Genomic DNA, 63,317 nt, shown 5'->3' on the forward strand with positions numbered 1-63,317 from the left:
CTGTGCCTTTAAATTCATTTTTCAGAGTCTTCCACGCCTCCTTTGCATTTTTTACTTGCATGATTCTTGGAAAGATCTCTCTACTAACTCCTTGTTGGATGAATAAAAGAACCTTATCATCATGTTGCTTGTTTTGCTTGTACTCCTTTTGCTTTGTTGTTGTCCACGTAGCCAATTCTTCTTGGCTTTCTGGGACTGGATATCATTCTCTATAACATCCCACAAGTCTTGTGAGATGAATAGAGTTTGCATTTGGATGCTCCAATAATCATATGCTTCCCTATTAAATATGGGAACTAAGGTTTGGTTATAGTTGAAGGTTGGTGGGCTAGGTGATGTAGCAAAGGCCATAGGATCAACACTGCTCTGATGCCACTGTTAGGATATGGGACGTGGTTATGCCTTTTTTCTATGGAAGGATATGGTAGAAATGTATGATAGAAATGATGGGAGTAGGAAGAGGATGCGTTTTTAGAAAATTGACACCTTAACTTGAATTGTGCTTATTAGCTTCTTTACTTACATTACATGGCTTGCTACAACTTATGCCTTTATATAGGTTACACAGGTGATTTCTACACACTTCTATACTACTTAGTCCTAGAGTCTTCTAGACTCATCTATCATCTACCATCCATCTCTATAATGTTCTAGGTGCTTTTATGACTTTAGATAATAAGATATTTTTCTACATCCATCAAGAAGTTTCTACACACTACAACATCTCCATAGGTGTAAAACTATCTAGATAATGGACCACCAATTATACATCTACACTTTTCTAGATTAATCTTCAACACGCAGGTCTCAATTCTTACAAAAAAAAATTGATGTATAAAGTTAGAACATAAAACGTAGTTGGAGGAAATTAAGCCTTTATTTGTTTCCTTTTCTGAAACTGTTGGGAAGCTTTGAACCTCAGGAACACATGGCCAGAGGAATTGAGTACCGTGGAAGGTAGTTGAGCACAACAAGAATGGCAGTTGCAAACCTGTGTTCAAGCAATTGTTTAAATTTAATATCATGAGCCAATAAAATAAAAGAAAAGAAAACCTAAATTTGTTAGGTTAGTATATTGTTCATTATACATTCATACTTGTCATAACATGAAACAAAATAATATATTTACTATGTTCACACAAGTAATTGGATCTCTTAATCAAGATCGGTAAGTTTGGATTTATTAGAACAAATGGAAGTATCACTTTAATTCAAAATAAGGCGACGGACAAATACTTCTTTGTTAATTACAAAAAAAGGTATATACTGTATTTACTTTTTATGTTACTTTAAATATATTGGAGATCCATGAAATATATCGAAATTTTGCAACTAATTTTAATTTTTTTTTACTTTTTGTTGAGTTTCTGGAATTTCAAAAGTTTCATGAGAGATTCCTGTCGTTAATCTCTATCTAAAACGTGATGAGATGTCCATTAGTTAAATATGTCAATGATACATGTGCGAAACTACATTAAAGATATCAATGATACAACATGTCAATTGGATTTTTTTATATATTTAATTTAATTCAGTAAACTATTTTATTAAAAGAAAATAAAGTTAAAGGTTTGGAGTTTGTCTAAAAACAATGTTTTCAAAAAAACTAAACCAAGTCCTAAGTTGGTTAGTGCGTTGCTGTGAAATAGAGAAGTAATCCCTTTTCGTCTCCATCTCTAATGCATCTCTTCTCTGTCTCCATCTCATGTTTTGTCTACATTGTCAAAATTCTACACCTCTGGCAACTTATTCTTATGCAGAAACTCCAAACATCAGCCTATTAGACATTTAAATCTCACATAAACCCACCCACCCATGATCAAAGCCAAAGTCCTAATCAGTTGATTCTCTTCAACTATATACAACACATTGAATCCATCATAAACCAACCCAATTTACAAAACAATTTTAATCACCTTGAATCCTTCAATTTCGGGGACAAATATATCTGACGGTTAACTTTTGTTCGTCAGCGTTAATATAATAGCTTACGTGGCACAGAGGGACAAATTTGTCTCTGAAATGATTGTCAATGTGACTATCTCTAATTGCCAGCATAGAAACATATTTGTCATATAATATTTTTTTTTTACTTTTTGTCTTCCCACACCGTTGACAAATGCATCCCGGAAAGATGAAAATACAAAATTTAGTCCCTGAAAGTATAACAGGTGCAACAAATATATCCAAACGTTAATAGTAAACTGTGATTAATTATTATAATTTGAAAAAATTTATAATGATTAAGACAATTTTTTTTAACAAACTCGTAAATTAAATTAAGTCTAAAAGAAAAAAAATACTTGTTTTATAAACTATAAATAATTTTTTTACACTCACATTCTTGATGAAAGGTTCAAGTAAAAAAAATGATTATTGTAAAACATTATAGTTAAATTAGATCTATGAATAATTTTTAGGAAAAATTACAATTGCAATGACACTTTTAATTTGTAAAAAACACTCACCTCCTTTGGAATTATTTTTTTTAAGATTATGATTTTTTAAATGATCAGTTAATAAAAAATAATTGTGTATGATTTAAAAAAAAATTTAAAAATTAATAAACTTTTATTATTATAATTTATAATTTGATGACATTGCATATATTAATAGACATTCATATTTTATTATTAAAAATTTATAAAAAAAACAATTAAATAAATAGTATAAACAGAAACAATGATTTTCTTATTGTTTTACAGTAAAATTTCTTCTTTTTTTTTCCTGTGTTGATAGCATTTATTCAGGAATTAACAATCAAAGGATTGATTTTTTTTTTGTAGTTGAAGAAAAGTAAGAAGAATTCGCTAAAGCAATAAAAATTTACTTCTATTGGTAATATTTTATGCATGTCTCAACCTTTGATAAAACTTGAAAATTATATAACGAAAACATATATTTACCAATGTGATATAACTCTCCCAAAATTTTGTCACAATCATTATAAATTTTTTAAAATTATAATAATTAGTCATAATCTATTATTAACGTCACGATATATTTGTCGACTTTTTACACTTTCGGGAACTAAATTTTGTATTTTTATATTCTAGGGATGCCATTTGTCAGCGGAGTGGGAAGACGAAAAGTCAAAAAATATTATATGACAAATATGCCCTTATGCTAACAATTAGAGATAATCACGTTGACAATCATTTCAGTGACAAATTTGTTCATCTGTGTCATGTAGGCTATTTTATTAACGGTGACGGACGGAAGTTAAATGTAAAATGTATTTGTCGCACTTTTTACACTTTCGAAAACTAAATTTTATATTTTTATTTTTCAAAAATACATTTTTCAGCAAATTACATATTCAGGGACAAAAGTAACTATTTATCTAAAGAAAATTTAAAAAAAATAAAAAATTAGGACTCAGACTTTATTTCTTTTAATAAAATAATTTATTAAATATAAAAATAAAAAAATTCAGATGACACGATACTCTGACATGGCTCCGCATGTGTATCGGTGACATGCTTTACTCCGCATGTGTATCGGTGACATGCTTTACTAACAGACACGTCATTACATTTTGGACGAAAACTAAAGACAAAGATCTCACACAAAACTTTAATGTTTCAAAGGCGTAACGAAAAGAAAAAAAATTCACGATCAATTACGAAATTAAGATATATTTGAAGAAACTCCAACATATTTAAGCTTTTTTTTATATAGAAAATATAGGAGTAATTGTGTTTTTTATCTAGCTATTATGTATGATCGGCGTGACATTTTGATTTTTCAATATCTTTTTTTACTCAAATTTAATCGTCTATCTTTTTTATTATTACAATCAAGACATTAGTTAGTCGGTTTCTTGTATAAGAAAAATATATTCTGTCCAAGTAATTAAGAAACAAATTTTGAATAGGAAATTGTCAACGGATTAAAAGTAAAAGAAAAACGATGATATTTTTGAAACGTTTTGTATGAAAGAATATATAGGATTTCAAAGAGAGACCAACTTTTTTTTTAATTTTAGATAAAATATAATATATGTTCGATTGATAAGTACTAATTTACTAAGTAAAATAATTGAATTGATTTAATTTATAAAGATTTTAAACAACATAAAAAAATGAGAGTTGTAATTGTAGGTAATCTAAAAAGAAGGATTCAATTGTATGAATTAAAAACTTGTAAGAAGAAACGTTATTGGAAGAGATTGACTCTCCCCTTCAAAAAGGATTAGTTTTTATTTGTCGGCAAAAAAAAAAATCTTTTTTTAGGAAGGCAAAGAAATATCTTTTGTAAGATGGTATCCAAAAAAAAAGAAAGTTGAGAGATAATAAAATAATTATTGAAATACAAAATTATACATTAATTATAGTAGAGAAACTACAAGTGTAATTATGCCAAAAGCATAAAATTAAAACAACTGCATGCTCAACTTTAATTTTTTTGAGAAATAATATTTTATTTTATTTAAAAAAACATTGTTAAATTTAAGTATCAAGTATGTCAATTATAATTAGGTTAAATATTTGATCTGGCCGGGGGTGGGGGAGTTGTAATGAAATGAAGGCTATTCAAATTATATCTGTTTTGGACAAACTATATTGAAAGTTGAATGGACCTATATTGATATTTAAAATTAAATCAATTGAGAAATTAATAAAATAAGAAAAAATTAAGGGGTATTTGGTTTTACTGTTTTCAGTTTTCATTTTTACTGAAAATGTGTTCGGAATATTTTCAGTGAAAATATTTTCTCAAACGAACCAAAAATTGAAAATAATAAAATTTCGTTTCTAATATTTTTAGTTAAAATTAGAAATCTCATATTGGGTAAAATAAAAATGCGGTGACAAACAATGTAATTTTAAGCAAATATAAAAATACATTTTTTTTAAAATGTATTTTCAGTGTTTTTATTTTTTGAAAGTAGAAAAAAAAGTCAAATCAAACATGTTTTCAAAATTATAATATTTTAAAAATAAAAATAAAAACAAAACACACCCTAATATTTAGGCATATCTTCTTTTTTTGAATTAAAGCTGCTACCCAACAACTCATTCACGGAAATAGTCTCTGGAATCGCCTTTTCTTCTTTCATACTCTTTACTAAATCACATTCTAAAGCCATTCATATTAGGTCATTATTGTTTATAGAAATCGTAGAAACTAATACATCATAAGCTTATATAATATATTTGGTTCGTGCAAGATCTCATGTTCCAACTAATATGGTAGGTAGTTGTTTATTTTTGTAATGATAATTACATAATAATAAGATTCATCATACTTAGGAATAATTTTGTCAAGGATCAAATATCTAATAGCGTTAGTTATTAGGTCGGATCTCAATACTCACCATTTTATATCACTAATATCATATATAAAAAATTTATCATTAGATGAACTTTTCTTGGTAATTTTATGGGGGTCTATATATACTAAAAATATGAGACATCGTATTAACTTTATATAATTAAATTCACTTTACATGAATGTAGTTTATTCAATATATATATATATTTGTTGACAGTACCAGGTATAAATCATTAGACTTACAGTAAATTTAAACCATTAATATAAATTATATAATCTTACTGGTGTGTTTTGAGAAAATTAATTAGTTAGTTTTAATTAATTAAATCATTTAGTTTTATTTATCTAACTTTTGATTTTAATTATTTATGAAATTATTAACATATTAATATTTACATTTTTTCAAAATAATTAGTAAAGTATATTATTAATTTGATTTTTAATTATTTCTTTAAAAATTATTTAATTTTTTTATAGAAAAATTAACTAACTCATTTAAGTTAAAAGTTAAATGGTAGATGGTAGGGATTTAATTAATTTACACGCGCGCGCGCGCGCATATATATATATATATATATATATATATATATATATATATATATATAGAAAATTATTACGGTAATAATTAACTTTGTATTTAAATAAATAATTTCTGCAAGTAAAGAATTATTAACGTAATAATTTAATAATTATTAAAATTTTTGTAAATAAATTAGATGAATTTAATTAATTGTTTATATAATATAATAAACTCTGATCATATGAAGATTTATATTACAAATTCAATTATAAATTATTTTAAAATACACTAGATCACAAATTTAATTATAATAGTTATTGAAATTCATTAAAGAAAATTTATTTTAATAAATCACACCGAAAAATTCATTTAAAAATATAAAGAACTCATAATGATCAGAAACTACTATTTATAAAAAAATATAAAAAAATGTTAATAATTTAAGTCTATAATTTTTGGAAAAAAATAATCAATTAACTAAAATGGTTTAATCAATCAATTAATTAAAGTTAAAAATAATTGGCTAATTAATCACAAAAACCATGTCAAAATTAATATAATTATATTTTTTTTTTCAATTTATTATGGGAAAATTAGTAAATTAATTTTTCAATAATTTCTATAAATAACTAAAGTAGAAGCTAAATTGATTAAACAATCAATTAAATCCTCTAAAAAAATAATTAGTTAAATCAAAACAAATGATATAATTGATTGATTAAGATTAAGTAATTGATTATCAAAAAAATATGTTAAAATTACTATATATATGTATGTATTATAAACAGCAAAATTAATTAAGTACTAATGATTTGGATTTATTATACTAATGTCTAATGTCAACAAGTGCATGTCTCTCACGATCAATGCTTGAGGCTATGTGAAACATCCGAATAAATTAACAAGGCATGTCAAGCGCTCACGATTTTCAAACTCAATATTTAAGGAATTCTGAACTATCATAATAGATCAATCGAGGCAGATCAACCTTTGACCCTTAGACCTAATCATTATTAATGTGGATCATCTCATTTAGAACTGGTGGACATTGACCCTTTGACTCAATGACAATAGCTAGAAGTGATCCCATTGATCACACTAATTCACTGAAAGCAGGACAGTGCAATAGGATTTCTTGTGAGCTCCTTAGCATGCTTCCACTTATATATATATATATATATATATATATATATATATATATATATATATATATATATATATATATATATCATGGCCTGGGCCACGGTGGACCTCATTTTATTTGGTCTTTGGGGGACAAGGAAAAATGTCACCTGCCGTAGAAAGTGTTGCTGTTAAATGTAATAAAACAATAGCATGATTATTTAATTCTTTTAAATATATATGACTGTTTTGTCATTAATAAAGTAAATGATCATGTTATTTTTGAACTGTTATGTTTATGATAATGTCATCACTTACATCTCATAAGAGAGAAAGAGTGTAAACAAGAATAGAGTGGTTTTACAAGAGAGTGTTACAGTTCGATATGTATTTGGTGGTGTATTTCTTTTGATGTTTGTTATTCACTACTAGTCTCAAATGTGTTGCCTTTATCTTGGCACAACTCAAAATAGTTTGACTCTTTCACCATACCTATTGACCACAAGGTTGGTTGCAGTGTTGGTTTTGAAGTATTGTAATGGTGGCGTATGCTGTTGCGGTTTGGCCGAAATGTTGTTGGATACAACAACTTTCAAGTCATCGGCGAAGAAATTGTTTTACAACCAAATGCTTTATTGTGCCGAACAAACCTTCAACGAGGACAAGACATCTTTAATTTTACTCTCCTATGTAATTTTCGAACCGTTATAATCTTCACCCGCAAATCTAAAAAAGAGACACAAAAATAAAAACACTTAGATGGAAACATATTTATCTTTATACAATAATAAGGACATAAAGATCATCAACAACATAATTTATTTAAATAAATTATTTAATCAAAATTCATATATATCTACACTAGCTACATGATCATATTTACTGGTCCACCAAAAAGACTGGACCACCTTAGCATTGGGCATATATCATAAGCAATAGGAAGACAGTTTTTTGTTTTTTTTACTCTAGCTGTATGGTTTTTTTTAATAATATAGTTTTGGAATAGTCAGAATGTTTAATGCAGTATTGCCTAATGATTGATTTGTAGTATGTGCATGTTTTCAAATTTTGCATGGTTAGGTGTGAGTGGGGATGAAGCCACGAAAGCTATACTCAAGTCGCAATAAGTGTGGCGACGAGCTGACCAAGTTCAATAATCAACAATATACTTAATTAAAAAACATAAATAAATTATTATCAGTTTTTTTTTTATGATATTGGTACGAATTAACTCTATAAAAAATAATAATTAATTTTTATTGAAAATCATGAACACACTAATAAATATTTTTCTCATAATACAATTTCTTTCATACCTAAAGACTAATCAAGATTTAAACTTTAAAACATTTGATTAAAGGACACAGTTAGTATCCCTGTGTCAATATTGATTTTACTATCAGTTATTTAATGGAATAAAAAATAATTTCTCAAGAAAATCAAATACTGGGAAATATGAGGCTTTCAATTCCTCTTTTTTCTATGTATTCATCCATTTATTCCGAAACTGTTGGCTAGATTAACGTAATGCTAACAAGTCATGTGAGGTTGGTGATGTATCACTTAACGAGTGTGCAAAGAACTCTTTTCATGGAATGCCACTGAACTTTACCGTTTTTTGACCCGGCCTTTTTGCTTTTTCTACTCAATGTGACCTTGTGGCCTATGGGAAAGTTTCCATGAAACGTAACATGCCAAAGCTCAAGTTTAATTTTCAAACTTCTAGTTAAACCAATTGAATTCGTTTAAAATTTTCTGGTATTTAAAGTAAATTAGTAATTAATGTAAACCCAACTCGTTGACCATGTCATTTTCCCCCCTGTACATGCCCTAGGTATGCGTTAGGTTCCAATTGATATGAGACCACTTATTAGCTGCCAACCACATCGATTCAAATCTGGCTCCCTATGTTTGTCAATCGTCCCCTATGTTAGGAAGAAATTATTACTTGGTTCATGATCGTTACATGTTGTGATTCCGATTAATGATTGTGTAACACGTAAACAATCAACTCACTAACAACATGATTACGATTAATGTTGTTGTCCTTTAACATAATGATATGAAATTTAAAATCCTCCTTAATCCTGGTCCGGAGGGGCTACTCTTAGTTATCCTTCACAAGTTATCATGAATGTCGGGAATAACCATTGTGCAACATGGAATTGTTAAAGAAACAATGTTCATCTTTAGTGGCACTTCCTAATCATAACCAACTTTTTTTTCATTTATAAAAATTAAATTTAAAATCTTGTTTGGGGAACTCTAGTCAAATTTTACTTGAACGAAACACTTGATGTTAGTTATTAAATAAAAATATTATAAAAATGAATGCTTTTTGGGAACTACATTTCTTACCCATAAAATCACATCAATTAGGTTAAATGCGTGAAAGCTTGAACTAGCTAGGAGCTTCTACTGTGATGTAAAACACTGCATCATGGATGCAAAAACAAATCCATTATAAATTTGGTATCATTGATAGATAATCATGTTTATTAAGCATTTAATTAAAAATTTGATCCTCAAGTGTGTTTGAAGAAACATTTATTAGGAAATATCATCTCCTTAAATAAGTTTTGATGCTTTGAGAAAATAATCTTTGACTTTCAGCTGCTGATGGATAGACAAGCTAAGTTAAAAAAAAAAATAATAAATTTGGTTTAAAAATGTATAAAAGAAGACAAGTTAGAATATAAATACATCCTAATTTTAATTACACAATAGTCATATAATACGCAAATCACACGTACATGATATAGATACATCAACAATTCGGAGGGGAAGAAATTTAAAATGTAACTAAGACTCTAACTGGGATTAGTTCTATAACCCACACAAATGACAAACCTGTAGAGATACCTCAAAGTCGTCCTACTTGACAGTGGTAAAAAAAAAAAATACATCGATAATTTTGAAATACCCGTGTACGAAAGTTCAGTAGTCAGTACTAAAGATTGAGTTAAGCTTTTTTAATTTTTTCAGGATTAAATATTAGCCTGGACCTAAGATTTTTTTTTGAGTTAAGTTTTTTTAATTTTCTTGGCACCAAGTTTCTTTTGTTTGTTCATTGATTGTGACATCTGTAGTTGTTTAATGGTTTGGCAAAAACATTTACAAAAAGTAAACTAAATCAAAACCAAATGATTTTAATCAGTTTGGTGTTCTTTTTCCTTTTCAGTCCGACCTAAACCGGCGCTTCTCCATGCACCCTTTTTCCACCTGAAGGTTTCACTTAGATTTTAGTCAAATGAAGGTACAATATTGAACCAAACGGTTGGACATGTGTCATTTTACGTTACACAACTTAAAGGAAGAAACGTAAACACAATTAAGAAGGTGATTTGCTGAGTTTGAGTAACATTACATGCTTGCATCTCAAGGGAATGGTGGGTTGTTTTATGCTCAATATAGAAGCTGTAATAAAGTACAAAGTGTGTGTTTTTTTTTCCGTACACGAATGGTTTTTTTTTTATCAGATGGAACCCAATTCATAGGCACTAATTGTAAAATAATGAGCTAAAATATATTTTCTATTTTTAATAAATACTCTAATTTTGTATTTGTTCACTGATAATTTTTTTTATTGAGTTCCTAATAAAATAAATTATTTGATTTTTGGTTCTTGACACTTTTATTTAATCATTGATAAATTAGTGAATTTTATGTTTGTTTTTTTATTAAAAAATCATTTTTATTAGTCTTTTTTAAAGGAACTAATAACAAATCATTTTGATAAAAAAAAAATTTATTTGATAAGCTTTAGAATTTTGATCGTCCTACTTTTGAGTGCATGGAGCGTATGCTCTTTCTTCCATATGAATTTGCGTCTTGTTTTAAGTTCAGTGGTTATTTAACGTGTGAAATGATTAATGTATTGACATGTGAAGCACTCAAGAAAGTTACTAGCAATTTGTGAGTAAAATAATCAAAAAGCATAGTGATGATTATGTTATGGTGGTTGTGTGTTGCTCAAATGCCAACTATGGTCCTTGCTTACAATTAAGTACATGAAAGGAAATTATCTTTTTTGCCTAAAATTGCTTACTTTTTTAATTGTTTAGATCTGTCCTTTACATTGATATCCATAATCATTGGCTCCAAAATTTGCTCCATTGAAAAACAAGAAGTTACAGATTAATAATGTAGGGACTAATTAGTCTCCATTATGTGCAATTTGTACAGGCCATTGCTCAATTTAGAACTGTTTACTCTTATGTTAGCGAGAGCAAGGCATTGAATTCTTATTCTGATGCAATACAAAACACACTGAAGCTTGGATAGAAGGCAGGGATGGCCAAAGGTTTAAGCCTAGCTAGGATGCACACATGGAATAACTTGTAATGAAACATCCTTTTGATCTTCTCACATGTTTGTTTACTTCAACAGGAGTTTGGGACAGTCATTTTCGAACTTAGTCGCTTTCAGCAAAGGCAAAGCAGATGGATACAAATTGATGGAGTTCATCAAACAGAAACCAACCATAGTGGAAGATTCATCTGAAGGAAAGTGCTTAGCTGAGGTTAATGGCAACATATATTGAACTAAAGGATGTCATTTTCAGCTACCCTTCGAGGCCAGACGTATTTATCTTTCGCAATTTCTCAATCTTTTTCCCTGCAGGAAAAACTGTTGCGGCTGTTGGTGGTAGTGAATCTGGAAAGATCACAGTTGTTTCCCTGATAGAAAGGTTCTATGATCCAAAACTAAGCACATTTTTAACTCTTGTAGGAGCAAACTTTTGGTACTGACATTTTTGTGATACTATTGAAACTTTTTACTTTGGAAGATAGCAAGTTTTGATTCTTGGATGAGCTACAATGCTGATCATTTTGAAATGCCCAAGCAGGTGAGGTTTTTTAGGAAGTTTCACATCACTTGGCTCAATTCTCCGGGTGCAGATCATATATTCGTTGAACAACTTTACTTAGTACTAATTAATTTTAAATAGAAATCTAACACTGTTGGATATCGTGGACATTAAGACACTACAACTAAAATGGTTAGGCTATCAAATTGGATTGGTGAATCAAGAACCTGCACTCTTTGCAACTACCATTCTTGAGAATATACTCTATGGAAAACCTGTTGCAACAATGGCTGAAGTGGAAGCTGCTACTTCTGCTGCAAATGCTCATAGCTTTATCACCTTGCTTCCTAATGGCTATAACACTCAGTGGATTTTGGTGAATTTATTCACCACAAATGAAATTTTTTGTTTGATTACCAAAAATGAATAGTGCAATTACTGAAATTATCAACACCCCTTTGTCCAATCTTGGCAGAAATTGATCAACAAAAAAAAAAAAAAATCTTGGCAGAAACATACATTCAATTAATTTAAGTTAACCGTTATCATTGCAGTTGTTTGTTACCCTCTTGTCTTGCACGGATTTAGTAGTAGGTAACAAAACCAGTGTCATGGATTCTTCAAGGTGTGAGAAACTTACCCACAAATTGCTCTTACTTCACGTGTCAAAAAAAAAGTTTAAAAAAGAATTACATGAACATAGAGCTTTTTTAGATTGAGAAAACATTTTATTTTATTTTATTTTGCTTTTTACAAATAATTATTAAAATATGTTTTTATTTAATTCAAAGGTTTCAAAAGATAAAAATAAAATAAAAATAGAAAACCAAACACGTCCTTTAGTGTTTCTAAAGTTCTATAAGCTGAATGTTCTTGTCTTATCTGTTATTTCATTTATTTTCTAAATGATGGAATATATATAGAGTTTAATGTTACAATGTTTTGTTGATTTCATTTTCTTTTATTTAATTTTATTGAGTTAAATAATTTTATATTATCAATTAATTATAAATTAGTATTGAAATGGCATTTAAGGTAATTTTGTCTTAAAATTATAAAATTATAAAAATCATCTGATTTTAAAACTTAAATATGTTTTTTATTCATAAAAATATTACCAATGCCAATTTTAGTTATAATTTTTATTATTTTTTAAATTTTTATATTTGAGTAAAAACACAATTTTATTTTAGTCTCGAATAAAGAAGTAAAATTATATCACTTTTAATAAATATAAAAATTAAAAGTAAATAAAAAAACCCTTATAGAAACTAAAATTAAAATTTGTAATATTTTAATAAATAAAAACATTTAATCATTTCTATTAAACACTAAAATGTGATTATTGAAGAGGAATATCAGAATATCTGTACGAGAAACATAACAAAGAGAGGAAAACACACGAACCCAACATAGAACAAACAAAGCAGTTGAAGATGGAGCACGACGAAGACGAAGTGCCACCTCTTGCTGTTCAGATTCAAGGGAATGATGATTCCGTTTATCAGCGATCTTCTTCTGTTGGGGTCACTCTCATCACCGGTTATCTTGGTGCGGGCAAGTCCACTGTAAGCTTTCTAAACCCTTTCCGTTTCTATGCCATCATTTCAAACACCCTGTCATTTTTCTGCTCATGATTCACTCTAAATTTTCCATTTTTTCTAATCTTTGGCCAATTGGGTAGTTTAAAATTGTGTGCTTTTTCACTTTGGAATGGTGATATGATGTTGTGACTGAACCATTGGCCTTTCAGCTAGTGAATCATATTTTGAACACGCAGTATGGGAAGAGGATTGCTGTCATTTTGAATGAGTTTGGTGAGGAAAAAGGCGTGGAAAGAGCGATGATCAACGAAGGGGGTAAGGGTGCACTGGTTGAAGAATGGGTTGAGCTTGCCAATGGGTGTATATGTTGCACTGTCAAGCATAGTTTGGTTCAAGCACTTGAGCAGCTTGTTCAGAGAAAGGAAAGGTAAAACACGAAAACACTTCAAGTTTTCTGGTTAATTTGAGGAATGGAAAATTGAAGCAACAGTTATGAGCTATGGCACTTAATGTTGCAGTTCACTTTCATCTAACCCCGTTTTCATTTTTTATCATGAATTGATGTGGTGTTCAGCAAAGTGGGTCAACTTTGCTGCATATTTTGGCACAATTAAGCACTTTTTTTTATTATTAAGTATTGTGTGTCCTTAGGCTTGACCATATATTGCTGGAAACCACTGGATTGGCAAATCCGGCTCCTTTGGCATCTGTTCTATGGTTGGATGAACAGTTGGAATCAGAAGTGAGGCTTGATTCTATTGTCACAGTAAGTATCTTTCTTGGGTGAAATTCACTATAATTTACCGTCTTTTGGCATGAACATTGCTGTATTTTTCTATATTTTGTATTTTAATTCATTCTCTAGAATTTTCTGTATATCAAGACATTTGCTTATAGTTGTTTTATTCCATGCCAAACAAAATGAAGCTGTGCTAGCTATTGTCTCAAGCAAAATTGTCATTATAGTTTTTGCAGACTTAGGTGGGCCATGGTTTTTGGAGACTGTCCAAGAAATAATTTTCTCTATAATAAGACATTTGCTTGTAGTATTTTATTCCATGTCAAACAAAATAAAGCTGTTTTAGTTATGGTCTCCAGCAAAATTGTCATTTTTTTGTGTCTAAGAAATAGTTTTTGGAGACTGAAGCGGGACATTGTATAACACCTGTCTTTTATCATGTTAAATTTTGTAACTCTTCCACTTTGATGATGATAGATGCATTTCTTTCCTTGGTATATAATGGTTTGTAAATCATGGCCACTTTTCTAATTGAGTATATGCTCGAGTAGGTGGTGGATGCTAAAAATTTGCGCTTCCAGCTTGAAGAGCATCGTGGGTCATCTTCATTTCCTGAAGCATATTTTCAGATAACATTTGCGGTAATTATTTATTATATTAGCTGGATATTGGATTATCGGTTCTTATTGATAATATGATTCTCGTTTCCTCATTTGATAGCTGCCAGAATTTCAAAGATTGATGATAAGGGAAAAAATAAAGAGGGAAAATTAGAAAATATATTTCATTAATGAGACTCTTAAGTAATTGTTATGTATAACATTGACCTTATACCCCTATTTATATTAATTATTTAGGTCAGGTAATGGCATAGCACAACTAGTACAAGTGTTTAGTGGAATCGGGTACTGAAGAGCTAATTTTTTGCTGCTTGTTACAGGACATTATAATTCTTAACAAGGTTGATTTGGTATGTGCAGAGAGCTCTGGAGAAACTTGAGGAGGAAATACATAGCATTAACTCTCTTGCAGAGATAATACATTCTGTCCGATGTCAAGTTGAATTGTCTAAGATATTGAACCTTTGCTGTTTCTCTTTTCAGCGTGCCACACATTTAGAGGCATTATTAGAAGAAAGTCGTTCTTTGTCTACCAAAAAGCTTCGTGATAGTGGCGTGAGAACCTTATGCATGTATGAGACACGGTCGATTGATCTTGATAAGATATATATAATGAGACCCATCAAATGAGAAGGTTTTTGTTGTATGAGGGACAAATATTGACCATTAGATCTTATCATGAATGATTAAATTTAAAATATAAAAAAATGTATAGCTTTACGACCAAGATTTGCTCCTCTCACTCTTGTAAAAATAAACTTTTCACTGAATACATCCACACACACGGAAAATGTTAGTTTTGTTAGCAAAGGTTCTTCTATTTGTTTATTGTGTATTATTGTTAAATCATTTTTTTGTAAGAAAAACTTGCAGGCAGTGAAGGAACTTTATGAGATTGTTCCATCTCTCAAGTGGGAAAAGGAAGAGAAACGCATAAATAAGATAGTCTTTATTGGTAATTTGATCTACTTTTTCTAGTTTTAACACAAAATTTGAGGAAGTGAAAAAGGCCTTCTTCAGCTTGTTAACATTCTTCTTCTTCTTTTTCTTTCTGAATGACAGGTCATAGTCTAAAAGAAGATATTCTAATTAACACCTTTAGAGATCGTGCAACGTATTGAGCTGTATTTGCTCCCATTGCCTGGGTAACAGTTCAATAATCAATGATTTGATGATGATTTTAAGTTTCAATCAAATCACGATGTGTTTGAAACATAGGCGTTTTTTAAATCACATTCATAGGCTAAGTTTGAAGTGTCAGCTTGCTGTATACATAATAGTTATAGTTGACTAATATTCATAAAGACTTTTAGGACAAATACACAATTGTGAAGCTTCAAGCTTGCTACTTTTAGGTGCTATTAATCGGTTTGTTTGTAATAGTTTTTTTTTTGGTGAATCACTTTTAAAAAAAATACTTTTTTTTTGGTTGTTCTTGTGCTTATTTCAGTTTTTTTTTAAATAATTAGAATCTATAGAAAAAATAAAATCTGATTAAAATTGAAAGCTATTTTGAATAGTTTCTCATAAAGTCACATTAAAAAAAAGTGTTTTCTTCGATTGTAAATAAGGTTTAATGTCTATAAACTGATCATGTAAAGTTAATATATTTATTATACATGATGAATTATGATTATGTAATCGTAAAATTTGTTACAATATGTAACTTTTTTTCCTCTTGTAAATAAACATAAATTAGCTTTTTTTTCTTTAAAAAAAGTAATTACTATTTTGCATCAAAATTATTTTTTAATCTGTAGCAAATTGGCCTTTGGTTTGACAAAATGTTTTCTATTTTTATTTTTTAGTGGTGATATTTTAACATTCTTTTATTTTTAAAAACACCTCACCAAAATATTTATCTTTATCTCTTTTTATTTCACTTCATATAACTCATTATACTTATATTTTTCTCTATTTTCTTTCTCTCTCACTAGGTGTGTATTAGTATTTGGGTGTCAAGATATATTTTTCCTTTATTTTTTTATCTTTAATTACAAAAATTGTATCTTGTTTCGTCCATGAATATTGCAGTGGGAGTGACAAATTGGCCCTAGCTTGGGTAATTCATTTACTTACTTTTATTTTACCCATAAAGTTTTGGAGCATTTGATACAGAGAGGTCCATCTTTATAAAGAATCGGTTAATATTGTGTTACAGCAATGTTCTTGTCTTCTTGGTAGGCTTCTGGTTAAGCATTATATTATTTATCGCTTAGATTTTTGTGGTGTTATGAATTGGAGTATGTTATTAATTGTGTTTGTGTGTGTTTACCTTAGAATGTGCATCATTTACTTAAAGTAGTAATATATAAAGCTTTTAATCGGTATAATTCATTCATTCAAATGTTAAACCTGCCAATGCGGTAGGTAAGAATAGGTCCATCATTCTTCTGCCTTTTTTTTCCTAGTGGTTCATTAACCAAACTTAATAACAACCATTTGGATTTGGTGAATCTGTAGCTTCTAGATTCTACAATCAACAACAACCGTTACCTACAACATCAAGTGAAGTGAGAAACAAGTAATGCTGCTATAAAATACTAGTACTAAGCACCATGTTTACTTTTTCTTTATAACAATGAGATGAAAACCATTGATGGCGAATATGATTATGTGTTATTGTGTATATTAAACTTGAGCCGTTCAAAATATTTTAATACTAAGATTTGAAACAGATTTTATTTTGAGGTATTGGTCTTTTCTTTTTAAAGATGTTTAACTTTCACAAATGCTACCTAGAAATCTAACTCTTTTAGTAATGTGCCAACCTATAACTAAATTAAATGCGCATGCACATAAAGTAAATGTACAAAGTACTACAAATTATTTTTTCTACGGTTAGCTTTAACTAACAATGCGCAGAGGGGTGGGTGGGAACAAACTTGAGTAATACTACTATATACCTTCAAGATTAATTGTTATACTACTATAGATTCAGTTTAACTTATTTTGAAAAAAAAAATAATACTACTAATTAATTTTGTTTTCAATTTTCTTTAGAAAACCTTTGGAAATTTTAACTTGGATGTTGATCGACTTCTTGCGCCGGCAGTGTCTTCAACTTAAATTTTAGTATACTTAATTAAGATGGAATCATCAGCTAATTAGTAAAAAAAGCCATAAAGTCAATGTATAAATAAAAATAGGCAACTGTTGTAATAAATAAAAATAACACTAGTCAAACACTTTTTTAATTTAGTTGTACATACGATATTTTAACTTAGGCGTTCGTGGTGGTATGCTAGTCAAAAAAGGTTATACTTCTTTAACAATGTTGCCTGTGTAATGAAATACTAGCATACCACAAAAGCATAAGTTAAAATTTATAGTAACACGTTTCCTTTTAAATGTGAAAGATCATGGTCTGGACTCTAAGGATTAGGCCGTCCAGATTAATATATGAGTTGTATTTCAAATTTTAAAAGTGAGTATATTGAATTGATTTTTTTTAATTATGTTATTGATATGAAATATTTATTAATTTTATTAATGATTAATCTTTTTTGAAAAACTTGTTTGATCACCTTTTATATGATTCTTTTCTATCAATTATGTTATTTTTATTTATAATATTTAAATTAAAAATGTTATTTAAGAAAATTAAATTCAGTATCATTCGAATTAATAACTAATAACTTGATGGTGAATTGAATTCTTTGAATTCAAACTATTATGAGGGACGATAGTAGTAATTATAAGGGTTGGGGTCTCACCAGTTATATGGATTTCATAGGACCTTTGTATTTATATCTCTCATACTGGAAAATTTCAGTAAATGAAGAAGAGTTTTTCCCTACATATAAAAACATTTTGATACATAAGTTAACCATGAATTTTATAAAGAGTACAATTTTAATAATAAATATACCTGAAACGCTTATGCAAGTCATATATTTTAATACTCGGGGTCCATGATACAAAGAGATAACTAATGTTAGTTTTAGAGTAATCGTAAAATGACTTTAATCCCGTATATAATTGGCCATGATCTATGTAAACTAAGAGTAAAGTATATATTATTTATTCTAAAAATTTCCCACAAATTTAAATTAATTCAATTTTAGAGCTGATAATTCATTAGTTTGATTATCCGTTGATATAAAAATTCTCAAACACGTAGTTATGATTTGGTTGTATTTAAATTAAAAAGAATCGAGAAAAAATTTCAAAAATTTATATAGATTCCACATCTTAAAAATATTATTTTAATTTAAATATTTCTTTTCAGTTTTATTTTTCTCTTCTACCCCACGTAACCAAACTATAAACCTAATAATCAGTTAATTTCTGCGAAACATAACTTACAATGACAAATCAGCACACATAAATTTCAAATATATAAAATGTGAGCAACAAAATATGTGATTGGGTGGCACAAAAATATTGCCCCCATTTAGCCCAACATGTACACGTATTTATTCATTTATTAGACGTCCATTTCACTGACAGCAAGATCACCAAATGCACTAAAATCAAGACGCCAAGTTGCCGTACCTTTGCCAACTTGGTTTCTACTATACTACATTTTATACAATTCTTTTGATATAGTAAATCTGGAAAGACTTTGTTGCCACCCAATTTTATAAGTATTTTGATGAAAAATAATAATAAAAAAAATCATACAATTATTTTTCTAAAAATTAAAATAATTTAGTATACCTGTGAAGTGATTACAATGTTTTAATTGTCGTTTAAGATTTTTTTACTAAATTCTGTTAACCCTTTTTTCTTTGAAAAAAATTCTTAAATTAGTACAATCATGTGGTTAACCCTTTCTTTAATGACTAAGTTTATCATAATTTTTTAGTTACTATATTATAGATTTGAAATATTCGTTATCTTTGTTAATAATTATTCTCTACTGAAAACTTTATTAGTTATTTTTATTGAAATCTTTCATTGTAGTTAACTATGTTTTTTTTTTCATCCTAGTTTATCACAATTTTACTTTTACATCAAGTTTTTTCTCCACTTCTAAAAGAAATATACAACAAGAAAAATCACTATAAAATAAAATTCATATATTAATGAAAAAAATAGTTAATAGTTTTATTTTTATTGATATGATTTTTAATTAATTAAAATATATTATTAATCTAGTATATATTAAGTTGTATTAACATGATAGGTCATATTACTAAATAATTTTAGTAGTATAAAATAACATATATTATTGATGAATTATTTTATTAATGTGCTATATCATATTATTAACATTGATTTATAAATTTTATGTTAATAATTTAAATTTTGTTAGACAAAATAATTATCTAATGCATTACTGCTATTGTCTACATTTATCGAACATAATACACTGCATCTATTGTAATTTATTCTTTTGATTCCATGTTTAGGAACATTAGCAAATGAGTGTTTAAAAGAGTTTGGAAGAAATTTATTTAATTTTATAAACATAATTTAATCTATTTATAATTTTTTTTAATTTATTTCAATAAACTTAACAATTAAATATCATATAAGTTCTTATACAATAAATTTATTTAATTAATATTAAATTAAAATATTTATCAAAAAATACTCTTTGTATCAAAATAATAGTGTAAAATCAGAATTTAAATTTTTGTTAAATAGAAAACAAGAGGAGTCAAGGGAAAAGTTAAAAAATAAATAAATTATATGTTAGTTTGTCCAAATTTGTACTTCTTGTACCCGTTTTGGGTCATATTAATAAATTTATTTTCCGTTGTTTAAAAAAAACATTTTTTTCAGGAAAAAAAACGTTAGAAAGGAATATTTTCAACAACTAATTTAATCGCTAGCTCGTTTTAGTGTGACTATTATAACTTAACCACAATTTGATTTTTTTAACAACAAAGTTAATCAAATGTAATCCTTTTTAGTTATTTATGCTACCCTAGTTACTATTAACTTGGATAAAAAAAATTATTAAAATGAAAAGTGTATAATTAAATACGGATATTGTTAACAAGTGTTTTATTGATAGCGGAAATAATTATATAAAAATATTTATTAATTTCTTAATCAATATCTTCAACGACCTTAAAATATTAGTACTAATTTATTTTGATGATAGACAAATTATATACTGCACCTTTTCAAAAACATAATATATGTTCCCTAACGTTGAAGCTACGTAGTGAGATAGTAAAAACAATCATTAAAGAACAATTATTCCTTGTTCGTTTTCGGTTACCCAAAACATTTATGAATGTTTATTGCTTTTTTCTCTCTTATGGTTCTGTTTTATGAATGATTGTTGGCATATAAATGCCAAAAGACAAACATGACATCACAACAAAATTGGACTCAATTCCATCAATTTTTGCTTTATCAATCAATCTCACTCTCTTCTTAACTAACTCAACTTCTTGGTACCAACTAAAACCCTAATTGTCCATTTCCCTTTGTCTTTTCTCTTTCCCATGTTCTTTTGCACTTAATTATTTAACACCTTTGATCTGATCTGTGTTAGTTTTAATTTTTTTTTTTGTTATTCTGAGATTTTTTATTTTCTTTATGTGAAATGGGTGTACATTGATTGATGGATGGATCGAATCTCTTTTGAATTTGTGTTGCAGGTGATCTGATTGGTGCTGTCAGAATTGGGTTTGATTCAGAATTGGGACTTTGGATTCAGAAGTTTTAGCCCCTCTTTTTGCAGCATATTTGGGGTCTTGATGAATCCATTGACATTCCTTCGTTATTGGGGAAGGAATGTGAGCTATTGTTTCAATGCTTTAAGGGATAGTGAGGGTTTCATAGAATCCTGTGTTATGTTATGATAGGTTGTTGTGGCTTTTCACTTTGCTTGCTGCTCTTGGAAATCTGGGTTGGTGGAATTTGGTGTGGGTTTTGAATCTTTTTGTCAAAGGAAGTTCAAGGATTTGGACATGAGAAGCTCTTGGTTCAATAAATTGTCAATCATTATTGGCCCTAGACCTCCTGTGAACTGGTTATTCTTGTGGCTAATGAGTCTGCTTGTGCTGATTGTTGTTCTTGGTTCATCTTCTTCTAATATTGTTGATCCGGCACCTCATATTCCTGTGTCTCTCATCTACACAAACTATAGGAGGGTTAAGGAGCAGGCGGCGGTTGATTATTTAGAGTTAAGGTCCGTGGCTCAGGGTGTCTCTAGACAAAGAGAATTTGACCTTTGTGGCAAGGAAAGAGAGAATTTTGTGCCTTGTTACAATGTTTCAGCCAGTTTGTTAGCAGGGTTTAAAGACGGAGAGGAGTTTGACCGGCATTGTGAACTGTTAGTTGAAGCAGAGAGGTGTTTGGTTCGCCCTCCTAAGGAATATAAAATTCCCTTGCAATGGCCAACTGCCAGGGATGTCATATGGAGTGGAAATGTGAAGATAACCAAAAACCAATTTCTTTCATCTGGAAGTATGACCAAAAGGTACTTCTTTCTCTATGTTGATTACTAGAGCGAATCTTTGGGCCAAAATAGTGTTTTGGCCATAACAATTGACTGCTTATAGAAAAGCACTCCAGTTTTTGCAAGGAGTTTGTCGATTCATTAATAATGAATAAGGTTTTTCTATTTGTATAATTTTGCAATGAATTATCTAGGTTAATGCTTCTAGAAGAGAATCAAATTGCTTTCCACTCAGAGGATGGACTGATCTATGATGGTATGAAAGATTACTCTCGCCAACTTGCAGAGATGATAGGGTTGGGAAGTGACTATGAGCTTCCTCAAGCTGGTGTAAGTCTTCCATTTATCATCATTTCGCCTTTGGGGAACATAATGTCTGACAAGGCTGATTTTTGTGCAAAATGGTTTAATGTTTAGTAAAGTCTCTTTTTTCATTCTCTTTAAGGATTTTGATGTTTTTGTTGCATATTATGTGACTGCTCTATATTATCACTTTATGGCAGGTTCACACTATACTAGACGTTAATTGTGGATTTGGTAGCTTTGCAGCTCATTTGGCACCTTTGAAAATAATGACAGTTTGCATTGCTCCATATGAGGCAACAGGTAGCCAGGTTCAGTTGGCCCTTGAGAGAGGCCTTCCAGCTGTGATTGGCAACTTCATTGCAAGACAGCTTCCATATCCTTCATTATCATATGACATGGTTCATTGTGCTCAATGTGGCATCATTTGGTATGAAAAAGGTAATTATATTATATTATTGTTAATGGGTATTCACAAGTCGTATTTGCTTCCTAGGTAGTAGACTTCACTGTGGATTATTTGTTTAAAAAAAAACTACTTCCCTCTTCTTTCCTAGTTGCCTGCTTGCTCTATACTATAGCTAATAACGTTTAGCTTCTTTATTAACTGTCTTCCTTTTTGCTCTCTAACATTGACATGTTGAACAGATGGAATGTTCCTTATAGAAGTTGACCGTGTTCTTAAACCTGGAGGATACTTTGTGTTAACCTCACCCACAAGCAGGTCACAGGGAAGTTCATCACAAATGAAAAGGAGGAACATGTTGATGCCAATGGAACAGCTGACCCAGAAACTCTGTTGGACTCCTCTAGCTCAGCAAGATGAGACATTCATCTGGCAGAAGACTGCTGATGTTAATTGCTATGAATCTCGGTAAAGAAAGTTGCTAATATTGTCTATAGACTGTTTATTTGAGATTACTAATGTTGACTACCTTTAGCTCTGCTAAAGGCTTGCTCCATGGGTCTCTTGAAGTAGTCTGCTACCATAATTCTTTTAGTGACATGTTCCCTTACACTGTAGAAAGAAGCATGCTATACCATTATGCAAAGAAGATGATGATGCTCAGTCGTATTATCGGCCTCTTCAACCATGTATAAGTGGGACCTCTAGCAAGCGCTGGATTGCAATACAGAATAGATCCTCTGGATACGAATTGAGTTCAGCTGAGCTTAAAATGAATGGAAAGTATTGTTTGTAAAGGCTTTCATATCATTTGCTTTACCTCTTTCTAACTTCGTTCACATTTTGTACTGCTTTGTCTTTTCATTGACATCTCTCTGTTATAGCAGGTGTTCAGCCTGAAGATTTTTTTGAAGACTTGCAATTCTGGAGATCAGCTCTCAAGAACTATTGGTCTTTGCTTACACCACTAATTTTCTCTGATCATCCAAAGAGACCAGGAGATGAAGATCCATTACCTCCATTTAACATGATGCGTAATGTGATGGACATGAGTACTAAATACGGGGGGTTGAACACTGCCCTTCTAGAAGAGAATAAATCAGTTTGGGTCATGAATGTTGTTCCTGCCACTGCTTCTAATTCACTTCCTTTTATACTAGATAGAGGTTTCGCTGGTGTTATGCATGACTGGTAAGTTGCTTTTTATTCTTGGTCTAGGCAAGTTGTGGAAACTCTTGTGAAATAAGTGGTTGATATATGTGATCTGGTGATTGATCTTTAGGTGTGAACCTTTCCCCACATACCCTCGGACATATGATATGCTTCATGCAAATGGACTTCTTTCTCATCTCACTTCAGAGAGGTGCAGCTTGGTGAACTTATTCTTGGAGATGGATAGAATACTGCGTCCAGAGGTACACTGTCCCCTACTGTCACAATTATTTGTGCTGGAACGATCAATGTGATAACTTGATTTTTCTATTATGCATAATTCAAACTTTACATTTATTAGCAGAACAATTATGAATTATCTGACACCCTCTTTCCCAAGTATTTGACAGTCACTCATGCATGCTCACTTGTTGGTGTGATGCACAATCTTGGATTCTTTTTTGTCTTTTTGAAATAAAAGGAATTGTCTGAGTCAATGATCTTTGAAACCTAATATTGGTATAACATTACATGGCTTGGTAGGGATGGGTCATTCTTTCTGATAACATGGGAGATATAGAGATGGCTCGCACACTTGCTGCACAAGTACGTTGGGAAGCAAGGGTAATCGACCTTAAGAATGGCAGTGACCAGCGGCTTCTTGTTTGCCAGAAACCATTTCTGAAAAAATGATTGGATTGGCTCTATTATGTCTTACCCTGGCGGATGAACACGCTGTTTTGCTCTGGTAATTCTTCTTAACTTCTACTGTACTTGGTGAGAGGACTGTAGGTGGCATTTAATTCAATACAAAATCAAACATTACTGGATGCTGTAAAACTCTAGAACCATGTAGGACATGGGATATGCATTGGTCTTAATGTGAATTCTTTTGTATACTACTATACTAGTATTATGTTTTTGTCAAACTAAGCTTTGATAATGTTGCCTCCAAAATTGTGAGGGATGGAATCTAAGCATCCATGATGACTTTAATCTACAAGAAGCATTGCTACTTTTGAATTATGATGTTTAAGCTGAGAATCTTCCAAAAATCGATTCCAAAAAATATGCAAATTGAATTCTTCTGCAGGCTGTAGCATATCAGAACGTATTGAAACTTAATTACCTTCATACTGAACTGCATTATTTTTTTTGTTTTTGTTTCAATTTCAGGGAATAAATAGATTATTCAGCAGGCACAGGTTGTATATACTGCACGAAGCCTTGACATTTTTCCATCTTCTTGCGCAATTGGGTCGGAGGATTGTGGAGGTTCTTGTTGAACTTAGGCTCCAATTCATTTTATTGGTCAGAGGTGTTTGTAGTAATTCATTCATTTATATCTTTTTAGCAAATTTTTGCTTAATGATTTATTTTATTGAACATTGGAATTTGGACATAAATGTCAACTTGTTGAACAATCACACTGATTTTTATAAGAAAGAATATGAATGGCCACGAAATTTAAAAATGAATTTGAGACTGTAACACAGTTGGAGCCAGTGTTCACCATATGAAGAGCATTTTTCTTTCCTGTTGATGGTATATACAGAGCAATTCTTAATTAAGTATTTTTATCATTCAGGGCAATCCTTTTTGTGAATAACAACAAAAAGGCTCTAGAAGCCTCTAGAGAAGCTAATACAAGCTAGATTTGCATGTATTACAGATAAAATCCGTCACTACCTCAAAAACATGAAATTGACCCATTAACTTCATTCCATGCTTAACCAAACTATCAGCAACTTGGTTAGCTTCATGCACAACACGAACTCAAATGTTATGTCCTTGATGCTAATAGATATTTGGATCCTTTGCACTAGAATATAGGAAGAATGCAAATGACAACAACTCTTAGTTAACAAGTTCAAGGCTACTTGAGAGTTTGACAACACTTTAATCACGGAGACCTCTTCCCAGGTTAATTCAAGACCATATAAACATAGCTCAACTGTTAAAATAGAACACACATCTTTGGCAGAAAATCCGCAAATAAACATGCCATTACCTATAATTTTATAAATAAAAATTAGATGTTTACAAGAAACACAGTAAAGAAAAACAATATATTGGGACTGAGGCAATGCATATTAAAGTATGAAAACAAAGTGATTCATACAATCATTCTTAAACATACAAGCGCATAAGTGTTCATATAAAATCTAAAACTATTTGTCCAAGGATTCTCTCATACATAGGCTCTCATATAGAATGCTTGACTATTTTCACATGCTTCCAAAAGCTTTTAAGACTTGTCCAAATCCAAAATAAATGTCTTTGAGATGATTATCCAAATCTCCCATAGGTAATTTGGGGGTGGTTTGCTAGAGTCTTTCACTCCATTATTTTGGTCTGCAACGTAACCCAGCAGAAAATCATCTTTCTAAGATCACCTGAAGAGTAGTGAGTGCAGCAGTGCCCTTTCATACATTGCTGAATCTTAATAAATGAGCAGCACAGCACCTTCTTCAATCTTCATGTTTGAGAAATGAATTCAACTTTGACACTGCTATTTTCAATTTTCTAATATACATCACATTGCATCTTAGTATCATACCACTTTCAAATTCTGAGATCAGACAAATCAAAATTATATGAAAAAAATGAGTATTGATTGACATTCGGTATATTTTAAAATAAATAAATAACTCACATTTACGAACCTACTTAGAACAAGACATTGTGCTTAAGGAAATTAACAGATTGAAAGGATTGTTACAAATAACCAATTACAGAACCAATACTACCGCTCAAGAAAAAGGTTGATACAAAAGTCAAGAATCCACTCATGCAATAAAGTCGATCCCGTAGGGTTTTAGTATCACTCTACTTGTATTAGAAGTTTAGAAGCAAAAACAAAAAGTAAACCAAAGGAATTGTTATTAATCATTTTAGGTACAAAATTTTAAAGCCTGCATAGTACGTGTTTACTCCAATTACTTAAAATTAATAAAGCTTGATTGACATAAACGTTCCATAAAGGACATGCACTACTGCAGTGATCTTTTGAGGATGGATTATCTTGGAAACAAGAAAGATGTAGATGTCTTTCTACCCAGAGTTGTTTTTTTTTAAATAAATAAATCAATTGGAAACAAGAAAAATGTAGATGTTTTTCTTTTGAGAATTTTATTTTTTTAAATATAAGAATAAGAACAACAAATGAAAGTACACAACTGATCTTCAGAAAGACAGAAACAGTAAAAGGCACATGCTCACCCTAAACCATTATTTTAAATTATTGTTTCATAGAAACCTCCAATAATTGGAGAGAGACATAGGTAGCTTGTATATGAAACTGGAAAATCGATGATGATAGTAATATTTAAGGGCATATCAACCTGAATCATGTGCTCCTTGCAGGTTAGGTTGCTGTTCCTAAGCTTAAAAATGTTAAGATTTTTTATCAATTACCTACTTCATTTCTAATAAACTTTGGTTTTTGACACAAATTTACATAGTGTATAGATTTACACAACCTAATGATATCAGTCATTAGAATCTTCAGTTATTGGACTTCTGTTCCTTCTCCTATCTCTAGTAGCCATCTTCTGCCCATATCTCTCAAGTATATCTGCCAAATCAACCAAACCCACCTCTCTCAACTTCTTTCCCACATCCTCAAACATATGCACACCTTCCTCATTCGAAAAGTAGTGCAAAAACTTATTATAATCAAACCTTGGCACCTCCATTCCTCTGTTCAACACCCTCTCCACATACTTAGTAGCTTCCTTTGACTTCCCTGCCTTCACCATCCCCCCAACAAAAATAGTGTCGAAATTCACAAGCGGATCAGACCCTTTCCTCCCCCTCCTCCCCAAATGCCCTTGCAGCAGCAGTATGTACCTGGGCATAGTCGGCTCGCAACCTCTCCCTATCATCTCCCTAAACACCTGAGTCGCCTCACCGGCCCTCCTCAGCTTCAGAAGCCCCTTTATCAACCCGTGATACACACTCAAATCCGGCGCCTCAATCCCCTCAAAAACTCCATAAGCCTCTCTAACTCTCCTCCTCATTAGAAGCCCATACACAACATCCCCCAACGTCGAGTTCTCAACCCAAACACCCCTCTTGTGCATTTCGACAAACACCTCGTGAGCCTGGGCCGTCATCCCCTTCTTGCACAACCATCTAATCACCAGCCCATAAGTCGAGGCACCTAGCTCATCCATCCTCTTGAACCTCAATGTCTCAAAGAGCCTCAAAGCCTCACCATACTCATTCACGTTAAAAAGGGTCTCCATCATTTTCTCCACAGCATCAACATCAGCCTCAAAACCCTCATCCTCCATCAAGTTCCAAACTTTAGAAGCCTCAACCAAATCACCCTTATCACAATACCCTCTAATCAAATTCCTTTAAGTCACACCATCAGGCCTAACACACTCCCTCAACTTGAAAACAACAAATTTGGCCTCCTCAACAAGCCTACTCTTACACATTGCCTCAATAATCTTATTCAAAGTTCCCAAATTGTATTCACACCCATTAGAATTCACCAAATGGAAAAACTCCACACACTTCTTAAGCTCCCTGGCACCACCCAGAGTCCTCAGGGCAGTGACAAAGGTCTTGTCGTTAACGAAACGACGGCACGCCATGTCGTTTAGAAGGTCCCAGAAGAGGTCGATGTTGCGGGACTTGCCTATCACGTCGAGCATTTTGTTGAAGGAGACGATGGTGTGGGTGAAGTGAGGCTTGGATTGCGTGTAGAGGAAGAAACGGTAAACGGGTCGCCATGAATAGGGGAATTTGTTGCATACATTGAGGAAGAACTCGTGGGTGAGTTGGAACTCGGACGAGGCGAGTTTGGAGGTGAGTCGTGGCTCGGGCGAGTTCTGCTGCTAGTACAGGATGGTGCTGACTCGGAGGAGGTGGTCGGGGTTCACCGGAGAAATGTGGCGGCGGCGGCGGGGTTGGAGGGAGAAGGGGGTTGACAATATGAGCGTGGCGGTTCGCCGGAGAAGAAGCATTACATTCTGGTTTTTAAGCGTTTGAGGTTTTTCTTTTTAAAGGTTTTTAAGCCGTATTTTTTAGAAGTGTTAAAGCAGGTCAACTGTTCATGCTATAAACGAGTTAACTTTAACTCAGCTTACTTTTTGGTGAGCCAAGAAAATCACAAAACCCAAATTATTTTTTTTCTCTAATTTATTTTTTAGATTCATTTAATTTTATTTTTTTAATCCAATCTAGTCCTCTAATTTTTAAAAATAATTTAATTTGATCCTATCATCTAAATTGGATCAATAGTGTTAAGAAATTATACTTTATGTTACTAAATAATTTTAAATTATCACATAATACATATTTTTTAAAACTGTCAGTTTTATATAAAAAAAATTAAATTGAATTAATTTTATAAATTAAGGATCAAATCGAATCTAAATTATAAATTAAGAGGAAAAAGTAATTTAACCAAAAATTAATCATGTTTTTTATATAAAAAAGGTCACATTTTTCTCATAATAACATTCAAATGATTTAAATACAAATACAAATAATAGTATTATAATATTTAAATATCAAGTAATTTAAGATTGAAATAACAATTCCAAATAGAAAGTGTAACACGATAAAGTGATTTAAATAACATCGTTTAAGCATATAATATTATCTTTCAAATAATATGAGCAAGTGATCTACTTACATCAAGGAAGAATACAAGTATTTCTTTTATAAAAATAAATAAATAAATAGGTTAAATAGATCAACTTGACTCAAATTCAACTCAAATCCATTTAGCCTGCTGCTTAAGTGAGTTGAGTTGTTATTGTCCCATAATTGTGAATTCTATTTTTATAATACACACTTCCAGATTCGCTGGCATTCATGATTTGTTGGGTTAGCTTATCGGATTCTGACTCACTTTGACACTTCTATTATTTTTTTAGTGTGTGTGAAGAAAGGAGACTAAAATGATTAAGTTATAAATTAGGGGTTAGAAAAATGTTTCATCATTTGGCTTCTGCCCTAATTGCCTTTGTGAGATTGGAAGAACATACTCGAGTAAAATGAGAATCAAGTTTGTTTTTTATTATGATGATATTGATAAAAAAAAAAATATATTGAAAACAAACCTGGATGGGAGAGTATAACATATCTCTTACTGTAGAAATGAAATTTTAGAAAGTCAGATATATTTATTTGTAAATTGATGATTCAGAATAAAAAAAATTATTTGTTTCTCCTTCATTATTTTTAAATCGTGGGTCCCGTAGGAGTCATGTTCTACTCTCCCACCGTAGTAGACTGCAAGTGAAGTATTTTATATAAAGTTATAAAATAATAAGAGAAAAATATAAAATTAATTCATTAATGCAAGTGAAGTATGATTTTATATTTTATGTGCTTTTATTAAAATATGTAACTTTACCGTAGTTTAAAATTTTTTATTTTAAAATTTGATATCATGTTAAACCTTTGCGTTGCAAGCCAAGATACTTAATAATTAGATAGAAAAAAGAGAATTTGTCCAATAGACTGGAAAAAAATTCCATATATATACTAAAATATAAACAAGTAATATGTTATAAAATTACTACATATTTTTATGCATTAACCATTAAAATTTTATTTTATTTAACTCTATTTTTTTATTTTTTTAAACATCAATTTTTAATTTTTAATGTATTACTTTTTTACAATTAAGTTTTATAATATTTTTACTTTTTAGATGTTATTTTAATTATTTTGAATTAATTTAAGAGAATAAAAATTCATAAAAAAATACTCAATAAAGCGTTATTGAAATAAATCTACAATATTAATCTCCAAATTCAAAATTGAGATAATTTTATATCAAGTCATTATTTATTTTAACATGTGTAATTTTAATGTGATTTAAAATATTTTATTTTAAAATTTATATTTCTTTTATGTCACATTAATTTTTTTATACTTTAAATTCTTATGTTTGTAAATATAAGTAAATTTCTCTTATATTTTTCTAATGTTTAGTTTTTCCTCACAAAATAAAATATAAACATATACACTATCATTTTTTAAATTATACTCCTTGAGGTTTACCCAAATTACACATAAATTGTTTTAAAATATGTTTAAAGACAGGCACAGCTCGTCTAAATACACTTATGATCGACTGACTAGTAACTTGTTGGGACGGGTTGCATGAACAAATGATACACAAAAGAAATCTTATTCATATACCCCAACTAGAAATGAACATCTTTCCTATTACAAATCTTTTTGTAAGAGCAATACAATAATGTCCGTATCAAAATCAGAAGTGAGAACTTTATAATAAGAAAAAAAATGTTAAAATGTCAATATCAAGATATAAGAAATGTTCTCACAATTCCAAATGTAATAAAACTATGACATTTTTCATATCCAGATCAGTGTTACCATTTTTCACCAAAAATTCTTTGGAGCAGGTATTGATCTTAGTCCTTCGTCTGGACTTGGAGGAGACCTAGAAATCCTCTCAAACCTATTTAGCTTTAATCTCATAGGAGGAACCTTACGTGCAACAGCCTGCCAAATCATTTGGACAGCGTCATTTTCCTTAGAAGGGAAGTGAAATTCTAGAAATGTTCAACCTCTTTCAACTTGTTCCACATTTGTGTCCACTTGATAGCATAACAAACACACGGGAGAACACAACAAGTAGAGGCAAAGACGTAGCAAACACAGAGGTGCCATTAGCAGATGATCACGCACAACAAGCAGAAATAGAGGTGCAAACAGCAAGCAAGATCAAAAGAAAGATTTCAAGGCCTCCTTACCTCAAGAATTTCATCTGAGCACTCATGATCGTGAGGGAATGATGCTGCAAGATTTGATGCTGGTAATTAGGAGACAATAATAACGAATTGGTGATATTCTAGATCACAAAAGGACAAATTTTGTTATGTAGAATTCAGTATATATATTACTATGTAATAATAGCATCAATCATCAATGAAAATTAACAAATTACCTTCTCTCTCTCTTTTCTTCTGAGGCATTGGTCCCTCGAAACCAGATCCTTGCATTCATAGCACCTATCATCTTGGTGCCCTCGTTGATCCTTCCATGGTCGATTCTTCACCCACCCTTGAGGATGCTATCCGTAAACTAACCATTCACCATATTTCCCTTGGCGAAACACTCCAAGCCGTGACCCTGAAACTTGACGTGCTCCTTCATCGTCTTCATCCTGTACTTCCCAATCTTGCAACACCTTCACCCTCACCACCTCCATCTTCTACTCCTGCCACCACACACAAGATAAAATTAGATGTACCTCGTTTCGATGGTATTGACCCCCTGGACTGGATCTTTAAGATCACCCGATTTTTTGAATACCATAAGACATCGGAGAACGAAAGACTTATCGTCGCGTCATTTTACATGGATGGCCGCGCTTTGGCTTGGTTCCAATGGATGATTGGAAATGGCCAATTCACCTCCTGGCCAACTTTCCTTAAAGCTCTTCAGACACGCTTTGCCCCTTCGCAGTATGAAAACCGGATGGGGACTTTGTTCAAATTGACTCAGTGTGGGACAGTGGCGAAGTATTTGTCCGCCTTTGAGGACCTTGCCCATCGCACGATCGGTCTTCCTCTGCCGTTCCTGCTCAACTGCTTTATTTCGGGCCTCACCCCCGAAATCTACCGCGAGGTTCAGGCTCACTAGCCTTTGACCCTCGTTCAGGCTGCTGGCCTCGCCTGCCTTTAGGAGGAGAAGCTCCTCGATGTCCGCCATAACTTACGTCCTCGACCCTCACCACCCCTACCTCCTCCTCCCCTCACACAGCCCCTTCCTCTCCGCACAGTTCCCCCTTCATCTTCCCCCTTACTGCCTTCACCCACTCGTCCCTCCCCTCCCACAGTGAAACGCCTAACTCATGAGGAAATTGCCGCATGACAAGAGCGTGGGCTATATTTTAATTGTGATGAGAAATACCATAGAGACCATAGATGCACCTCTAGGGTTTTTCTCCTCATCTCTGAGGACGAGGACCCCCTTTCTTCTCATATAGAGTAGCGCGACCCGCAACCCAAACCCGACCCTGTTCACCCATACCCGACCCAAATAAGTTTCAACTCCTTGGCTGGTAACGTCACTCCGGAGACACTCCAATTCATGGGGGCCATTGGCAACCATCAAGTCATACTGCTGGTGGATAGCGACAGTACGCACAACTTCATTCAACACCAGCTCGTGTACCATTTGGGCTTGCCAACTCGAAGCACCACTCCCTTGCAGGCCATAGTGGGAAATGGTCAGCAATTGGAGTGCAATTGCTTATGCGAAGCTATCACGATAACCATTCAGGCCACGCAATTCATGGTGGACCTTCATGTCCTGCCCATCGTCGGTGCCAACGTCGTTCTCAGCGTCCAGTGGTTAAAATCCTTGGGGCCGATACTTACTAATTACAACTCATTATGCATGAAGTTCTTCCATGCTGGTAATTTTGTTGAACTCAAAGGCGATACGGAGACTACCCTGAACTCCTTATCCTCATCGCAATTTCACAGACTCCTTCACATCCAACCGGATAGTTTGTACTTCCATGTGGCAGTGCTCCACGATGAAGGATCACCGGGGGTTGCCATGGGCATCTTCCCTGTCCTCCAAGCTCTCATCGATAGGTTCCATTCTCTATTCCAGACCCCTGACCACCTCTCACCTGAAAGAACTACTGATCACCGAATCCATTTGATACCACAAGCTACTCCGATGAATCTGCGATTGTACCGTTACCCTCATTTCCAAAAGCAAGAAATCGAGAACCAGGTTGAGCTCATGCTTCAGAAGGGCCTCATACAACCCAGCATAAGCCCCTTTTCGTCTTCGATGTTGTTGGTTAAGAAGCGGGACGACTCGTGGAGGTTTTGTGTGGATTATCGGGCTTTAAATGCACTCACCGTCAAGGATCGCTTCCCCATTCCTACCATTGACGAGCTTCTGGATGAGCTCGGAGGTGCTCGTTGCTTTTCAAAACTGGACTTGCTCCAGGGATACCACCAAATTCATGCACGCTGGAGACATCCTGACAACCGCTTTTCGAACTCATCATGGCCATTATGAGTTTCGAGTAATGCCATTTGGCCTGTGTAATGCTCCTTCTTCCTTTCAGACCACCATGAATTCACTTTTCCGACCTTACCTCCGATGCTTCATTATTGTTTTCTTCGATGATATCCTCATTTACAGCGCTTCGTTTGAAAAACATCTTACTCATTTGGAGGTCGCGTTCCAGGTATTGCTTGATCATTAATTTGTTCTAAAACTCTCTAAGTGTTTTTTTGCACAGACCCAGGTTGAATACCTTGGCCATTTGGTATCCTACGAAGGTGTGCAACCTGTCACTTCTAAGGTCGAGGCCATCCAACAATGGTCGGTTCCTCAATCTATCAGGGCAGTGCGCAATTTTTTGGGCCTCGTCGGATTCTATCGGCAATTCATTAAAGGATATGCCTCCATAGTAGCTCTTTTGGTGCAAATTGCCACTCTGGATCGATTTCACTGGTCAACACAAGCCCAAACATCCTTCGAGCACTTGAAGCAGGCATTGTCGGAGGCACCAGTACTCGCCTTTTTGGATTTTGCCCTGCCTTTCACCATAGAGACTAACGCTTCCGGGGTTGGTATGGGAGCAGTCCTATCCCAGCAAGGTCACCCCATAGCCTTTTTCAGTAAGCCTTTCACCGCCAAGCTCTTTAGTGCGTCCACCTACGTGCGAGAATTATTCGAAATAACCATGGCGGTCAAACGGTGGCGTCAATACTTACTAGGACACCCTTTTCTAATCATCATTGATCATCGGAGCCTTAAGGAGTTGCTCACTCAGGCAATTCAGTCACCGGAGCAACACACTTATCTAGCGCGACTGATGGGCTATGATTATCAAATCATTTATTGCTCCGGAACCCACAATCAAGTCATGGACGCACTATCCCGTCTCCCTGAGCAGCCTCGCTCTTCACTAATGACGCTCTCAGTGCCATGTCTTACCTTCATTTTGGAGCTCCATCAGCAACTAGAAGCTTGTCCTGTTTATGTCGACCACAAGAACGCAATTCTGCAATCACCAACTGCACATCCCAATTTCACCATTACTAATAATTTGGTTCTTCACAAGAGGCATATTTGGCTACCGCGAGGATTTCTGATGATCCCCACCCTACTCACAAAGTATCACTCCACTCCGATAGGAGGTCACATGGGCATAGCCAAAACTTTTGCCCGCATAACAAAGAATTTCTATTAGCCAGGTCTCCATGAGTATGTCACTCGCTTTGTTTCCCAGTGTGTCAATTGCTAGCAAACTAAGTACGAAACAAAGAAAATCGTAGGGTTGTTATGTCCATTGTCAGTGTTGCATCGTCCATGGGAAGACCTCTCCCTGGACTTCATCTTCGTCCTTCCCCCTTATCATGACAACACGGTTATCCTGGCCGTGGTTGACCCTTTTTCTAAAGGAATTCATTTGGGAATGTTGCCCACTTCGCACACTGCTCACACCATGGCCTCTTTATTCGTGGATACGTAGGAAAAATCCACTGGTTACCTCGAAGCTTGGTCTACGACAGGGATCCTCTATTCATGAGAAAATTTTGGCAAGAGTTATTTCAATACAATGGAACTCAGTTGTGGATGATCTTTACCTACCATCTGTAGAGCGATGACCAAACAGAGGTCATGAACAGGGTGATAGAGCAGTACCTCCAGGCCTTCACGCATAGTAAACCATGAACGTGGGGCAAACTACTCCTCTGGGTTAAGTGGTCCCACAATACCTCTTGGAACGCAGCAACAGGGTCTACCCCATACGAAATCACTTTCGAGTGCAAACCATTTAATTTTCTCGATTACCTTGCAGGCTCATCAAAGCTTGACGCAGTGGAGGACATACTTACAAATAGAGATGAAACTTTCAGAATCATCAAGAAGAAGCTCCTTAAAGCTCAGACCACTATGAAGTAGGTTGCAAACACCAAACGTCGGGACGTGGTGTATTAGCCAAGAGATTGGGTTCTTCTTAAACTTCGGCCACGCCGCCCACTCTCGACCAAGGATTCCTCAGAAGTAAAAGGCAATTTGGCAAAGCACTTCTATGAACCCTTCAAGGTGTTGGAGCGCATTGGACCCGTGGCATATCGTCTGCAACTCTCGAAGGGGATTCGTATACATCCAGTCTTCCATTGCTCTATATTGAAACCATTCCAGGGCTCCCCTAAACTCGATGAAGTTGTTCAATTGCCTAGCCAATTCTTTCAGAACCAACCTCGCATCTCTCCTCTAGCCATCTTGAACTATCGAAGGTTATCACCGTCGGGACCATGGGAGGTGTTGGTGCAATGGCAGGGACTCTCCCATGACGACACCTCATGGGAAGACTAAGGTACACTACAAAAAGAATATCACCTTGAGGACAAGGTGATTCTGCAAGGGCCACCGGTTGATAGCATAACAAACACATGGGAAAACACAACAAGTAGAGGCAAAGATGCAACAAACACAGAGGTGCCATTAGCAAATGATCACGCACAACAAGCAGAAATAGAGGTGCAAACAGGAAGTAAGACCAAAAGAAAGATTTCAAGGCCTGCTTACCTTAAGAATTTCGTCTGAGCACTCATGATCGTGAGGGAATGATGCTGCAAGATTTGATGTTGGTAATTAGGAGACAAGAATAACAAATTGCTGATATTCTAGATCACAAAAGGACAAATTTTGTTATGTAGAATTCAGTATATATATTATTATGTAATAACAACATCAATCATCAATGAAAATTAATAAATTACCTTCTCTCTCTCTTTTCTTTTGGAGGCACTAGTCCCTCGAAACCAGATCCTTGTGTTCATAGCACTTATCACCACTCTTTTTTGGCAATAACCCTGATGAAGTTTATTAGAAAATTTTCTTTGATAGCATCACTAGTATAAACAAATATGCAGAACTCGGAGTAATCAATGACATCTTCATATGGTAGCTCAATTTTATCATCGATGATGACAGGGCCACAATAACTAGCGATGGCATCGAATAAGCGGTTCAATGAAGGGGTGTCACCGGCTATGTTGAGGTAGAACTTGGAAGCATGCATGCCTTCTATTGCTTTCTTGATTCCATCTTTCCCAATACTTCCAAAGGAAAAATGCACATCCTTTTCATTTTTCAGAAGATAGAACAACTCTTGTCGCGCTAAACCTCCCTGATCAAAAGGAAAAGAAATTCAAGATAAGCATAATTAGTACTAGAAGATTTACAATAACTCATGCAACTTGAGCTAAACCCCTAAATTACAAAACATATGTACAATTTAGACTAGTGAGAACAAAAATTATAACAGAACAAGACACAAGACAAATACTTAAAGTGAATATCATTTTGGTTTAACTTGGAATTGAATCTGGCATACAATCGATGGAAGTGATTACAAGACAAACTACATTGATTTTCTACTTATAACAATAAAAAGCATACTTCACAATTCTCCCTCTTATAATTGTTTCAGAACAATTGCATAACATTATGTAACTAAGATGACCAAAACATCAATATTTTTATTTATTTTAGACAAGGAATTTCTCCTCTGGAAATTGATATTGCATCAGACCAATATTTGTACATAAAATTTACTAGATATGGCACCATAATTCCCAAAGAAAGATATTCTTAAGAAAAGTTCCTCCTGCAGTACTTTAACTTAGTTGGGCAAAGATATGATCATTAGCATGTACACTGTGTTGGAAGCATGGAGAAGCAAAGAAACTTATGATAGAACATATTTCGTGACAAGAACTTGGTATTAAACCAACCAGTGTAGACATCAACTCAGGGATTCAAATTTCACCAATTTCAGACTCGTTGAACCACATAATACTCTAATTTAGCTAATATGGATTCCTTCGTTATTTACTCTATATTGTTATGATTTAATAGCCAAGAGGCAATGTAGCAGACCTTCATGAAAGGATGCAAAATCGTCAAAGATTGCTCCTTTAAGATACCTATCAAGTGACTCTTATAGAATAGGGACCCCATTAGCCCCCTTAAACACTATTTAATTATAATATAGAAGTAAAATGTTCTCTAACTTAATAAGTTCTGGATGTCAATGAAGAATTATCTTTTCTAAAAAGCTATTAAAAAAAGCCAGAACAACCAAGATATGAATAAAGAATAAGAAGAGCATACATCTTTTCTATATATTGCCCCTTGGAAGTACAACAATGTTGGTCGGCTATCGAAGTTGGAGTTGTCATTGACATAGGAATTGATTAAATGTTTATATGGTGCAATCACATCCTTTTCAACATTAGCTATATTTGGAGGATACCTTCCAAAGTCTGAAAGAATGAAAGTAGCAGGCCACAACTTCATTCTTGCATCCAACATACTTTTGGGATGGTGTGCTAAAATCAAATGATCATTTCCTCCTGATCTCTTCCATTCCTCTTGCGTTGTCAAATACTTCACTAACTTTTCTTGCAGTATCTTGTTTCTGCTCTTCTTTACATGAGGGCTACCTTTGGAGTAGCGGTTATAGCTCAAAGATGAAAAGAATGGCACAAATATAATATTGGCTTCACTAGAGTTTCGAACTCGGATTACAGTCCTAGCCTTAGAGGCTTGAGGAAATTCTGAAGCAAGAATATCCAATGAAAGCCATAACTCTATACTATGTTGCAAATTCAAGCCCCCAGGGTAACCAGGTATATTAGTTCTAACATCAGGCCACACACTATTTCCACTTGGTTTCCCATCTAGGAGTCCAAAATGGAATTCTGGTGGTAAATCATACATGAAAACCTTAAGAACAACCTCATCATGTTTCAGTAGTTTTTCTTTCCCATTGAGAGTTTTTGTCTCACTTGCCTCTTCTACTACATCTTCATTATCCACAAGGATCGCCCGATTCCCAAACATAGATTCAACATTTTGCTTCTACATATGAGGCTTTGAACCATCTAAGGTAGAGAAAAGCTTTGAATTGGGCAACAATTTGTGGTCAAAGAAATGAGAACTACTCGTGGATCGCAGAACAAAGAACCAAGACATGATGAACAAAACAAATGTCATTATGAAGAGGAAAAGCAACGACTTTCTAGAAACAATCTTGAGGAAAGAAGCATTATTTCTCTCAGCAATTGTTATAGTACTCCAATTACTATTTCAACAATTCACACACCACTATGCACTCCACTATTTGGCACAATCATAAATCATGGTTAACTTTGCCATGTCTTAAGAGAAATTGTACAAACTACAAAGACAATGAAGAAGGGTATGATCATACACAAACAATACAACATGAACCTCCAAAAGTGAATAGTTTTAAAGAGGGCATTAATAGCACCATTCACTATTCATTGAAATTACCAACCCGAGATGTGATGAGTGATTACTAGCTACATAGATAAACAGTGTGTTAAAACCCAATTGAGATTAGAAACAAGGAGATCCACATTTCCTATCATCTCAACATAATAGAAACAAGAAGAAGAAAAGAAAGATGTTGCTTTAGTGGTGCAACTGTGGTTGTTGATATAAAAAAATAGACTATCTAGTTTTTGTGACAATGTGTGTAGAGTTGGAATGGAATGAAATGGAAGAAGAGAGCAAATGAATAGGGTCTAACAATGGAAATGGACTTCTAAGCTTTGAACTCCACTATTTTGTGTCACTTATTTATTCCTTTTTACTTGTTAGGAATCTATCTCTATAACTTCTACAAAAGTTTTGATGTGACATCTACTGTTTATAGAAAATATTTATTTTTAATTCAAATATTCTTCACTCATTTATGTGTTGAATTTTTTTAAAAAAAATATTAAAGTTGTTATATTTATTATTTGATTATTAGGATCTAAAAGTATAATTAAGTCTAATAACAATAATAATATTGATAAATATAAATATAGTTAAGGAAGTAATAATATGAATCTACTTATGGACCGTTTGGAAAAATAGGTAGAGAAAACAAAGAGAAACTTGATCCTAATCTTATCTGTCGACCGTAAAATCAAAGTTGTTAAAGAAAGTGTGATCCTAATCGTGATTCTTAACCCAAGAACAAAGTGGAGCTCTCACAATAAAGAAATACTTAATTTGATTAATCTACAAATTTTGCCTTGGAATCTTACTAGAGGTTCCCATTTATAGGCTGAAAAACATAAGATGAAAGTATCAAACAATGAGAAAAGCAAAAAACAAAGAAGATATAAGATTTCAAAACAAATTCAAAACCCTTTGTCAGTTAAACAATAAGAAAAGTATACAAAGAATTTATACTAGTTTGTCTCAATCTCAAGATTACGTCCAGCTCTTGGCAACCACCAAGTTTTCGCTAACTTATCAAAGTTACAAGTATTATTCATTGTAACTTCTGGCTCTTACACTTGCAAGCTCTATCCCAAGCTTGATTTAAATCCAATATTCTTCGTCCTACCAAATCACTGCTAGCTCTAAACAAATCAACTAGATTTGTTGGAAAATTGCACACTAATTAACAAGTATGATCGTCTAACAGATGAATATATCACTCACACTTTTAGTCTTTTTATCTTTACAAGAATTTACAAAAAGCTTTATAAGAAAGAATGATTTGCGTAGATGATTTGTGTCTTTTTCTTCAAGGTTTCTTTTAAATATATCCTTCATCTTCAAGTATCTGTTGTCTTTCAACGATTGGATTCTTCACTCTATTCTTCATCTAAGGTCTTGGGTCTGTTGGTGCATTTAATGCTACATTCCTTCTTCATGCAAAGTACATGCTAATAGTATAATGTGTATTGTAATTTAGCAGGAAAGTCAATTCTTTCTTCATAGCAGGTCTATAACAACAGAGCCTGTCTTTTGATGAGGATCAACATCGTCTAGACTATAGGCTTCATTTATTCTTCATAAGACTTTGATAGATCATAGGAAAATGTTTTCTGCATGAAAGAATATAAGACATTGAGTATTAAATGAAACTCTTAAATGTACTACTTTAATGTTATATCAAAACTCTCATGAGTGCATCGTTTGAAAACTTCAAATGCATAGAGACAGATCATAATCTGATAGCATATCAGACACAACTTTTATCATTTGTATTTATTTGCATCTAATAAAAATAATTTGAAGTCTTGATTCATTTTAAGACATAAATATCTTTTGACTTAACACCCACTAACAATTACTTCCTACTAAGCTTGTATTTTTCACCAAAATTTACTTCCCAATAACCATCATAATGGATTAGAAAGCCTAAAAACACTAAAATCTAGCCTAGAAAAGATGAAAATATGTTAACTCATTGGAAAGTGAACCAATTTATCTCAAGTAGTAAAGTACTCGGAAGTTTGAGTGTCAAATCCACAAGAACTTTGTTTGTACTTAGATTGATGCAAACCCAATTTGCAAGCAAGAGATAAGTAAAAGAGATAAGAAATTTAAATTAAAAGATAAAGAAAGATAGAAGATAAGATAAAAATTTAAATCAAAAGATGGTAAATATATAAGATAAAGATGATGATTAAAGGTAAATTCAGAATTTAAAATATGTCGGGGCCTAGAATGTCTAACTACCCTTGATGCAATGTTAAGATATTTCCTTATTTAATGTTATTCCAATTTCTATCCACATTTACTAAGACACTCAACCCCTGATCCCTTAGGGTGAAGAGCCTAATTTATGTATTCTTTCTCTCAAATCCCTTTGCAAGGATAAAATAGTAAATCACATGAAGCATGAAGATGTATACAGAGACAAAACAAAGTCACTCTGTCCATAGCAAACCTCTCATGGGGTTGATATGGATAGAAGAAGAAGAGAAATGGATATAGGAAAAGAAGGGGATAATGGACATAGAAAGAGGGTTTTGTTAGATTTCATCTTAAAACCAATTGGCATTAAGTGAAGTTGCCCAACAAGTATATAAACTGCACTCTAAGGAGTAAGGCAGCCGATGTGGGACTTGGATATTTCCCAACACACCCCCTCACGCACAACACTTATTGGGCTTGGTGCGTGAACAACAAATGGTGGGTGCTCGTCACAGCGGAAGCGAGGGCGAGGTCCCAGGTTAGAGCTTGCTCTGATACCATCTTAGAATGAGTAATGTGAGAGGCCTAACTCAACCCCAAAAGTTAGTTCAAGGGATGAAGGTTGCCCCTCACTTATATATTCTAATATGGGATTACTTTTAGCCGATGTGGGACTTGGATTATTTCCAACATACCCCCTCACGCCAAGCACTTCTTGGGCTTGATGCGTGAACAACAAATGGTAGGTGCTTGTCACCACAAAGCGAGGGCTAGCGGAAGCATGATCCTAGGATCAGAACTAACTCTGATACCATATTAGAGTGTATAATGTGAGAGACCTAACTCAACCCCAAAAGCTAGCTCAAGGGGTGAGAGTTGCCCCTCCCTTATAAAGTCTAATATGGTTGTATTGTTAGCCGATGTGAGACTTGGATTATTTCCAACACACCCCCTCACGTCAAGCACTTCTTGAGCTTGATGCGTGAACAACAAATGGTGGGTGCTTGTCACCACAAGCGAGGGCTAGCGGAAGCGTGATCAAAACCCGCTCTGATACCATCTTAGAATGAATAATGTGAGAGGCCTAACTCAACTCCAAAATCTAGTTCAAGGGATGAGGGTTGCCCCTCACTTATATATTTTAATATGGGATTACTTTTAGCCGATGTAGAACTTGGATTATTTCCAACAGGTTTCCCCTATTTAACATGTTCAGGCAGGATCTATTCATTAGAGAGCTTTGAGTCTCGAGTGTGTCCTTTACTTCCTACTCCTTTTATAGGCCTAAGGTAGTTTAATTTTTACGCAACTTTACGCTAAGCGCGCTTTTGGACCTTTTTGTGGGCCTTCTTCCCACTAAGCATAATATATTTAGAGTGGAAGAAAAATTAAACATGTGTTTGATATATTTGAAATTATAATAATAGATTAATTTTTTTATTTAAAAAAACCATCAAATCAAATCACAAATTAGTTTGGTTTGATTTAAATTTAATGTTATATTTAAACTAAACCACATATTTATTTTTAGAGAAAATTATAATGAAACTCTCTAAATTTTACATGAATTATATAACATTTGATAAGGAGGTAAATGTGTAATTAGAGTAAAATTGAGAAAATATTAGTAGAATTTATTTTTTATTTTATATTTGGTTCGTATCACACTTTTTTACAACATTTGATAAAATGACGGAAACAATTTTACAATGACAAATACAAAATTTAGACAAGATAGAAATCATACAAAAATATTTAGAAAAATTAGAAAATATCTAAAAAAGGGTAATTAAACCTAACAAATATAACAAGAAGACAATCCTACCATAAAAATAATATAAACAAATAGCAAAAATTACAGATAAGCAAGCATTGTTCTCTTCTGAGTCGATCACGATTTGCGCGCTTCGTCTTTCAAACTCAGAGATCCAACGGTTGAGATTTCGGTCTCCCTTTGACCTCCACAACATGCTCCCATCTTTGGCCACTATATAACCACTCCACCCTTTTCTATTTTTCTTCTTCCTTCATTGCATCGTTGTTGTTCCCTTCTTTTTTCTTTCTCCGCCCCTTTTTTGTTGTTCCTTCTTCTCGTTCGTCGCTTTGTGATCTCTCTCTGCAACCATGTCCGTCGAGAAAGAGAGAGAGACCCAGGTTTACTTGGCCAAGCTTGCCGAGCAGGCCGAGAGATACGAAGGTCTTGTTACACTTACCCTTCTTTTTTTTCTTTTTTTTTTTTAATCTGATTTCTTTTTTTGTTTTTGTTTTTGTTTTGAATGAGTTGTTTTTTAAAATGTTTTCTTGATGGGGTTTGTGTTATTGATGCTGGCATTGGTCTGGATCTGTTTGTTGGATCGTTTTCTGGTGTTTTTTTTTTTTGTGGATTGGTTGGAAATGTGGGTGGATATGTAAAAGATTTGATTTTGAGATGTGGGTTTTGATTTTTTTGTGGATTAGTTTGTGGATTAGATCGTTTTCTCTGCGTGACCCTCATTTATTTGTTGAATTGTAATTTGTTTGGATTAGACTTATGCTGTAATAGTTTTTCTTTATTGTGGCCTTGTAGTGGATTTTAATTTTTAACATGTTAATCGTTGGATTTGATGTTTTGTCAGGAAAAAAAAAAAACTAAGGGTATGCTTGATTTTTTATTTTCAAAATTTGTTTTTAGTTTTCATAATGTAACTAGATAAGGTTGCTCAGATAGTTGGTGGAGGGTAGGCAAAGGAAAAATGGAATTGAAGGAGAGACTGAACTTGATGAAAATAGAAGAAAATGATAAAACATCTCCATGCTGTTTCTGTTTTTGGTTACACTTATTCTGGGAACAATTTTCAAAACTTATTTGATTTTGGATGAGAAATTGATTGATGAATAATGTGAAATTATTTTAGAGAACAATTTTTAAATTCAAAAAGTGAGAAGGGAATCAAATGGGTCCCAAGTTTCAAAACTGAATAGGGTTACCAATGTGTTGTCATGGGGCCAATGGGGGAGACACTGTCTAATTCATGATTTTTTTGGTCAACAGAGTGAATCATAGAAAATGAAATGCCGTTTTTTTTTTCTTTTGCTCTTGAACCTGTCCACCTCTATTTGATAAACACTATTTGCATTTCTAACTTTTTGATCGCAAGAGGCCGATATGAATATGCTTCAATTTTTTTCTTTTACCTTTTGAGTGTCATCTTGTTGCCCGATTAGGTGAAGAACTGAAGATTAATTTGTTTTAAATTTTATTTTGTTAATTTTGTCTGATATTTGACCAGGGTTGAGAAAGCCTGATTTGTGCTCAGAATGTACAGTATGTGAGCTTAATTTTTGTTGCATAATGCATAGTGCATGCCAGTTTGCTTTGAATTTACAAAATGCAAATAGATAATATTTTCATCCATGTAGTCAATTCCTCAGGCTTGGTTTTTTGTTGTATTAACACAATGATATCTCTCTGAAACTTAGTGTTTATTATGCAGAAATGGTTGAGTGTATGAAGAAAGTAGCAAAACTTGATCTTGATCTGACTGTGGAAGAAAGGAACCTTCTCTCAGTGGGATACAAAAATGTGATTGGTGCACGAAGGGCCTCTTGGCGCATAATGTCCTCAATTGAGCAGAAGGAAGAGTCTAAGGGAAATGAGCACAATGTTAAACTGATCAAGAGTTACTGCCAAAAAGTTGAGGAGGAACTCTCCAAAATCTGTGGTGACATTCTGACTATTATAGACCAGCATTTGATTCCTTCTTCCGGATCAGCAGAAGCTAGCGTTTTCTACTACAAGATGTGAGTCATGTTGCTACCTTGCTGTGCTACTTGCTTGATGAATTCAATTCATTTCCTGGTTCTTTCAGTGATTACCATTATCTCCATATTCTTTTTTTGAGTATGTTCTAAACTTGAGTAGATATAATTGGCTTTTCTCATTAAAGTCTAAAAGAAAGTTATCAGGACAGATCTGGTAAGCATAGAATCTGTATGAATATGATGATTTGATTACTTATTTTCTGTGTGCTGCATGTACTGTTTTTCCACACGGTGGGTAGAACACCCTTAGCTTGAGTTGTTCTTAGTTCTATAGGGACTCCAATGCTATGAATGAGTCATTGGATTTGTGTGTTCAAATTCTTCTCAACATTAATGTTGCACAGCATCTCTTGTTGGTTACCACATACTTTTCTTTGCTATCCTTGATTTCCTTTATTCTTCTTTTGATCCAGGAAAGGTGATTATTTTCGGTATCTTGCTGAGTTCAAGACTGACCAAGAAAGGAAAGAGGCAGCTGAGCAGTCACTAAAAGGATACGAGGTACATGCTTGTCTGTTTGATCTTGTGTTTTAGTACTAAATTAGTTCATAAGTTATTTATATTGTACACTATACCGTCATTTGATTTTCGCTAATGTTTTAATTATCAGGCTGCTTCTGCCACTGCAAACACAGATCTTCCATCAACACATCCAATCCGTCTTGGACTTGCACTCAATTTCTCTGTCTTTTATTATGAGATAATGAACTCTCCTGAAAGGTAAGTTATTGATTCTCTCATTCTTCGTGGATCCATTTAATTGTTTTTGTTGCTAGCTCTTGTCTGAATATCATTACTGAAACTTACAGGGCCTGCCATTTGGCCAAGCAAGCTTTTGATGAGGCAATTGCGGAGTTGGACACCCTGAGTGAAGAGTCATACAAGGACAGCACTTTGATCATGCAGCTGTTGAGAGACAACCTTACTCTCTGGACTTCCGATTTACCAGAGGATGGAGGTATGAGAATGATTGAAACTTGATATTAGATGCATTTGAGTTTTGCATAGGGAAAGCAATAAATATTGCACCGTATGTTGCTGAATAATGATGTCTTAGAGGCAGAAGTGATTGATGTACACTTTGTACAATATCATTGCAACTGTTATCTTCCACTCACTTAGTCCCCCTCAACCTTGTGAAACAATCAAATTAAGATGAATAGAAAATGAAAAAAAAATAAAAATTGCATGCTCTTGGATTGTTTATCATGAAGATCAATGTCATTGTTTCAAGAGTGGTGTCTTCAACTGAGTCACTCCTAATTAACTGCATAATTATGTTTCTTGTTATTATTTGGTTTATAAACTAAAGTGATGCTCTCGTGCAGGTGAGGACAACATAAAAGCTGAAGAAGCCAAACCTTCTGAGCCTGAGGTGTGTGCATTATAAGTTTTGGCTTATGCTTACATGATTTTCTCGAGAAATTTGTGCAAAGACATTATATTATAGTTGTTAACTTTTAATACTTAAGAATGTGTAATGTAGAAAATAAGTAAATTCTTGTATATGTAAGAATGACTTAGGGTCTGTTTGGTTTGAATTTTTTTTTTCTCATTTGTTGGTTTTTCAATTAATTACAAAAAACATCACCTTTTTTTTCACTTAAGGTTTCAAAGATTTGTGTAAGAATAATTTTTTCTTTAACGATTGTTTATAATAAACAAGGTTTCTTATATTGACATTCTTCTACTTTTGCAGCATTGATGTGATTCAGTAGTCAGAAATCTAAGGTACTCCCCAAGAGGGCATTTTTCAGCTTTTCTTGCAATGGATTTGGACCGGACAATAGGGACTGTGGTGGCCATTTCATAATTCTTGTTCTCTCTTAATATCTTTACCAAAGCCAGAAGATCTGCACCCTTTTTTTTCCCTTAAAACTTTTTATTTTTATTGCCTTCTCTGTTTTAAGTGGTCAGTTAAGCAATGAACAATTTGCATTTACCCTTATAAGCATCTTCTTATTCCTTCATTCATAATGTTTGGCTTTATTTTGCTCAAGATATTTATGTTTCCTATACACTCCTAGATAGTACACAACACAGAACAATGGTTTAGAATTCGTGATGTCTCCTGACCTGAAGATTGCACCTTGCACCTAACATGCAATCTCTCCCCTCAAAATTTCTACCAAACAAAAATAACCCCAAGGTTCCAATGAGTAATTTTTCTTACTTATTAAATGGATTAAATTAATCAACAATAGGCACATTATATTTAGTTACTTCCTCGTTGCTTATTTCTTTTTAGAAAATAATCATGTGCAAAACGTAGAAGTATGAAGGTAACTGTTGAAAAGTGCTAGCACACATTTTCTAACACCTGAACACACTACTATTTGTTGAAATTTATTTAAAACAAAAAAATCAGTAAAGACATTTAATAAGTGAAAACTAAAAATTGTGATTTTAAATAAATTTTAATTAATAATGAAGTTTGTTCAGAATAATGTTAAAAAATGTGTTATTACTTGTTAGTATTATTTTTTCTGTGGGCGGCAAAAATTTTCTTGAGTATATAGCATAATTTATATATTCAAATTTAAAGTTGAGATATTACTTAAGTTAATACTTTTGCCTGAGTTGATTCATGAGTGCTCGATGGTGTTGCTAGTTCTCATTGTTATTTATACTCCTTTTTAGAACCATATTCATCAATCTGAAATTATCATTTAAAATCATTTTTCTGTTAGTCCTATACATAGTTTTAAATTGCCGTCGCTGTCTAAAAGTTTGATCTCGTTCAACTTTTCATGTGCCGTAGCACCGTATTAGAGAGGGGTGCGTGGCAGCAAAAGGAGAATCAATTTCTAACTTGATTAAGGTGGGAAAGAAGTTTTGAGCTTCATGTGGTAACCTTTTTATCTGGAACAAAATTTTTCTACTTGTGTCGAGTGTTTAAGTTCATTGTTGGAAAATTTTATTCACCTGTAATTGATAGAGTTGTGAATGTGATACTCTCGATGCTTGCTTGATTTTTTTACATATGTGCTGAAATTGTGTTCTGCTGTGAAGATTATTGTGATATGAAGCTGGTGACATTATTAGATAAACTTTGGATTTAAATTGTTATTTTGCGACTGATAAAAAAAAATGTTATTTGCGTGAGGGAGTAGGACTGTAGGAGAGTGGATTAACCACGGTTTTCAATGAAAAACCAATGATTAATCTCTTTGATACCGAAATTCATTTAAGGATTGATTTCTCTCCATTAATATTTTTCATATATAAAGTCAAATCGAAACTGTAAACAAATGTTAATGGACAAAATTTAAAACCAGTTCGCTCACTAGAAGACCCACTTTGTTGGATTAGTGTATATTTCCCTTCTAAAATTTTAATCAATATAGAAATCACATAATAATATTACTATTATTATAAGAGGTAGAATAAATAAGTTTCAACCATCTCCTAAAATATTTAAACGTGACATGTAACACTTACATATATTAAGTGTATCACACTTTAGTTTTAGCAGGCGCACGTAAACGTAAATAAATAAATAAATTGCTGCGATTGAACTTTCATTTTGTCTTATGGACAACAACTAATCTTTTATGTTAAAGTTGATATCAAGAAAAGTAATTAAACTGTTACCTCTGGATAAAAGGATTTGTTGAAAAGCCCATTATTGAAAAATTGAAATTGTATTGAAAGAAATGAATTTTTTCTTGTTTTTTTTTATCGATAAACATTAATAGTTAGTTTTTGTTGGCAGCAAGTTACAATCTTTTCCTCCTTATCCTCCCACACCTTGATGAACATCAACTCTAATAAGACTGATTTTAATCATATCATGGTCTATTGGACGCATGATCCTGGAGTAGCTACACCCTGTGATGGAGTGTGAATCTTGTGGTGGAGGCCAAGGAGACCTCGAGGGTTGTGACTCCATGTCGTGATTAAGGCAATTGACGCACTATCATTCGTGATGGATCACTGTAATTTATCCACAGTATAGAGCATTGCCACGTACTCTTTATCACCAAAAGCTTTTACCGTTCTAGCTTCGATTGATGATTCACCTAATGCTATTACCATTCTAGATTAGGTGTATTAATATGATATAAATTAACATGCTTGGCTCTGTTGATGAGGATATTGAAGTTCAAAGACTGGCACAAGGACCAGGAGATCTATGATTAGAGCTAAAGTCAGAGAGGCTGAGGATATCCCATAACAAGTGATAGCAACAATTCTTAAAGCTATATGACATTGAATTAAAATTATTTTGGCATAATAATAATTGAGACTCATGAGTTGGAGGGTATTGTTGCTGACTTTCTTTTTAGAATTAAATAAAATTGTTTTTCTTTTATTTTCGTTTTCTTTTCTTTTATTTATTTTAGTAGTTGATAGCTTGGAATCTGTTCATGTGCACCACTATGAATTAAAGTATTGTGTTCATAATTGTAGTTAATGGTGTATTTAGAATAATTAAGGATTGTCTGCTCTCAGTGCATCTAGAAAGATTGACTCTCTACATTCTAGGTTTCATGCTGAACTCATTTGTATTTATCAAGGACTGTTCATCACCCTCTTGCCGTCTTCCTTTAGCTTATCTTCCATTGTTGGAAGTAGCGCGTTTCACTTGTCATCAAACAATCCCCTAACCAGAATCTTGTCATCAGTGGAGACAGTAAGAGCTCCTAACTATGCTACTATGTTGTTTAGAAGTTCTCCATGGAGGTGAGTCAGCATCCATGTATTCATCTATTGTGTTTGATCTCCTCTCATCATTTTTGTATCCATCCATTGCATGTGAATATTATATGTAATTTTATATACTTGTATGAATTGATTTTATTTTTATGGTGATTTTATGCTAGATTAGGTCCCTTTGTTTGCTTTGTTACGGCATAATGCTTTGATCACGATTCTCTTATAAATGAGTGGTAGTTTATGCAAAAGCAATTGCAATTCTTTCAAAACTTCACGGAGCCAAATAAGTTGAGCTGCAGTGAATGCAATACTCCAGTATTCAGCCACAATAAATGACTTGGCAACAATTGATTGCTTCTTACAAGACCAAGAGGTGGCATTAGGACCAAAGTAAATAATGTGGGGTAATTATTTAACACACCTCATTATTTGTTTAGTGCATCCCAAGTGTATCAGAGATTGTCCATAATATAGGCAGTAGTGGACTTATCAGCTGAGTCACCAGCCCAAATTACGCGAAGGTGAAAACCAGAAGAGGAAATTGCTTGGGGCACCCAGCAATTTCTGAAAATGTCGAAAATACCCTTATAGTTGTAAATAGCAGGTTCAATTTTTCATTTCTGCAGTGCCATTTCCCCCCCCCCCCCCCCCCCCCCAAAATTTGCATGACTTAGTGTAAGTTATTTCCGTTAAGGACGGTTTGGAAGCGTATTTGGTCTCTGATGGTGTACGTGCATTTGTGAGTAGTATACGGTGAATTTTGGTCGATTTCCATCATCGGAGTGCAAAAAAAAAAATAATTTGACGTATGTACAGATTGAAAATCCGTATGGGCCATACAGATCAGCAATCCGTATAAATCATACGGATTGACAATCTGTATGATATGGCCATACGGATTGTCAATTCGTGTGTACGTCAAATTTTTTTTGCTTAATACTGGCCATTTTTACAAAATAATTAAAAAAATATTTTAATGATTAATTTTAATTTAGTTATTGGTTAAATTTAGTCATTAATTTTAATTTAGTAATTGATTAAATTTAGCAATGATAAAAAAAATTTCATATAGTCATTAATAAAAAATAATTTATTTCAAAAACATGACCAATTTTTTTCAAAAACAATGAGATAATATTAGACATGACAAAACAACTATTATATATAAGAACATTGTTGCAACAAATTTTGAATCAACACATGATAAAATAATTATTATAAAACAACTATATAAATAAATTGTTTAGAAGTAATTACAATGTTCATAATAATTAAAATGTTCATAATAATTGAAATGTTCATAGTAATTAAAATGTTCATAAACATGGCCAATAAAGCACACGGTTAACATTGGGATCAATGAATTAAAAAATTATTTTCATGTCAGCTGTCAAGGACAAGGTTTGGCAGAAATGTTTCCATCCAGCTCCAATTTTAAGTGTTTTCCTCCAATGATTGAACACAAGCCGGCATTTTACAACGTCCTCCAAGTGCAAATGAGTCCAGCTTTTGTTTTTAAGAAAATAATATATACTACTTGGAATGTCCTGACAAATAAAGAAATGTTATGTCAACAATTTATGTTATGAAATTTAAAACTTGGAAAATAAAGAAATGCTAACAACTAAATTATAAAGTTGCTTACCAGACTGTTACAGGTAGCTTTCTGCCGAGTGAGATAAACCTTGAAGGTGACAGAATCTGGCACTTGATGGTATAAAGAGTGTCATCTTGAGAATGATCTGGGCAGACAACTGGTCTTGAATATGATAAGAAAAAATGCACTCTTACCATAATGAGTTAAGGATACTAGATGATCTCTAGTCAGCTGGTAAAAATCTCGTAGTGTTGTTCACCCTACTACAATGGCTGGTTGGTCCAAATCTTTATTGTAGACAACATTATGATAATTTCCGTCCTTGTCAACCAAATGCCATATGCCGTCAAGTACGTCCTTCCACCTGAGAGCATATACCTTACTAACTTCACCGAAAATCTACATTTGACATCACAAAATAAGGTTGGTTAGTTACACGAAATAACAGAAAAATCAATAGTTAATTAAATCAAAATGAACATGACCGGATCCCTGGCGTGATCGATCTGGAAAAAAAGTCTCTAGTGGAACCGTTACATTCTGCATCATGTTTGCCATTTCCCTCCATTCTCCGTGCTCTTCAATTGTTAATTTTGACATAATTAACATTCAAGCAATTAATAGGCATTCAAGCAATTAACAAAATTAACATTCAAGCAACTATATGTTAATTCTCATTGGGCACAGTCGCAAGAAGCTGCTCCAGTTTCTCATTGAGGTTGATCCAACGTGATAACGACGGACGAGAGCGTGGCATTCTGAAATATATTTGACAAAGTAATATTTTACTATTTTTGTTCTACCAACATTTTCCTGTTTCTAATCTAATTTTTCTTTCTCAAATCTAATGTTTGTTTTAAAAATCTAATCTAAATTGTAATCTAATCCTACTTTTTCGTTACAAATCTAATAAATAAATCATTCATAAAAGCAATAATAAGCAAACTAAAATCAATATAAATATTTAGAGTTTTTCCTACTTTTTTCTAATAAAAATCAATTTTTTTTTTTAAAAAAAAAACCCATAGGGATTGTCAATCTGTATGACTTTTCACTAACAATTTTTTATTTTTTATTTAAAAAAAAACCCATACAAATTGTCAATCTGTATGGGTTTTTCACAGAATTTCCATGGAACAAAGAAGCATGGCAGGGAACAGAGAACAGTACACACAACAATACATGGAGCAGAATTTTCGAGAATTTTCATGGAGCCGAGAACAGTACACACAACAATACACAAAACACAAAACAAGCAGTACTAATGCAAACCAAAACACAAAACAATACATAATACACAATATCTAATGGCAAAGAAGAACAAGCACCACAGGAGGAAGAAGATTCACTAACCTCGAAGACGGGAGACGAAGAGGCCGCAACAGCGAAAAAGAAGTCGCAACACCGACAAAGAAGAAGAGGCCGCAACCGACAATGGAGAGGCCGCAGGAGGAAGAAGAAGAGGAGGCAGTGCGGAGGCAATGCGGACGAGAAGAAGAATTCTCAGAAGAAGAAGTTTTCTCTCAGAGGAAGAAGCGTTTTCGGAAATGAACAGTGACTCGTACGAACGAGTCACTGTGCCGCTTTTGTATTAAAGGATGAAAGGCATTTTTACCCTTTCACCCACATTGCTAAGTGCCCCAGCAAAAATGCTGGATGCCCCAAGCAACTACCACCAGAAGAACGTCAGAGATGTAGGCCAAAGTCACGTGAGCCTTGAAACACTATTGTAGCAACTTGCATGTGAAGAGTGGCAGGAGCATGCATGTACTGGGAAAGCTTGTTGAAATATCAGGGTGAGTGACAAATATTGTAGAGATCCAACAATTTGGCTATAGCCACGTTGATCACACAAAGCAGCATCACCTGTAGAAGCCAAGTTTGTTGTAGTGGACAGCGAAGTGGAGACTGGTTTGGCATCATGCATATTTGTTTTGTGTAGTAACTTAGTTGCCTATCAATTTGATTTTTAATCATACCTGAATTGTAAGACTGGAATATTATCAATTTGGTTTTTTAGTTGTTAATTTTATCTTAGATGTGCAATTAGCTTAATTTGAAAATTCATTAACTAATATGTATAACTAGCTCCTTTTGAAATTCAATTATGTAGCAAACTTGTGCAGCAACTCATATAAGTGCTACATCAGAGTGAATAACATTTTGCAAATTCTGTTCTAAAAAAACTACAGTTGGGTTCGGTTGAGTAGAAATAAGAGAGGAAGTGGGAAGAGCAAGGAAGAGAGGTAGAAAAGGAAAATTAAAAAAATAAAAAATAAAAAACCATAGGTCCAACAAAAAAATCTCCCATACTAAAAGGGACGAATTTGTGTGAAAATGGTACGATATTGGTTCTCACTCCACAACTACAAGCCTGCATCAAAGAAAATTATACGATATTGGTTCTCTCTCCACAACTACAAGACAAACGACTCAAGTTCGGTGTTTAGGTGAATATTTCCAAACACAGCACATTCATATAGAAATGGACATTTACATCTCTAACTTTTTAGACAATGATAAAAACGTGCGCTTGATTGGAAGTTTTACCATTATTTGCAGTAGAATTTAATTTAATACAACCACAGCACCACAAAAAGCAGTTTCGAAATCCTTGGAGCTTGTAGTCGTTGCCACACTAGATTGTTAAGAATAAGCAGGCAGTGCCAAAAAAACACAACAAAAAATTAAGAACCATGAGAGAAGTGTCGATCTTGATTCTAACCTCTTCCAAAATTGGATCAGTCCTACAATTATTTCGAACTTTGCTGGAAAATTCACTGCTTTGGGCTTTCACTAAGAAAGCTAATTCCATCATCAACATCCTCCCCGCTTCATAAACACATAAATACAACAAATATAAGATTGCACAAAGCTGTTCTTTGCATCATCCGGCCCCGGCAACCTGAGCAGCATCCACTAATATACATAGATTCCCTTGGAAACGGATGCAATAAAAAGATATGCCAAATAGTTCAAATAATTCATTTGAACATCAAAGACAATGCACCCTGCCAAAAAGAACTATATATCAATATGAAGAGTAGGTTTAGAACTAAACACCATTCAACTTCAATTCATCCAAGAGGAAAGATAAATCCTCCAAATAAAAAGAAACAAGGGAGATAAACAGAAACAAATTTACTGTAGGCACTCCTTTATAAGAGTCATACCCGCAGTGTATTTGTGTGAAAGAAACAAGACTTAACCAAAATGTATATACTACATTCCAAAAGTAAATATTTTCACTCAGTAAAATAAGAGACCATTTGAATTAAGAAAATATTTTTTGTTTTTAATTTTTTTCTCTTTTAATTACAAAAGTACCGTCTTATTTTCACTGTTTCCTATTTTCAAAAGTTCCTATAATAGTGAAAAAAATAAAAATAAAAAAGTGATATTTTTAAACAGGAAACAAAGTGAAACAGGTGACATTTATATAATTAAAAGTGAAAACAGAAAACGAAAACAAAGAACATTTTCTAAAATCAATCAATCTTTAAATTAACAAACCAACAAACTAACATTTGCCAATAATAAAAAATCCTTAAATTTTCCAAAAAATTATCTTGTAGTGTCAAAACTTACCATTCAAGCATAACCCATACTACTGTAATTAAGATTAAACAGAATATCCCGTCGGTTTTCTGAACCCAATCGGTAATTCAAGGAATTAACCAGTGATTGCACTCTGGCATCGCTTTCGTTGTCCATTTCTCGCATGCATCGCCTTCTGACCTTTTTTAGCACCTCTTTTGATGGTTCATATCCAGCAGCTCTCTGTCAATGAGTTTGATATACATCAATGACCTTTGTTGGCAAAATATACTAATTTTTTTAAGAAAAAAAAGAACAATGCAGTTACCATATCATCAATCACTGCCAGAGCAGATTTGACATCCCGGTTAATGAGGTGGGCATCAACAAGAAGAGAATATGATTTTGCATTAGGCTTGAGACCCAAACTCACTAGATGCTCAAACACCCTTGTAGCTTCATGTGTCTGCCACAAGACAATTAAAGATATAAGTGGGTTTTTCTTTGTTTGACACATCAGTCAGACCTTGCTCCAGTACATAATAATTAAGCAGCAAAAGAACAATCAAAAGGAAATGTGCCCCCACAGCGCCCACTACCACATCAGCTTCCAACCAAGCATGTGCATCCTTTCCTATCATCCTATGCAATCACAGAAACAATTGTAATGACAAAGAAAAGCTAGACTGAGTGGCACCTATGTACTACATCTGTCACTATATATAATATAAGACTATTTTAACTAATTCACAGGAATTAAGAAAGTTGATTAATTTAGTGAGTGGCATTAAAATTAAAATTTGTTAACAATTTATCCTTCAAATTATTGGGACTCATCATCTCACTCTACCTAATTAATTAATGTTTGCGGCTAGTCAACTTCCCCAATCCTCTTACAAGAAATAATTTACAACATTTATTGTTTATTGACTAAAAAATTGAAAAGTAATCAAGGGTATTTTGGTAAAAATAAAAAAATAAATGCCAGAGAAATTTGGGAGGAGTCTAAAAAATAAAAAGGGTCAAAAAAAATTCTCAAAAGGCTCCTAAATATATAGGGACAGAGGTATTATATGTCAACTTAAATATCATGCATGCGGAGCTCAGGCAAAACTGATTTAAAGTCTAATGCAGGCTTTCAAAAGGTGTGGGGCAGTGGAAGTAGAGAGGATGGGCAAAAAGATACATAAAGAGGAGGATTGGGAGAATGAATCATCACCTTCTTCAGCTTCCCAAAGGCATACATCAACCCATTGTATGAATGAATGTCAGGGATCAACCCAAAAGTAGATCCAATTGATTCAAAAGTTTGGTAAGCACGATCAAGGTCCCATATGTTTGCACATCCTAAAATGACACAGTTTAGTGCAGCAACAGATTTATAAGGAGGTTCTGCACGGTTTAAATTCTCCAGTTGAAAATAAACCTATACAGAACAAAGCATGATTAGACAAAGCTGCAAATGAATATACCATAATTAAAAACCAAAAAGACCATGGACGCGATTTAATATATGGTGCATGCGTGCCAACAGGTGCAGAAAGGTAGTATAAATGCAACATATGTCATAGCAACATGGAATCTTATTTAAATAGATATATTTAGGACAATACATATATATTATGTTAAGAATGAAAAGTTGCACAATTTATATCCAATAGAAAACTTGTAAAGTCTACAAAAACTATAAACATCACAACAGGATTGGATTAGTAACAAATCCTAAAGGTTAGGCAATTATTTTCTTCAACAGAAAGAAAGCTATACATTATCTAGAGTCTCAAAACCCTTCTTGGAGCATGCCACAACCAATGGATGTAAAGAAGTAAATGGGCAGAACAAGTCTTCAGCTTCTTGACCAGAGTCTCCATAAGCTGCCTCATATTCATTTAGAGTACCAAAAGCCTTTTGTAGATTCCCCAATGACGCAAGCGCGTATATCTTTCCAAGATAGGACTCTGGATTAGGAACTTTCTTTTTACGCAATGAGCGGTCCAAAACAGCCCATGATGCCACTAGCAGATCAGAATTATAGGTTCTACCAGCAGTCAAAAGAGCTGACAGTACTAAACCTTCATCTACAGAAAGATATATAGGGGGTCTTTGACGTTCACCCTTTACAATCCATTTAGCCATAAACTCCAGGCCATAAAAACTTAATTTGCTATTATCCTCTCGAGTTGCGATTTCAACAATAAAATTGCACAAGTCCCAGTTGGGGCAAAGAGCTTTGTTTTGATCTGATGCCTAGAAACACCAACGAGATTTCAGAATATCAATAAAAGAATCATCAAGTTTATTAGTAAACCTGGTACAGAAAAATTTATTAAGAAGATTAATCACTCACCCTGCACCTTTCAATTATTGTCACCAATGTATCAAGCCTTCCCTTATTAACACAACTCCCCACACAGTTCATAAAAACCTTCATTGACAACACATTACCAGATTTCAAAATTAAATCTATATATTTAAATGCAGTGTCAATCTGGCCCATGGAAAAGAGCATTCCAATGACTAAGTCATACGATTCGTCATCAGGGAGAGCATCATTTCCTGACTGCAACATCCTGACAATATAATAACAAAGCAAAGGTTGATATATAAAGAAGCAAATGTGCTCAATTTACTCATACAAATACAAACAAATGGCGTGTATATACTAATTAGAGTAATTTTGACAATGATTTGTCTCATTGTATGCTTATTGGTATTTCAACTTTCTGTTCAATAATACAAGCAAGGAAATGATGCAAGAGTGAGGCCCATTCAGTTGAGTGTGAGAAGCAAAACTTCGTCTAAAGTACAGACTCTGCCTTCTTAACAGCCTACCTGTTAGGAATGGGCTGACCTCTAATCAAATGAAATAGAGCCCACTTTGTCTACCCTTTGAGTGTATGGATTGTTCTTTTGAACCTAACGACATTGACAACGAAGCTAGAATCTCATATCAGTTGGGATTGGGAATTAGACATAAAGCTCAAACTATTAAATTAGTGTCACTTAACAGTTTGTCTTTAAAAAAGAGTAGGCTCTCCCTCTACATCAAGATCAACAAGAACAAGCAACAGACAGAAACTAATCAAGGAAAATTTATAACTTAGGAATACCTAACCAAAAAAATTCAATCCAATAACAATTAAATAAACAAGTAATTATTTAAGGTTATATATTTATTTTTTTATCAGCACATGTTAGTTGTTAGTATGTTAAGGTAATATATATTTAAACCATTAACAGTTCTTCTAGCACAAGTAGCTCTTGCCAGGTAAACAGTATTACAAGCAATTACAAAACAGCAATTTTGCATATAATCAAACCCATAAAAAAAGTGGAATGTGTAAATTATGCTCATACCAAAAGAACTAGCCACAGGAGAAAGGAAAACAAATATTATTACATATATTAGTAAGCTATTATAAAACTAGGCAAATAATACTCAGCCAATTATAGACCAAAAACACTATTTTAAAACCAGGCAAGTAACTTATTAAATATAGCATGCACAGTATACAACACACTTGTCCTTGCATTACGCAGGTGACTTTTCTTAATTACTAAAAACAAATGGATCTTAAAAAGGGTAGTTCAATACACAAAGTTTCCACCATTGTCAGGTTCTTTGCCCCCACTGGCAGAGAGAAGGCATGTCATTATTATCGAAAAATTTATCCTAAAGAAACTGCTACGATGTAATCCTAATCCAAAAGATTCTATTATTCATTTCCAGACAACAATGTACGGAAACAACTCCCAGCCAAAAGCTACGTAGTTCATGTTTGCTTCTAGGTTTGACAAACAGGCTACTAAGACTCTGATTAGATAAACTTCTTCAAAAGCACTTTGAAGGGGATCTAGCTCAGTTGATTGAGTAGTGAGTCATTATAAATTACTTGAGTTTAATTCCTATGAATCAAAAAAAAAAAAAAAAACTTATGCACTTCAGCTTTTGGAAATGCTGAATGAGAGCTTGCATAAAAGTTTAAGTGCATCAAGTTAGTTTTAAGTTTTAACCTATGAGAGAAGCTCAATTCATTTAACCTAGAGAAGTTTATCCAAACAAGACCTAATGCATTAGCAAGACTCGAAAGAAAATCCGAAATTTAGAATCTAAAAACTCCTCTAAATTGAACAAATATGTAAACCGATATCTAAAAACTCTTCAGCACTGAGATTTAAATCAGCATCTCACAAACTCCTACTCTTAACAAAGTCCAAGTCAACGGTCAACGCCCTCACACAGCTCTCATCACAACATCAAAATTCAACAATTTAGAGCAGAGAGAAGCGATGGATCTAACCGTTGGAGCAATTTATCGGCGGCGAGGGTTTCCTTGGCCTGGCACATGGCCTTGAGGACGAGGTTGAAGGAGGCGGTGTTGGGGGCGACGTTGTCGAACTCCGCCATCTGCGCGACGAGATCGAGGAGCTCCGCGGCGGAGGCGCCGAGCATGAGGTTGGCGCGTAGGTAATGGTTAAAGAGATTCACATCGGGCTTGTTAGGTTTGCCGGTCTTGTCGAGGGAGCGGACCCATGACTCGAAGAGGAATTTGACGTCGTGCCACTGCTGCGAGGCCATCCAATCGCCGAAGAGGTCGAGGAGGGCGCGGGGGTCGTAGGTGTCCGAGGTGGCGCGGTTGTAGAAGCCCACGGGGGAGAGCGCATGGGAGGTGCCGGCGGAGGAGGGTGGTGGCGGGATTGGGCTGCGCCAGTTTTCGTGGTAGAGGGGGCTGCCGGAGGCGGGGTTGGGAGGGAGAGGGGTTGAAGAGGAAGAGGGGGGTGGAGTGGGGTCCACTAATTGGGGTTCTTGTGAGAGGAAGGGGAATGTGGTAATGGTTTTGATGAGGGTGGTGGTGGGTTTGGAGGAGAGGAGGGTGCGCGTGCGGAAGAGGATCGCCATTTGCGACGCCATGGATGGAACTCAGAGTGATGTGTGTTCGGGTTTAATGCAGTTAGGGTTTTGTTTTGTTTCTTTGAGATTTGGGTTAGAGAAGATGGAGGGTAGAAATGGTAAATTTCATGCATTTTTTTCCCTGCTTTTTATGTGAATCACGGATTGCAGGTTCCGTTGAGCCTTCCGTGTTGGATTAAGCCTAACTGTTGCAGATCAGAACTTGCTATATGCACTCATTAATTTGCAAAGTACACCCCATACCCTCTTTCTACCCATGCCCTCTTTCTACCTCTTAATCACCCATTATACTTTTTTTCCTTAAATTAGTAAACCCCATGGAAACCCATCTTCATGTCATCTTCATTATATAATATTGTGTATATATATGTAACATTGTGTGTTTTCCTATTAGATTGGGTTCAAAATTAGGGTTGAAAAAATAATAAAGATAAAATGAAAATAAAATTTTAAATAGGATTTTATAAACAATAATGATTGAATGGAAATAAAAATAAGAAGCATGAGGTTTCAAGATAAACACTTATAATGCTAATTATCTTAAGTGATACTTTATTACTATCACAGATGTCTTTCTGGAAATATATTTATGGAATGGATATATGTTATTCTGGAAAGGAAAAGGGTTCATATGGGGCACACTCCTTTTAAGCAAAAAGGGTATAATGGGTAATTAAGATGTATAAAGGGGGGTATTAGGTGTAGTTAGAAGAAATGGAGGCGCAAATAGTAATTTCCTTACAGACTTAACATTTTGGGTTGGGTAAGCAGATTTTTTTTATTTGTTCTGTTTTCTGAGGGTTGCTATTAGATATACCTTTTTACTCTTCACGCTCTCCTTTTATTTTTTTGTAAGTTTTTTTTACAAATAATATCTTCTACGGAAACTAGTTTACATTTGATTTGAGGGATGAAAGGTGCGTAATTTGACATAAATTAGTTTCCATTGTGGATGACTACAAAACGAACACTAGTTTACGTTGTATGATCATAAGCAACATAAATTAGTTTTTGTGAAGGATATTTTTATAAAAGAAATTACAAAATTAAGTGAGCAATGAAAACTGAAAATCTTAAAAGGGTGGTGCATATAACAGTCCCTTTCTTTTTCAATGGTAACACAATGATTTTTTTTGTTGACAATAATATTAGTACTTAAAAGGGCAGTGCATAAGATAAATATTTTTCTCTCAATATAATTTTTTGTACTCAAAGATCAAATAAGATTCAAACTTTGAACCACCTGATTAAAAGACATAAGTAGGAAATAAAACTAACAGCACAGAAGTAGGAAATTGAAAAACTATATGAACTATACGTAAAAATAACAAATTCACCAAAAAGAAATGTAAAAATAACGTTGTTTAGTTTGGTTTATCTTTAATTTAATATTAAATCTGATAGAAATCTAACCAAATATTTGGATTTTAGATTGGATTGCTTTGGTGGTTTTATACTTTTTTAGATTTACTTTTATGACATTCAATTAATAAAATAAATTAACACAATATATAATCTTATTATAGTGTGTTTGGGTAAACATTTGTAAATTTAATTTTGAATTAAATAAATTTTGAAATGATCTTATCCATGTTTAGATTTTTTTTTAATTCTAAAAATAAATTAATAACAAATTTAGTAAAAAAAATATTCTTGTCAAATTATTCTAACTCATAATTAATTTGTCAACATGAAACTAAATATGTGAATATTTCTCTAAAATTACGTTCACTTATATTTCAACATTGATTCTATGCAGTTTATAGCAAATCCAAACACGGAAATGGTTGGGGAAAAAAAAAAAACGTTTTCAAGTATGATAGTATTGGACAAGTATGGATCTAGACGAGAATAAAGGTGGACAGATCATAAAAAGAAGCGTAGAAAAGTGGCAACTTTCGTTATGGACTTTTCAGTAGAAGGATAGACTTTTACACAGTAGGGCTTGGAGGGTACCCTTCATTCATCATGCACCTTTTTATTAAACCCACTTAAGAACTTTAGAGACACATAATAAAGTGACCCAAAAGCAACCATAAAATTCCAAGGAATGCTTCTTTGACCCTCGTCACAAAAAGGAGAAAATTCCTTATTCCTTTTTGAATTGAAGTCCTTACCACATTTCTTCATAATAGTGTATAACGAATCCATTATCTCATTATTGGTAATAATCAACATATGAAAAAGCATTCACGCCGACCTGAACATGTTTTGCTGGTTTTGAGTTCAATGTTTCTGTCATCTTTCTTCCTATATTTTGATTCTGATTTGGAAAGAACGGTAGTTGTTTTCTTTCTTTCTTTCTTTTACTGAAGATTTTATGTTGCTTGAGATTTTTTTTTATTTGAAGAATCCACAATGTAATTTTGAATTTACTTAAAAAATGCACTCTAAACAAAAAAAAAATCTTCCCCTTGAAAGTTGACAAATTAGCATTATAATTTTAAATTAGAGTCACAAATTTCATTGTGATTTTTTGGGGGATTAAGTCTTTTGGACTTTTTTTTATTATCAAAATGGGTCTATTATAACACAATGATGATGAACTAATAACGAACTAATAATGTATTATGGATAATATTTTGAGATAACCCAAAGAAAAATAGGTAATGTTTATTCATTTAAACATTTCCTTACATGTGAACACACATTCCATGTATATATGAAATAGCAATCATAGATTGCTACTTTCACCACTTGACGTGACAACATACTGTCTTGAGAGACAAGTAGTTGAATTATCAAATTGGCATTTGTTGATTCTTGTTGTGCATTGAAGCAACAATTAGAATTTTTTATTTCTATACATATTTTTACAACCTTTGAATTTGAGAACAAGCATACACAGTCAAATAACTTGGGTAATTAATTGTGCTTGAGAAGTTATCTAAACGATCAATTATTGCAAGTAGTTGTTTCATTTATGATGCTAACATGATTGTCACATCATCACATTTTCAGTTTGATATGATCTTTGATCAAAAGAGATTTATATTACTAATTTGTTTTATAACAAACACATTTTCAAAATAAATTTGTAAAAGAGAGCCAAAAGGATAAATATGAAAATTATAGATTAATACACAAAATAAAGATATTATGGATAACTTCAAAATCTTGATGTTGCAATTAAAATCACAATCAAAAACTATTTTTTACCGCCTTAAATAAGATTGGATTCATTAAGTGATGATAATAAAGATCTAGGGAGTATGTCAATGATGATTAACTCAAACATACCTTTAAGTTTTTGCAAAAGCAATCAAGTTTCACTTCTATAAAATTGATGTGCAAACATATGTTTAATAATCATTAAACATATTATGAAATTGAATTTACTGTCTAAAATAGGTTGAACATTGAAGTTAACTAATCTACAGCTAAATTTACTCTCATGAATGTGTCCTAACAACAAGAAGTTCCAACTCTAAACAGGGAATGCTAATCTACAGC

General features: G+C 33.2%; 3 protein-coding genes, 1 long non-coding RNA gene and 3 pseudogenes across 7 annotated transcripts; 3 read left to right on the top strand and 4 right to left on the bottom strand.

Annotated features, from left to right (window-relative positions):
- The first annotated feature begins 13,103 nt into the window (after positions 1-13,103).
- Positions 13,104-15,340, top strand: LOC114387233 (annotated as a pseudogene).
- Positions 15,341-20,830: 5,490 nt separating this feature from the next.
- On the top strand, positions 20,831-25,364 carry LOC114387243 (probable methyltransferase PMT4). Of its 2 annotated transcripts, none has more exons than XM_028347388.1 (10): positions 20,831-20,988; positions 21,196-22,019; positions 22,193-22,328; positions 22,502-22,742; positions 22,950-23,175; positions 23,326-23,486; positions 23,595-23,898; positions 23,990-24,122; positions 24,403-24,607; positions 25,036-25,364. In XM_028347388.1, exons 2-9 carry the CDS (start codon positions 21,508-21,510, stop codon positions 24,550-24,552), a joined length of 1,863 nt encoding a protein of 620 aa, XP_028203189.1. In that variant the 5' UTR covers positions 20,831-20,988; positions 21,196-21,507; the 3' UTR covers positions 24,553-24,607; positions 25,036-25,364. The 2 variants fall into 2 exon arrangements, with proteins under 2 accessions (XP_028203189.1, XP_028203198.1); XM_028347397.1 differs by lacking the exon at positions 20,831-20,988 and adding an exon at positions 21,011-21,084.
- Positions 25,365-27,155: 1,791 nt separating this feature from the next.
- Positions 27,156-28,912, bottom strand: LOC114387254 (annotated as a pseudogene).
- Positions 28,913-31,236: 2,324 nt separating this feature from the next.
- Positions 31,237-39,069, bottom strand: LOC114372640 (annotated as a pseudogene).
- A 4,303-nt stretch (positions 39,070-43,372) lies between these two features.
- On the top strand, positions 43,373-47,158 carry LOC114387276 (14-3-3-like protein GF14 iota). Its single transcript, XM_028347432.1, has 7 exons — positions 43,373-43,555; positions 44,832-45,138; positions 45,573-45,660; positions 45,770-45,879; positions 45,969-46,117; positions 46,488-46,534; positions 46,859-47,158. Exons 1-7 carry the CDS (start codon positions 43,483-43,485, stop codon positions 46,862-46,864), a joined length of 780 nt encoding a protein of 259 aa, XP_028203233.1. The 5' UTR covers positions 43,373-43,482; the 3' UTR covers positions 46,865-47,158.
- A 3,919-nt stretch (positions 47,159-51,077) lies between these two features.
- LOC114387296 lies at positions 51,078-52,263 on the bottom strand. Of its 2 annotated transcripts, XR_003661289.1 has the most exons (3): positions 51,901-52,263; positions 51,464-51,814; positions 51,078-51,365 (listed from the first exon to the last, which is right to left on the bottom strand). It is a non-coding gene; the product is annotated as an uncharacterized LOC114387296 (long non-coding RNA). The 2 variants fall into 2 exon arrangements; XR_003661286.1 differs by having other exon boundaries at positions 51,464-52,263.
- Positions 52,264-54,102: 1,839 nt separating this feature from the next.
- LOC114387262 (pentatricopeptide repeat-containing protein At1g26460, mitochondrial-like) lies at positions 54,103-59,968 on the bottom strand. 2 transcript variants are annotated; one of them, XM_028347416.1, is made up of 7 exons: positions 59,254-59,966; positions 57,300-57,522; positions 56,720-57,199; positions 56,172-56,378; positions 55,281-55,418; positions 55,004-55,195; positions 54,103-54,426 (listed from the first exon to the last, which is right to left on the bottom strand). In XM_028347416.1, the coding sequence occupies exons 1-6, from the start codon at positions 59,862-59,864 to the stop codon at positions 55,007-55,009; spliced, it is 1,848 nt and encodes a 615-aa protein (XP_028203217.1). In that variant the 5' UTR covers positions 59,865-59,966; the 3' UTR covers positions 54,103-54,426; positions 55,004-55,006. The 2 variants fall into 2 exon arrangements, with proteins under 2 accessions (XP_028203217.1, XP_028203223.1); XM_028347422.1 differs by lacking the exons at positions 54,103-54,426; positions 55,004-55,195; positions 55,281-55,418 and adding an exon at positions 55,447-55,594 and having other exon boundaries at positions 59,254-59,968.
- Between the last annotated feature and the right edge of the window lie 3,349 nt (positions 59,969-63,317).

Source organism: Glycine soja, chromosome 2, assembly GCF_004193775.1.
Source record: "Glycine soja cultivar W05 chromosome 2, ASM419377v2, whole genome shotgun sequence".
In the NCBI taxonomy this organism is placed as follows: domain Eukaryota; kingdom Viridiplantae; phylum Streptophyta; class Magnoliopsida; order Fabales; family Fabaceae; genus Glycine; species Glycine soja.

Excerpts from the sequence above, each read along its gene's own strand:
- LOC114387243 (XM_028347388.1), top strand. The coding sequence starts at position 21,508 with ATGAGAAGCTCTTGGTTCAATAAATTGTCAATCATTATTGGCCCTAGA. Across the intron at positions 22,020-22,192 it reads TCTGGAAGTATGACCAAAAG|GTTAATGCTTCTAGAAGAGA; the intron begins GTACTTCTTTCT and ends TGAATTATCTAG. Across the intron at positions 24,123-24,402 it reads ATAGAATACTGCGTCCAGAG|GGATGGGTCATTCTTTCTGA; the intron begins GTACACTGTCCC and ends ATGGCTTGGTAG.
- LOC114387276 (XM_028347432.1), top strand. The coding sequence starts at position 43,483 with ATGTCCGTCGAGAAAGAGAGAGAGACCCAGGTTTACTTGGCCAAGCTT. Across the intron at positions 45,139-45,572 it reads AGCGTTTTCTACTACAAGAT|GAAAGGTGATTATTTTCGGT; the intron begins GTGAGTCATGTT and ends CTTTTGATCCAG. Across the intron at positions 45,880-45,968 it reads ATAATGAACTCTCCTGAAAG|GGCCTGCCATTTGGCCAAGC; the intron begins GTAAGTTATTGA and ends TGAAACTTACAG.
- LOC114387262 (XM_028347416.1), bottom strand. The coding sequence starts at position 59,864 with ATGGCGTCGCAAATGGCGATCCTCTTCCGCACGCGCACCCTCCTCTCC. Across the intron at positions 56,379-56,719 it reads GTTTTGAGACTCTAGATAAT|GTTTATTTTCAACTGGAGAA; the intron begins GTATAGCTTTCT and ends TGTTCTGTATAG. Across the intron at positions 55,196-55,280 it reads TGGCAGTGATTGATGATATG|AGAGCTGCTGGATATGAACC; the intron begins GTAACTGCATTG and ends ACTCATTGACAG.